This window comes from Zalophus californianus, chromosome 13, assembly GCF_009762305.2.
Source record: "Zalophus californianus isolate mZalCal1 chromosome 13, mZalCal1.pri.v2, whole genome shotgun sequence".
Taxonomy (NCBI): Eukaryota; Metazoa; Chordata; class Mammalia; order Carnivora; family Otariidae; genus Zalophus; species Zalophus californianus.
Genome location: NC_045607.1, coordinates 12,233,416 through 12,305,504, shown reverse-complemented (window position 1 = coordinate 12,305,504; position 72,089 = coordinate 12,233,416). Strand labels below are relative to the sequence as shown.

The 72,089-nt window shown below is 39.4% G+C and overlaps 5 protein-coding genes across 5 annotated transcripts; 3 read left to right on the top strand and 2 right to left on the bottom strand.

The window, feature by feature from the left end:
- The first annotated feature begins 9,526 nt into the window (after window positions 1-9,526).
- Window positions 9,527-19,414, top strand: LOC113934174 (olfactory receptor 1J4-like). Its single transcript, XM_035723466.1, has 3 exons — window positions 9,527-9,732; window positions 9,780-10,073; window positions 18,472-19,414. The coding sequence occupies exons 1-3, from the start codon at window positions 9,527-9,529 to the stop codon at window positions 19,412-19,414; spliced, it is 1,443 nt and encodes a 480-aa protein (XP_035579359.1).
- An 8,203-nt stretch (window positions 19,415-27,617) lies between these two features.
- LOC113934176 (olfactory receptor 1361-like) lies at window positions 27,618-28,580 on the top strand. The gene has a single exon (XM_027614691.1). The coding sequence runs from the start codon at window positions 27,618-27,620 to the stop codon at window positions 28,578-28,580; it is 963 nt and encodes a 320-aa protein (XP_027470492.1).
- A 14,111-nt stretch (window positions 28,581-42,691) lies between these two features.
- Window positions 42,692-49,844, top strand: LOC113934177 (olfactory receptor 1Q1-like). The gene is made up of 3 exons (XM_027614692.1): window positions 42,692-43,603; window positions 48,106-48,135; window positions 49,833-49,844. Exons 1-3 carry the CDS (start codon window positions 42,692-42,694, stop codon window positions 49,842-49,844), a joined length of 954 nt encoding a protein of 317 aa, XP_027470493.1.
- Window positions 49,845-52,689: 2,845 nt separating this feature from the next.
- On the bottom strand, window positions 52,690-53,637 carry LOC113934335 (olfactory receptor 1361-like). The gene is given in 3 exon segments (XM_027615134.1): window positions 52,690-53,278; window positions 53,280-53,397; window positions 53,400-53,637. Coding segments are annotated over 3 exon segments (945 nt in total).
- Window positions 53,638-63,006: 9,369 nt separating this feature from the next.
- LOC113934334 (olfactory receptor 1B1) lies at window positions 63,007-63,960 on the bottom strand. The gene has a single exon (XM_027615133.1). It carries the CDS (start codon window positions 63,958-63,960, stop codon window positions 63,007-63,009), a length of 954 nt encoding a protein of 317 aa, XP_027470934.1.
- Between the last annotated feature and the right edge of the window lie 8,129 nt (window positions 63,961-72,089).

The window sequence follows — 72,089 nt, the reverse complement described above, 5'->3', positions numbered from 1 at the left end:
AGCCTTACAAAATTCACAGCGCTCACCATAGCACATACCCTCCCCAATGTCTATCACCCAGCCACCCCATCCCTCTCACCCCCCACCACTCCAGCAACACTCAGTTTGTTTCCTGAGATTAAGAATTCCTCATATCAGTGAGGTCATATGATACATGTCTTTCTCTGATTGACTTATTTCGCTCAGCATAATACCCTCCAGTTCCATCCACGTCATTGCAAATGGCAAGATTTCATTCCTTTTGATGGCTGCATAATATTCCATTGTAGATATATACCACTTCTTCTTTATCCATTCATCTGTTGATGGACATCTTGGCTCTTTCCATAGTTTGGCTATTGTGGACATTGCTGCTATAAACATTGGGGTGTACGTACCCCTTCGGATCCCTACATTTGTATCTTTGTGGTAAATACCCAGTAGTGCAATTGCTGGGTCATAGGGTAGCTCTATTTTCAACTTTTTGAGGAACCTCCATACTGTTTTCCAGAGGGGTTGCACCAGCTTGCATTCCCACCAACAGTGTAGGAAGGTTTCCCTTTCTCCGCATCCCTGCCAACATCTGTCATTTCCTGACTTGTTAATTTTAGCCATTCTGACTGGTGTGAGGTGGTATCCCATTGAGGTTTTGATTTGGATTTCCCTGATGCCGAGCGATGTTGAGCACTTTTTCATGTGTCTGTTGGCCATTTGGATGTCTTCTTTGGAAAAATGTCTGTTCATGTCTTCTGCCCATTTCTTGATTGGATCATTTGTTCTTTGGGTGTTGAGTTGGATAAGTGCTTTATAGATTTTGGATACTAGCCCTTTATCTGATATGTCATTTGCAAATATCTTCTCCCATTCTGTCTGTTGTCTTTTGGCTTTGTTGACTGTTTCCTTTGCTGTGCAAAGCTTTTTATCTTGATGAAGTCCCAATAGTTCATTTTTGCCCTGGCTTCCCTTGCCTTTGGTGATGTTTCTAGGAAGAAGTTGCTGTGGCTGAGGTCGAAGAGGTTGCTGCCTGTGTTCTCCTCAGATTTTGATGGACTCCTGTCTCACATTTAGGTCTTTCAACCATTTTGAGTCTATTTTTGTGTGTGGTGTAAGGAAATGGTCCAGTTTCATTCTTCTGCATGTGGCTGTCCAATTTTCCTAACACCATTTGTTGAATAGACTGAATGACATACCTTTCTTTTTTTATTATGTTATGTTAATCACCATACATTACATCATTAGTTTTTGATGTAGTGTTCCATGAGTCATTGTTTGTGTATAACACCCAGTGCTCCATTCAGTACATGCCCTCTTTAATACCCATCACCAGGCTAACCGATCCCCCCATAACATACCTTTCTTAAAGAATTCTCACCCTTCTAGCTAAAGATGTTCTATTAAGGTCATGTATCTAATTTTACTCTCTCCTAAAACCCTACTAAAAGTAAAGTGATTTTTTAAAAAGTCATAAACCCCACAAGGACAGAGAAGAGTAGAAAGCACAAAATAGTAACACAATTTAGAAAGCTGGAAACCATATGGATGAGGAAGTGGTGATCAAGATGATATTAACACTGCCCTCAACTTGACTAAGCTGCAGACAGTTTCTCCTGGCTATGTGCTAGTATAATTTTTTTTTGACAGTGGGACTGAGTTAACAGACCTGGAAAAGTGGAATCCTAAACTGGTAGTAGATAAAATAAAAGAGTCAATCTTGTCAGCACCAAAGAATACTCAAAAAAGGCCCAGAAACTGGAATCCCTTGGTACCTTGGGACCCAGGAGTAAAAGGGACATCTAAGAGGTGACAGTTATTTCAGAAGAAGCTAGGTCCCTAGATTACCCTTCACATCCCACACTATGGGAATGCTGTCCCTCTCCTATCCCAGCGGAAACTGGGAGATTTACTTCTGGAGAAGCTTGGGACTGGGGGTTGCCACCTACAGCTCAAAATCTTATTATTAGTGAAGCATGTGAAAAACAAGGAAATTATATGATTATGCATGCACACCAGATGTGGAATGCTGAGACCCACAGCCCTTTATCCAGATGTTGCTGCCAGACCTCTATCGTGGATGTAGAATATTAGAAGAATCTTCTTTGGAGGCTGAACAGGAAAGAACTAAAGATACTGGCATTGGAGTTTCCCTCCTCAAAATAGGTTTCCCAGCTAGATTGCACTTCAGTGAAACTCAGTCAACAGCTCTGTCTATGAGCACCAAGCTGCCAGCCAGTTTCCCAAAAATGTACTGGATTATGGCATAAGTCAGCACAGGACACAAATTTGAATCGCACAGCCCAATGAGGTTTCCATATGTACATGCCAGTGTAACCACCCCACAAATCAAAATATATAACATTTCCTTCCGGTTAGAAGGCTCCCTCTTTTCCCTTCTGAGGCACTATCCTCTCAGAGGTGACTACTCTCATGATACATATTACCAGAAGGTTAGTTTTGTCACTTCTTAAAGTTCATGTAGAAAGAATCATATGGTAGAATGCCTACATCTGGCTTCTTTAGTTCAACATGACATCTGTCAGATTCAATCATGTATGACCTATAACAGGAGTTTGTTCTCTGTATTGCTGTAACATTTCATTATACAAATATTAGTTGATTCATTTTTCTGCTGAAGAATATTCCAATTTTTGGCTATTATGAGTAAAGGTGATAGGAAGCATGCCTTTTGTGGGCCATATGTATATATTTCTCCCAGGCATACACCCAGAAGTGATATGTCTGGGCATTAGAGTAAGCAATATTTAGCTTTAGTATATGTAGGCAAACTATTTTCCAAAATGCTTCTACAAATTTACGCTCTCACCCAAAATAATTGAGAGTTCTAGTTGCTAAATATTCCCAATAAATGTAGTAGTGTTCATCTTTTTATCTCTGGGGTATTGTTGAGGAATACTAGGGTGATGGAAATGTCCTATATTTTTGTCTGCAGAACGGCTACATGGATATATACATATGTAAACATTCATTAATTTTACAGGTATTATTTGTGTTTTTTGTTCCCCACATTTTTCTTTTAATGTAAGGACAACACAAGGCTAATATGAGCAACTTTAAGCTAAGGAATGTTAATTTGAGTAAATAGAGAGATGCTTCAGAGATTAAAAATACACTAAAGCTGACAAAAGAAAAGAAAATCTGTCTTTCTCTGCTTGACTTATTTCACTTAGCATAATCCCCTCCAGTTCCATCCATGTCAATGCAAATGGTGGGTATTCAGCTTTTCTGATGGCTGAGTAATATTCCATTGTATATATGTACCACATCTTCTTTGTCCATTCATGTGTTGAAGGGCATCTCAGCTCCTTCCACAGTTTGGCTATTGTGGACATTGCTGCTTATCATATGGTTTCACTCATATGTGGAACATAAGGAATAGTGTGGAGGACCCCAGGGGAAGGGGGGGGGAAACTGAATGGGAAGAAATCAGAGAGGGAGATGAACCATGAGAGACTTTGGACTCCGGGAAACAAATTGAGGGTTTCAGAGGGGAGGTGGGTGGGGGATGGGGTAGCCAGGTGATGGGTATTAAGGAGGGCACAGTGTTGTGATGAGCACTGGGTGTTATATGCAACTAATGAATTGTTAAACACTATGTCAAAAACTAATGATGAAACAAACAGGGTTTTAGAGGGGAGGGGGTGGGGGGATGGGTTAGCCTAGTGATGGGTATTAAGGAGGGTACGTATTGAATGGAGCACTGGCTGTTATACGCAAACAATGAATCATGGAACACTACATCAGTGCTCGCTTTGGCAACACATATACTAAAATTGGAACACTACATCAAAAATTAATGATGTAGTGAATGGTGACTAACATAATAAAACAATATTAAAAAAAACTAATGATGTACTATATGTTGGCTAACTGAACATAATAGAAAATAATAAATAGAAAATCTGAGTATCATGCTCTCTACTACAGAAATGGAATCCATTATCAAACGTTCCCATAATGAAAATATCAAGTCCCAGATGATTTCACTGATGGATCCTTCCAAACATTTAAGGAAGAAGTAACCAGTCTTACAACGCTTCACCAGAATAGTAAAAGAGGAAAAAGCTTGTAACTCTTTTTGTGAGGCAAGCATGGTCCTAACACTAAAATTTGAGAGGTAGAGGAAAGGAAAGGAAAATCAGAGAATGATCTCTAAAGTTTCAAAATTCTAAACAAAATATCAGAAAATTAAATCCAGAGATATACAAAAAGCATACTACACTGAGCCAAAAGGTTTATTCTGTGATGATACATTAGTTTAACATCTGAAAACCAATCAAAGAAATTTATTCCATTAACATAAAAAGGAGAATAATCATTTCAAAATTTCAAATGGGTAAACTTCAACACCCATTTGCATTAAAAACCTATAGGAAACTAGGAATATTTCCCTTCTTCTTCTGGCTTTTGGCTTCATTTGTTTTTCTTTCTCTAGCTACTTTAGGTGTAAGTTTAGGCTATGTATTTGAGATTTCTTTGCTTCTTGAGGTAGGCCTGTATTGCGATATACTTCCCTCTTAGGATTGCCTTTGCTGCATCCCAAAGGTTTTGGACTGTCGTGTTTTTATTTTCATTTGTTTCCATGTATTTTTAAATTTCTTCTTTAATTTCCTGGTTGACCCATTCATTCTTTAGTAGGACATTCTTTAGCTTCCACGTATTTGTGGTCTTTCCAAATTTTTTCTCGTGGTTGACTTCAAGTTTCAGAGCATTGTGAGAAAGAAAGAGAAAGAAGAAAGAAAGAAAGAAAGAAAGAAAGAAAGAAAGAAAGAAAGAAAGAAAGAAAGAAAGAAAGAAAGAAAGAAAGAAAGAAAGAAAGAAAGAAAAAAGAAAGAAAAAGAAAGAAAGAAGGAAGGAGGGAAGGAAGGAAGGAAGGAAGGAAGGAAGGAAGGTAGGAAAAGAAAAAAAAGGAAAGAAAGAAAATACACAAGGTATGACCTCAATCTTTTTGTACTTCAGGGCTGATTTGTGACCTAATATGTGATCTATTCTGGAGAATGTTCCGTTTGCACTTGAAAAGAATGTGTATTCTGCTGCTTTTGGATGAAATGTTTTGAATATGTCTGTTAAGTCCATCTGGTCCAGTGTGTCATTCAAAGCCATTGTTCTCTTGTTGATTTCCTGCTTACGTGATCTGTCCATTGCTGTAAGTGCAGTATTAAAGCCCCTACTATTATTATATTGTTATCAGTGAGTTTCTTCATGTTTGTAATTAACTGATTTACATATTTGGGTGCTCCCAAGTTGGGGGCATAAATATTTACAATTGTTAGATCTTCTTGTTGGAAGACCCCTTTATTATGATATAGTGCCCTTCTTCATCTCTTGTTATAGTCTTTGGTTTAAAATCTAGTTTGTCTGATATAAGGATGGCTACTCCTGCTTTCTTTTGATGTCCATTAGGATGATAAATGGTTCTCCAGCCCCTCACTTTCAATCTGGAGGTGTCTTTGGGTCTAAAATGAGTCTCTTGTGGGCACCTGGGTGGCTCAGTTGTTTAAGTGACTGCCTTCTGCTCAGGTCATGATCCCGGGGTCCTGGGATCGAGTCCCACATCCAGCTCCCCCTGCTCTGTGGGGAGCCTGCTTCTGCCTCTCCCTCTGCCTGCCACTCCCCCTGCTTGTGCTCTCTCTCTCTAATAAATAAATTAAATCTTTAAAAAAAAAACCAAAAAATAAAATGAGTCTCTTGTAAGCAGCATATCGATGGGTCTTGGGTTTTTTTTAACTGAATATAGTTTTATTTATTTTTACAGTATATATATATATATATATATATATATATATGTTTTTTACTATGTTCAGTTAGCCAACATATAGTACATCATTAGTTTTTTACATAGTGTTCAATGATTCATTAGTTGCATATTCACATCACATGCCCTCCTTAATACCCAGCATGTGGTTATCCCGTCCCCCACCCCCCTCCCTTCTGTAACCCTCAGTTTGGTTCCCAGAGTCCAGAGTCTCTCATGGTTCATCTCCCTCTCTGATTTCTTCCCATTCAGTTTTCCCTCCTTTCCCCTCTGGTCCTCCATGCTATTCTTTATGTTCCACATATAAGTGAAACCATATGATAATTGTCTTTCTCTGTTTGACTTATTTCACTTAGCATAACCCCCTCCAGTTCCATCCATGTCAATGCAAAAGGTAGGTATTCATCCTTTCTGATGGCTGAGTAATATTCCATTGTATATATGGACCACATCTTCTTTGTCCATTCATCTGTTGAAAGGCATCTTGGCTCCTTCCACAGTTTGGATATTGTGGACATTGCTGCTATGAACATTGGGGTGCATATGGCCCTTCTTTTCACTACATCTGTATCTTTGGGTAAATACCTAGTGGCGCAATTGCTGGGTCATAGGGTAGCTCTATTCTTAACGTCTTGAGGAACCTCCATACTATTGTCCAGAGTGGCTGTACCAACTTGCATTCCCAACAGTGTAAGAGGGTTCCCCTTTCTCCACATCCTTGCCAACATTTGTTGTTTCCTGTTTTGTTAATTTTAGCCATTCTAACTGGTGTGAGGTGGTATCTCATTGTGGTTTTGATTTGTATTTCCCTGATGGCTAGTGAGCATTTTTTCATGTGTCTGTTAGCCATATCTTCCTTTGAGAAGTGTCTGTTCATATCTTCTGCCCATTTCTTGACTTGATTATTTGTTTTCTGAGTGTTGAATTTGAGAAGTTCTTTTTTTTTACTTTGCCCATTTTTATTTTATTTTTTTATTATGTTATGTTAATCACCATACATTACATCATTATTTTTTGATGTAGTGTTCCATGATTCATTGTTTGCATATAACACCCAGTGCTCCATTCAGTACATGCCCTCTTTAATACCCATCACCAGGCTAACCTATCCCCCCACCCGCCTCCCCTCTAGAAGTTCTTTATAGATCTTGGACACCAGTCCTTTATCTGATATGTCATTTGCAAATATCTTCTCCCATTCTGTGGGTTGCTCTTAGTTTTGTTGACTGTTTCCTTTGCTGTGCAGAAGCTTTTTATCTTGGTATCTGTCGATTTTGACTACAAAAATAATTGTTTAAAAGTTGTATACATGTCAGAATGGTAAGCACAGAAAAAAACCACTTTTCATTTGTTTTGTCTTTAACATCCATTTAAAAAAGCACAAGCATCCCAGTAGAGAAAAGGACAGATATAATAGCAGGATAATTTGAGGAATAATTCCCATGGTTAAGAATCAGATGAAACAAATATTCAATCTCACTAGTAACCAAAGACATGCAAGTTAGAACAATATTATTTTATACATACATATGAAATTGTTAATGATTAAACCCAGCAATGATACTAGGACAAAGTGTGGTGGTTAAGAGCATGGACTCTAGGGTCATGCAGAACTAGGGTGGAATTCTATCCCCTCCATTTAGTAGTTGTATGACCTTGGTCAAGTCATTATCTTCCCTGGACCTCAGTTTTCTCACCTGTAAAATGGGGATAAGAATAGTTTCTGTATCCTAAGCTTGCTGTGAGTATTGTCTGAGATAGTGTAATGAAAGTGTTCAATATTAAAAATGGGATTAATTCAATAGTATTCATAAAAATACAGCAGATGTAACATTTTTAGCAGTTGTTATGTATCAGACATTATGGCTGGTGTGCTCTATATAGGCTGCCTCATTTCACTGAGACTTTAGGACTTAAGGGGGCTGCTTCATATTAGGATTACTCTGTTTAGGAAAATCACCAGCAGAAATAGTCACATTATAATTTATACTCCTGACATCTCCCTCAATCCAGTTTTACCTAGGGTATGGAACAGGCATTCAACTGTCTAGTGCATAGGCATGAGTTCCTAGGAGGCCTGCCAGTCAGGCTGAAGTGCACTGTATCCCAACAAGAGGCCTCAGAATCACTCTCCTGAGCTCCACATTGAGCTTAACCCCTGGGAAAAGATGCCCTCAGTTCCCCCAAGACCTAGCCAGAGTTGGCTGGAGGACAGGCTGCACAGTGACACTGAGGTTGGCTCTAATGAGCACTTTGGGAAATGGTGTTCCAGGAGCCTTTAAAACCCTAAGAAAGACTCTTGTCTTTTCAGGCCTAGGGAAGCTGAAAATGAATCATACACTCCATGTTCCTAGTGAACCCTCAGTTCAATAGACCCCAACTTTACTGACAGAGTCTGAAAGGTCCCAGGCACTTCCTCATTGTGGATTATCCATACAGGAGAGAGAAATGGGGAATTTGAAGATGCCTGACACTGACTCATGCTTTCACAGGTGAGAATCTGGAAAGGACAGTGCGTGCGCGCGCGCGCGCGCGCGCACACACACACACACACACACACACACACACACACACACACACACACCCCTCTCTTTTCCCAGCCTAACAGCTAAGCAAAAGTTCCCCGGGTAGATATAAGCCTCTCTATGAACCAAAAAACAAACAGAGGATTAAATATTCACAGAAGCTTCTAAGGTCAAAGTTTCTACAAGGCCAATATGAAATGCCCTCTCACACCAGCTCCCTCCAAATCCTAGGGGAGCAGAAGAAAAGAATGGCTCCTTTCAAGCCCAGGAAACCAGAGCCTAGTTCCTTTCACCTTCCTTCCCCTGAGGAAATATTGAGGCGATGTGGTACAACTGTAGGGGTGAAGGCACAGGCTTTGGATTAAGGCGTACCTGCATTTGAATCTCATTTACTAGTTATCTGAGTACACCAAGTATCTCTGAAGCTCAGTTTCACCATTTGCAAAGTGGTCGAGGATACCTACTTCATAGCCTTGTGAAGAATAAAACAGTGCCATGAAGGTGTCTGATATTTAACCAGTCTCTACAAACAGGGGCTGATCATGACAAGAGGCCAGGAGAACTGAAATATCAGCTCCTAGAGCAAATACAGGTGCAGAGGAGCGGAAAGGGGAAGACGACAAAGGAGAGAGAGTGATGTAGGGGTAGAGGTGGCCCTCTCCCTGTTTATGGAGGGGAGGTCCTAGCAAAGGATGGAGAGGATGGTATATCACAGACACTCACAGCCCCCAGCCTATATATCCTGTGCCACCAATTAAGGAAAGGCACAGAGGATGACCACAGGGAATGGTGTGATCAATTTCTAGGGATTGGGGAGGCAAGTAGAGAGGAGGCTATTTTGTTTAATTGTGTGTGTGTGTTGGGGGAGAGGCAGCAACGAAGATCATCCATTTCCTTTTCAATTGGTAAACGTAAACGACTTTTCCAATCTTGCCTTCAAGGATATGCTCAATTCTTACCTCCTCCAATAGCTTACAATGACTAGTCAAAGTGATCTCTTCTCTGGACCCTATTATAACACAAAAAGCACAATTTGCATTTGTATGGATATTATCTTGCCTTTCTATGCTCCATGGGTGTTTTCTTTCATCCCCCGTGAGATTCAAGATTTTCATTGGCAAGGTGCATTTATTCCCCCTTTTTTCCCCCAATATAGTTCTGGCTACCCAGATACATATCTGTGATTGATCTAGTAATTAAATACTAACACATGGAAGGGTTTTATCTGAACAGATAACAAGAACTAGGGGGGATGGGAAAACCAAGCAGAGTGAACCAAACTGCTGTTTCAGACTTCCTCCTTCTTGGACTCTCTGAGAAGCCAGAGGAGCAACCCCTCCTATTTGGCGTCTTCCTGGGCATGTACCTGGTCACCATGACAGGGAAGCTGCTCATCATCCTGGCCATCAGCTCTGACCCACACCTTCATACTCCCATGTACTTCTTCCTGGCCAACCTATCATTAACTGGTTGCATTATGATAGGTTGCAACCTATCATTAACCAGGCATTAACTGATGCCTGTTGCACCTCTGCTTCAATCCCTAAAATGCTGGCCAACATTCATACCCAGAGTCGGACCATCTCCTATTCTGGGTGCCTTGCACAGCTGTATTTCCTCCTTATGTTTGGTGGCCTTGACAACTGCCTGCTGGCTGTGGTGGCATACGACCGCTATGTGGCCATCTGCCAGCCACTCCATTACAGCACGGCTATGAGTCCCCAATTCTGTGTACTAACGCTGGTCATGCGCTGGATGCTAACCAACTGCCCTGCACTGATGCACACACTGCAGCTTCTGTGCCCACAAGGCCATCCCTCACTTTTACTGTGATCCCAGTGCTCTACTGAAGCTGGCCTGCTCCAATACCCACATTAATGAGCTGATGATCATCACTGTGGGCCTAATGTTCCTCACTGTTCCCCTCATGCTGATCGTCCTCTCCTATGTCCGCATTTCCTGGGCTGTGTTTGGCATCTCATCTCCTGGAGGGCAGTGGAAAGCCTTCTCTACCTGTGGTTCCCACCTCACAGTGGTCCTGCTCTTCTATGGGTCTCTCATGGGTGTTTATTTACTTCCTCCATCAACTCTCTCTGCAGAGAGTGAAAGTAGAGCTGCCATTCTCTACATGGTGATTATCCCCATGCTAAACCCATTCATCTATAGCTTGAGGAACAGAGACAGGAAGGAGGCCTTGGGTAAACTATTCAGTAATGGAAAAATGTTTTTCTTACCATGACAGTGATGCCTGATCCTGGTATCCTGATCAACCCCTGCCCTTCATCATTTCAGTGATTCCACCACTCTGACTGATTTTTAAGGGAAGATTATCATGTAACTCTGGGTTAGGGGTGTAACAAAAAGGATATTTCCACTCCTTTACTTGGCTCTAGAATGAGCTGTTCTGTCTCAGTCTCTCTCTGGATTCCAGTGAAGCATCCATTACTAAGGGCAGGACACCATTTCCCCTTCCTCATCTCTAAGACCAAATTATTAGCCAGAGTGGACTAAAGGATATGATTCATGCTCTGGAGCCAAGTAACCCTGCCCTTGGGTGCTATGGCACAAGGTAAAGGGATGAGAATACAAACATGTATTGAATATCTACAAGGTTCCTCATTGTTCTTCACATCAGTTCTTTGAGGTAGGATTGTGAAAAGTGTGAGTCAGAATGTAAATAACTTCCCCAAAACAGGTAAATTTGATTCCAATACCCATCCTCTTTCTAGCACACCACATTGTGGAGATCCTGACAAATAATGAGTGATCATGATAGGAGATAAAGAATTAAATTAATATATATTTTACAGTATTTCCTTAATATTTCATTTCTTTAACTTAAGAACACTCCTTTCTGTTATTCTAGGTGAAAGAGAGTCAATATTATGTGTGCCTACTGTGTGCCAATTTTGTACTAAGTACATGATTCATCCTCTGGGTTCTTTCATAAAATATTCAAAATACAAACACAAAACCCTAAATCAAGTGTACTGGAAATTTTAGAGCAATAATTTGAGGAAAGGTAATCTGGTAGAAATGGGTGTTCTGAGAAGTCACAAGCTTAACAGAGGTTATCTTTTTGCAGTGGGATTACAGTTTACTATTTTTTTTATATCTAAATGTTTTGAAACATCTAGATAAAAATGTTCCAAATATAGATATTTTTAGAACCAAGGAATGAAATTTGAGGGTTGGCACAAAAATATTCCAATGATTAGCAAGTCACTCCAGAGAGATAAAGAAGGACCTAAAAACAGAGCTCGCCAAAGTTTCAAGGTCAAGTTCATCCTGTTTTTTATTTTTATTTTTTCAAAGATTTATTAATTTATTTTAGAGCGAGAGTGAGTGGGGGAGGGACAGAGAAGGAGGGAGAGAGAGAATCGCAAGCAGACTGCCCGCTGAGCGTGGGGCCTAATGCCCCCTGGATCAAGTGTTTTAAAAAGGAGGATATGTGGGATGCCTGGGTGGCCCAGTCTGTTGAGCATCCGATTCTTGGTTTTGGCTGGGGTGATGATCTCAGAGTCATGAGATTGAGCCCCACATCAGGCTCCATGTTCAGTGTGGAGTCTGCTTAATACTCCCTCTCCCTCTCCCTCTGCCCCTTCACCCTACTCTCTCTCTCTAAAATAAATAAATAAATCTTAAAAAAAAAAGGAGGGTGTGACTTTTTGATGTCTTGTACAATAGCTCTTGCTTTGAAAGGAAGATTGCACCTGTGCGTGTTTCCCTTTGGCCATCATCCCTTCTCCCCTCTGTGCTTTCTTGGATAGAAGAGGTGGGAATAATGTGACAGCCAGCCAAACCAGACCATTAGACCATCCTGGCCTTGAAGTAGGTTACTTGGCCCTGATCACAGCAATCTACTACTGCAATTTCCAGTAAGAAAGCAAAGTTTAAAAGAGCAAGTTTTGTGTTTGTCAGTAATATCCCTCTTTTCTGAACCAATTTACTACATGTAATATCCCCACCTCTGCCCTCCAGTCATCCAGGTAGACCATGTTGTTTACCATCTATTCAGTCTGCTCTCTGCCCTGTATTAATAGACTACCCTAGATCAAACTCCCATTCCTGAAGCATTGAGCCAAATATGATTATATCCCTTAATAGACATGCACTCAATTTGTAAGGTTCATTCTTCCATAGGACCATTCACACTTTTGAAGGTGATCTTTTTAAACCAAATGGATCTCAAATGGATGGGATATTTCTGAAGATATTTGAGTCCAGAAATTTTAGGTGCAGGAATATAGCTAAATATAGGGCGGGCATACCTTATCAGTTTCTCCTTTTCCCATGTTCTCAACTACAGCTGCCCCTTATAAGACTCAGAAAATACAGTGGGATACTGTTTACGCAGAGCAAATGAATTGGAAAAGAAGCCTGCATATATACTGTAAATAAGGACTCCATAAATTAAATATTCATCGGTGCTTTACTTTTTTCCCAGAAGTTATATATGCTTCATCTGTCATTTTAATCAAACTTTAATATGTGTTAATTAGGAAAAGTATTTCTTTTGCATACACAAATTTAGAGACTAATATCTAAGAATTCTACTATATCCTGTGGGATATAGATAGCTAATTACAACTAATAAAATTCTAAGAATGGAAATAGTCCTTTGTATAGTACAGAATAATAATGGAAAGACTTTTGGAAATAACACCATCTTAAATTTATATTTTCAAATGCTGTTAAAATACTATTATAATTGGGTTTTTAAATGACAATAACTGATATTGGCATAGATTTCCAGGAAATAAGTTCATAATATATATTATAAGCACAAAAATATTTGTACCTTATGACCTACTCTTTCACTTCCAGGAGTTTGATCAAGGAAAGAGTAAAACAATATTGTTAAAAATTTACATATAATGATGTTACTCATAAGAGAAACAGAAACCACCCAAATTTCAACAATTGCAGCTTGGTTAATTAAATTATGCTATGTCAGTATGATGGAGTAGTATGTGGGCTTTCCAATTATTTGATAACACATTTTTAACACAGAATAATGTAAACAGAAAATTCATTATTACTGAATTCATTATGAATTTATTCTTCATTATTCATAATACTTGGTTAAAAAAACTTGAGTACACCAAAATATTAAAAGTGGCTATCCCAAGATGATGGAATTATGTATGATTGCCATTCACTTTCTTTAACATCCACTTTCAACTTGTATTTTCCACAATAAAATGTTACTTTGATAATCATAAATTGAAATATTTTTAAAAATTTATATCAATTTATTTTAGCTAACACCTATACTTTGGTTACCTGGAGTATGCTGTGGAGATAAAATTAACCTTTCTTAAAACAAACAAACAAATAAATAATCTTTCTCTTGTTTAAGAGAGAATTGCTAGAAAATTCCATGCTTTTGATGACTAGATGCTAGACAAGGTTATTATATACAGATCTTCCTTAACTTACAATGGGATTATGTGCTGATAAGCCCATTGTAAGCTGAAATGATCCTAAGCTGAAAATTCATTTAATACACCTAACTTACTGAACATCGTAGCTTAGCCCAGCCTACCTTTAAACATGCCCAGAATACTTACATTAGTCTACAGTTGGACAAAATCATCTAACACAAAGTCTATTTTATGACAAAGTGTTAAATATCTCATGTAATTTATTGAATAGTCTACTGAAAATGAAAAAGAAAATGGTGGTGTGGGACAGAATGGTTCCAAGTGTATCGGTTGTTTACCCTACTGATCACATGGCTGACTGGGAGTTGCTGCTGCTGGCATCACGACAGCATCATGATATGTGCCACACATATTGCTAGCCTAGGAAAAGATCAAAATTCAAAATTCAAAGTACTGTTTGTACTGAATGCATATCACTTTTGCACCATGTACAGTCAAAAAATCATTAAGTTGAACCATCAACCATCTGTATTCTGCTACAAGGGAAAGGAAGCAGAGGGCTTTTTAAAGAAAATGAAGTATTTTTTAAAAAGCCAAAATAATGAGGTATTTAAAAAAATAAAAGTAATTATTCCATCTGTGTTAGAAATCAGTTGTGTTGTTTTCATTTGGCACTGAAAGAATTTTTGTCTATCCATACAAGCATAAGGAGCCTGACATCATAATTATTCCAGGGTTAAGTCTACATTTCATTATCTATTTTATTAATCAACATACTGGGTAGCATGAACAGACATTTATCCAAAGAAGACATACAAATGGTTTATAGACACATGAAAAAATGTTCAACATCATTAGCCATCAGGGAAATTCAAGTCAAAACCACACTGAGATACCACCTTACACCAGTTAGAATGGCAAAAATTAACAAGGCAGGAAACAACAATGTTGTAGAGGTTGTGGAGAAGGAGGAACCCTCTTACACTGTTGGTGGGAATGCAAGTTGGTACAGCCCCTTTGTAAAACAGTATGGAGGTTCCTCAAAAAGTTAAAAATAGAGCTACCCTATGACCCAACAGTTACACTACTGGGTATTTACCCCAAAGACACAGATGTAGTGAAAAGAAGGGCCACATGCACCCCAGTGTTCATAGCAGCAATGTCCACAATATTCAAACTGTGGAAGGAGCTGAGATTCCCTTCAACAGATGACTGGATAAAGAAGATGTAGTCCATATATACAATGGAATATTACTCAGCCATCAGAAAGGATGAATACCCAACTTTTGCATCAACATGGATGGAACTGGAGGAGATTGTGCAAAGTGAAATAAGTCAAACAGAGAAAGTCAATTATCATATGGTTTCACTTATATGTGCAACATAAGGAATAGCAGGGAGGACATTAGGAGAAGGAAGGGGAAAATGAAGCGGGGGAAACAGAGGAGGAGAAGAACCATGAGAGTCTATGGACTCCGAGAAACAAACTGAGGGTTTTAGGGGCGCCTGGATGGCTCAGTTTGTTAAGTGGCTGCCTTCAGCTTGGGTCATGATCTCAGGGTCCTGGGATCGGGCCCCGCATCAGGCTCCCTGCTCGGCGGGAAGCCTGCTTCTCCCTCTGACCCTCCCCCTGCTTGTGTTCCCTCTCTCGCTGTCTCTCTCTCTCTGTCAATTAAATAAATAAATAAAATCTTTAAAAACAAAACAGGGTTTTAGAGGGGAAGGGGGTGGGGGAATGGGTTAGCCCAGTGATGGGTATTAAGGAGGGCACATACTGCATGGAGCACTGGGTGTTATACGAAAACAATGAATCATGGATCAATACATCAAAAACTAATGATGTAATGTATGGTGATTAACATAACATAATAATAATAAAAATAAATAAATAGATAAGTAAAATAAAAAACTAATGAAGTACTGTATGGTGACTAACAATATAATAATTTTTTTTCAGTGCTCCACACAGAACGTGCCCTCTTTAATACCCATCACCAGGCTTACCCATCCCCCATCCCCCCCCCAGAACCCTCAGTTTGTTTTTCAGAGTCCATCGTCTCTCATGGTTCGTCTACCTCTCTGATTTTCCCCCCTTCATTCTTGTTAAGAAAAAAAAAAAAAGAATTTTTTTAAATTTTTTGTTATGTTAATCACCATATATTACATCATTAGTTTTTGATGCAGTGTTCCATGATTCATTGTTTGTTCATAACACCCAGTGCTCCATGCAGAACGTGCCCTCCTCAATACCCACCACCAGGCTAACCCATCCCCCTACCCCCTCCCCTCTAGAACCCTCAGTTTCTTTTTCAGAGTCCATCATCTCTCATGGTTCGTCTCCCCCTCTGACTTACTCCCCTTCATCCTTCCTCTCCTGTTATCTTCTTTTTTTTCTTTTTTCTTAAAATATGTTGCGTTATTTGTTTCAGAAGTACAGATCTGTGATTCAACAGTCTTGCACAATTCACAGCGCTCACCGTAGCACATACCCTCCCCAAAGTCTATCACCCAGCCACCCCATCCCTCCCACCCCCAACCATTCCAGTAATATTCAGTTTGTTTCCTGAGATTAAGAATTCCTCATATCAGTGAGGTCACATGATACATGTCTTTCTCTGATTGACTTATTTCACTCAGCATAACACCCTCCAGTTCCATCCACGTCGTTGCAAATGGCAAGATCTCATTCCTTTTGATGGCTGCATAATATTCCATTGTGTATATATACCACTTCTTCTTTATCCATTCATTTGTCGATGGACATCTTGGCTCTTTCCACAGTTTGGCTATTGTGGACATTGCTGCTATAAACATTGGGGTGCACGTACCCCTTCGGGTCCCTACATTTGTATCTTTGTGGTAAATACCCAGTAGTGCAATTGCTGGATCGAATGGTAGCTCTAATTTCAACTGTTTGAGGAACCTCCATACTGTTTTCCAGAGGGGTTGCACCAGCTTGCATTCCCACCAACAGTGTAGGAGGGTTCCCCTTTCTCCACATCCCCGCCAACATCTGTTGTTCCCTGACTTGTTAATTTTAGCCATTCTGACTGGTGTGAGGTGGTATCTCATTGAGGTTTTGATTTGGATTTCCCTGATGCCAAGCGATGTTGAGCACTTTTTCATGTGCCTGTTGGCCATTTGGATGTCTTCTTTGGAAAAATGCAAGAGACTGTTTTCTAAAAAAGATCTGTTATCATTTCATATACCTAAGTGTGACTGAGTGGCTCAGAATTTTGTAACCTTGCACATTCACTTAACATACCAAGAAATGTTAGTTGTCATGCCCAGTGAAGTTAGAGCACAGAAGCCCCACCAAATGGTGGCAGGACCTTGGGAAAATCACTCAATTCTTTGGCCTCAGTTTACATATCTATAAAATGGAAGCTTACAGGCCCTCAATAAGTATTTATGGCTTGAACAGAAGTTAATGTATGTGAGAGCCTTTTGTCAATTGGAAAATATATAAATATGAACGAAAGGAAATATCTAGACAGGGCACTAAGAAAACTTTGGACAACTTCAGTTTCCTTGCAAACCTAAAATAACATAGTGTGTCTGGCATTTATAACCAACGAAATGGGAGAGTTCCATGTTAAAAGCCTGGGCACTGATCACACAGTATTAAGTTGAACTACATGAAGTGACCAATAATTGATCATTTTAGGCTACAGAAAATGGCAATTATATATATAGGACTATAGTTCAATATATATATATATATATATGCATATATATATATATGCATACATACATTACAGTTGACCCTTGAACAACATGGGTTTGAACTGCACAAGTCCACTTATACATGGGTTTCTTCCGATAAATATAGAATACAGTAAGTGTGCTTTCTCTTCCTACGGTCTTTTGATAACATTTTTTTCTAGATTACTTTATTGTAAGAATACAGTATATAATACATATACAAAGTATGTGTTAATCAACTGTTTATGTTATTGGTAAGGTTTCTGGTCAGCAGTAGGCTCTTAGTAGTTAAGTTCTGGAGGAGTCAAAAGTAATATGTAGATTTTCAAATGTGTGCAGAGTTGGTGCCCCAACCCCCATGTTATTTAAGGGTTACCTGTATATTGCATATATGTGTGTGTATGTATATGTATATTCCATGTGTATGTTTATATATATTCCATCTAAGTATATGTATATGCATAGATGGAATATAGAGAGAGATGGAATATACATATGTATACAAATATTGCTATCTCTGTGCATATGTATGTGTGTATATGTATCCCCTTTTATATGTATGGATATATATATTCACAGGAGGAATGTGACAATATTCCAACAATGCCACCTCAGCACTGGCATTGCATGTCGCTTTATAGCAGAAACAACTGATACCAATTTGCCAAGGGTCATCTACTATTTCTGCTACAGTGAACTGTTATGGTTTGGCTCTATCTCAGTGTCATGAATTATCCCAGTTAAGTGCATAAAAAATAGACCCATAGAAGGAAGGGACCCTGCTCTTCTTGTTTGCTGCTGCATTCTCAGTCCTTAGTAGAGGGCCAGGTTCAGTCTCAATGTTCAATAAATAATGATCAAATGAAAGAGTGAACACCTTCTTGCTTCTGTGCAATGAGATCTTGTTGGCTGCTTTTGGTTGTAATGTTTTCCCAGAACCAGACTGGGATAGAATGAAGATGCATGCATCCACAGGTGTGAGAAATTAATAGGAATGTAGTTTAAAATGCATTGTCTTTTCAGAAATTTACAGTATGGACTGTATCCCTATCATTCTTCCCTTTTATTCCCAACACTTCTTTATCCCCAGCATGTAAAAGCACAGCACAAATCTGGAGAACCGGAGCAGCGTGTCTGAGTTCCTCCTCCTGGGGCTCCCAATCCAGCAAGAGCAGCAGGGAGTGTTCTTCGCCCTGTTCTTGGGCATGTACCTGACCACGGTGCTGGGGAACCTGCTCATCACCCTGCTCATCAGGCTGGATTCCCGCCTCCACACCCCCATGTACTTCTTCCTCAGCCACTTGACCTTCTCGGACGTTTCCCTTTCATCTGTCACAGTTCCAAAGACACTGATGAACATGCAGACTCAGCAACAATCCATCCCCTACGTGGGGTGCATTTCACAGGTGTATTTCTTTATGTTTTTTGGTTGCCTTGACAATCTTCTTCTCACAGTGATGGCCTATGACAGGTATTTGGCTGTCTGTCGCCCTCTCCATTACACCACCATCATGAAGGAGGGGCTTTGTATTATCCTAGTGGCTGGATCCTGGTTTTTCTCTTGTGTCCAAACTCTGTTGCACACCCTCCTCGTGGGCCAGGTGTCCTTCTGTGCAGGGACTATCATCCCCCACTTCTTTTGTGATCTTGCTGTTGCGCTCAAGTCCTCCTGCTCAGACACCTCGCTCAATGAGCTGCTTATTCTCACTGAAGGAGGATTGATCTTCATCCTGCCATTGAGTGGTATCTTGGGCTCATATATCCGCATGGCAGGCATCATTCTGAAGGTCCCCTCCTTCAAAAGAATCTCCAAAGTCTTGTCTACATGTGGCTCCCACCTCTTTGTGGTGTTTTTATACTATGGGACAATTGCCGGTGCTTACTTTTTCCCTTCATCAGGCAACTCCAAAAATAAGAATATAATTGCTTCTGTGATGTACATGGTGGTCACCCCTAGGCTGAATCGCTTCATCTACAGCCTGAGGAATAAGGATATGAAACATGCTCTTCAGAAAATTTTTAGAACCAAGGACTCCCCCTTGGTGTGATTAATTTAACCCTGCTGTCATGGCCACTCATTGGGCTATAAACATGTCTCCTTTAAAAGTTGTGACTTGGCAGGGCAAGAGGATGGGTTAAATGGGTGATGGGTATTAAGGAGTACACGTGTTGTGATGAGCACCAGGTGTTGTGTGTGAGTGATGAATGACTAAATTCTATACCTAAAAATAACATTAGACTGTGTTAACTAACTGGAATTTAAATAAAAACTTAGGGGGTTTTGATTTGGATTTCCCCGATGCCGAGCGATGTTGAGCACTTTCTCATGTGTCTGTTGGCCATTTGGATGTCTTCTTTGGAAAAAAGTCTGTTCATGTCTTCTGCCCATTTCTTGATTTAGATTATTTGTTCTTTGGGTATTGAGTTTGATAAGTTCTTTATAGATTTTGGGTACTAGCCCTTTATCTGATATGTCATTTGCAAATATCTTCAGGAGAGAGAATCTAAAGGAGGCTCCATGCTCAGTGCTCCATGCTCAGTGCAGAGCCTGATGTGGGGCTCAATCCCACAACCCAAGATCATGACCTGATCTGAAATCAAAAGCTGGACGCTTAAGTGACTGAGCCACCCAGGTGACCCTCATTCATTTTAGTTTTGATTGACATTTGGGTTGTTTCCAGTTTGGGACTTGTGTATATACTGGAGAATGGGTCACATATTTTCAGCATTAATAGATGATATCGGAAAGTTAGATAAAGTGCTAGTACCATTACACTCATCCCTGTAATATATGAAAAAGTGTGGTCCACTTCCTCAACAACACATATACTGTCTATCTTCTCCAATGTACACATTCTAATGGGTTTGTAGAAACATGTGTTGTGGTTTCTATTTGTCTTCTCTGATAACTCATGTAGTTTATCTCTTTTGCCTATGCTTATTGATCATTTAGGTATTTTCTCTTGTAAAGGACTTGTTCCCAATCCTTTGCTGCTGTTCTATTGGGTAGTCTGCTTTTTAACATTAATTTGTAAAAATTCTTTATATATTCTAGGTATGAGTCCTTTGTTAAATATATGTATTAAGGACTTTTTCATTATGTGGCTTGCTTTTTCAATATATTAACAGTCTATTTTGAGTTAATTTTGTGTAATTAACACACAACAAAAGGTTCAACTTCATTCTTTTGCATATAGATATTCAGTGTTCCCAGAGCCATTTATTTAAAAGATATTTCTTTCCCCTACTGATCTGTCTTGGCATCTTATAAAAATTCAGCCGGATATAAATTTGAGGGATTACTTCTGGATTTTCAGCTCTTTTCCATTGGTCTATATCTATCTTCATGCCTATATCATAATATCTTGATTACTGTAGTTTTGTAGTAAGATTTGAAATCAGGACATATGGAACCTGACACTTTGTTCTATTTCTTTGACATTGTTTTTTTTAGTTGGGATCCCTTGAATTTGTAGTAGTTTAATGTGTAGTTTAAAATCAGCTTGTCAATTTCTGCAAAGAAGACAGCTGGGCAATGACAAGCTGATTTTAAACTACATATACTGTATTCTTACAACAAACTAAGCTAGAGAGAAGAAAATGTTATTAAGAAAATCATAAGGAAGAGAAAATACATTTACATACTGTCCTATATTTATAAAAAAAAAATCCACATATAAGTGCACCCGTGCAGCTCAAACTTCAGTTGTTCAAGGATCAACTATATATACAAAATCATCAGAAAATAAAGACAGTTTTGCTCCTTCCTTTCCAATCTAGATGCCTTTTATTTTGGTTTTCTTTTTTGCTTGACTCCCCTAGCTAGAACCTCCAGTAAACATTGAATAGAAGTGATATTGTTCTTGAACTTAAAGGGGAAGCCTAGATAGAGGTGATGGTCGCACACCACAGTGAATATATTTAATGCTACTGAGTTGTACACACTAAAATGGTTAAAATGGTAACTTTTATGCAAATTTTATGTGTATTTTAGCATAATAAAAAATAAACAATGCAATTTATCCCCTAAGCAAAATAAAAGAAGGACTAATGAAAAAAACTATATGAATCTCAGAAGAACAAAAAATAAAATTGGAGAAGAAATATTTAGAAAAATAACGGAGACAAATTATTCAGAGTTAAATATTAATGACTTCAGAGTTCAAGGGTCTAGAGAGTGATAAAGAGGAAAGAAAATGAAAAGCTCGCACATTCATAGGTTTAACAAATTTTAAGAATTTCAAAGTCAAAGAAAAATTCTGAGAGAAAGGGAAGTTTGCCTGCAGGAATCATACTCATATCAGACTTCTTAATAGCTACACTGGATGTAAAAAAAAGCAATGAAATATTTTTATTTTTTTATTATGTTATGTTAGTCACCACACAGTACATCATTAGTTTTTGATGTAGTGTTCCATGATTCATTGTTTGCATATAACACCCAGTGCTCCATGCAATACGTGCCCTCCTTAATACCCATCACCGAGCTACCTATCTCCCACCCTCCTTCCCTCTAAAACCCTCAGTTTGTTTCCTGGAGTCCATAGTCTCTCATGGTTATCTCCCCCTCTAATTTCCCCCCCTTCATTTGAAATATTTTTAATGCATAAAAGGAATACAGCTTTAAAATCAATAATTTATATCTAGCAAATGTAGAAACATATTACAAATATTCTTATATATCTAAATAAAGGTAATTTATATATCTATATAAAGCTTCAGAAGGTTTGCCTCACTGAAATTTGTGAAGGAAACACTACATCAAAAACTAATGATGTTTTAAGAAAAAAGAAAAAGAAGAAGATAGCAGGAGAGGAAGAATGAAGGGGAGTAAGTCAGAGGGGGAGACGAACCAGGAGACATGATGGACTCTGAAAAACAAACTGAGGTTTCTGGAGGGGAGGAGGGTGGGGGGATGGGTTAGCCCGGTGATGGGTATTGAGGAGGGCACATTCTGCATGGAGCACTGGGTGTTATGAACAAACAATGAATCATGGAACACTACACCAAAACAAATTATGTAATATATGGTGATTAACATAATAAAAAAATTTAAAAAATAATAAATAAATAAATAAATAAATAAACTGATGATGTACTATACAGTGGCTAACTGAACATAATTTAAAAAAAGAAACACTTAAAAGATAAACATTTTTTAAGGAATCGTTGAACACTACATCAAAAACTAATGATGGCTAACTGAACATAATAATAAAAAAGAGTAAAATGTTAAAAAATATTTTATTTATTTATTTATTTATTTTAGAGAGAGAGCATGTGTGAGTGTGTGGGTGGAGGAGAGAATCCTCAAGCAGACTCCTTGCTGAGTGGGGAGCCTGATGCAGGGCTGGATCCCAGGACCATGGGATCATGACCTGAACCGAAATCCAGAGTCAGCCGCTTAACCAACTGAGGCACCTTAAAGGATAAACATTTTTAGGAAATGCTGCAAGATGTATGGAAATTAAGGATGGTTAAACATCTTGATAAAATTTGGGGTTTTTTAAGTCTTAAACTAAAGGAAAAATGAGAAAGTATATCTATTATATATCAGAATTAAAATTCCTACAAATCATTATCAAAAGACAATTAACCCAATAAAAATGGGCAGACTCTTCATAAAAAGAAGATACAAGAATGGCCAATAAGCACAAGAAAATGTGCTGAGCATCATTAAGGATTGGGGAAATATGAAATAAAAGCACAATGAGCTACCACTTCATACACTTAGGATGGCAAAAATGGGAACTCTAAGATTTTTTTTCTAAACACACACACACACACACACACACATATAATCTCACGTGATTAACTAAGATTAGAACTTTCTGTTCCTAAAATAGCTAGAAACATAGAGAAGCATTTAATGTTCAGCTAGCCAACTGAGAATTTCCCAGATTGAAACCTCAACACTAAATCACTCCATCTATAACTTTTCTGCTTTCCCTATAAAAATCAAAGCAAAACCACTCAAGGGAGACATTTTAATTTTCAGATATTGGTTGTTTTCCCTATAGAAATTAGCCTGAATGAAATTGACCTTTTTATTTGTTCAGCTCTTATTTTTCTGTTATTATTTAAATTTCAGTTAGTTAGCATACAGTGTAGTATTACTTTCAGGTGTACAATATAGTGATTCAACACTTCCATACAACACCCGGTGCTTATCACAACAAGTGGACTACTTAGTCCCCATCAACTATTTGACCCATCCCCCTACCCACCTCCTCTCTGGAAAAGATCAGTATATTCCCCACAGTTAAGAGTCTGTTACTTCATTTGCCTCTTTTGTTCCCTTTGCTTGTTTGTTTTGCTTCTTAAATTCCACATATGAGTGAAATCAGGTGATGTTAGTCTTTCTCTGACTTATTTCACTTAGCGTAATACTCTCTAGCTTCATCCTTGTTTTTGCAAATGGCAAGATTTCATTCTTGTTTATGGCTGAGTAATATGCCACTGTGTGTGTGTATGTACAACATCTTCTTTATCCATTCATCAGTGGATAGATACTTGGGCTGCATCCATAATTTGGATTTTGTAGATAATGCTGCTATAAACATTAGGGTGTATATACCCTTTGGCTTAGTGTTTTTGTACCCTTTGGGTAAATATGTAGTAGTACAATTGCTATGGAGGTTCTCTAAAAAGTTAAAAATAGAACTCTAAGATTTCTATTGTGAGAGAACATTGTTTTCTGACTTACTTACCTGAGAAAATCAAAGTCCAGAGAGGATAAGTGAACTTCCCAAAGTCACAGAGCAGTTCATTTAGAGTTTGAGGACTGGGCAACAGACGAAGGTGTTTCCCACAGTGAATACTTCATCTGGGAATACTGGTGTTCCCAGATGTCTCTGCAACTTCCAGCAGGGAGCTCTGGGTATTGCTCCAGAAACTGCAGGTAGATAGCTTCCTTTTTTCTGGGTTTCTAGTCAGTTTGGCTGACTCAGGATCTAGGATGACCTGCTCTCATTTCTCCATCCTTGGAGTAGATGAGGGTTCCATGTCCCAGGAGCCCCTTATGCCTTAAATATAGAGGAAGATGCTGTCTTTTCATCTGGTCATCAAATATGGTTTCTCCACTCTCGACAAGTGAGAACCCAGAGCAGATGAGTCAAATCTCTACCTTAACGTGAAAAAATGAGGCGCTCTTTGGGGCCCAACTCAGGACTGAGCGTAAGTCACTGGCCATGCTTTCCCCCTTCCCTGTCAGTCAAGAGAAGCAGAATGGTCCTTTGGAAATTGTTTCAGGAATCCTGTTTTTGTTATCAGTTGTGGTGCTGAACTTGGACAGATTACAGCAGCTCTTTGAGATTCTGTTTACTCAGTCATAAAATTGAGTTGTATAAGATGGCTTAATATCCATTAGTCCTTAAAGGGTGGAGTGGCAGGATAGCTTTGATCCAGAGGACTATTTCACTGGGTTATGAATTTAACCCTCTAGTACCTGAAACTACATTCCTGAAACCTCTCTATATTCCTGAAAGTGACTTGACATGTGGATGGAGCATGTCAGGTCAGATTGACTGTTTTCAAATATGGAAAAGCAAGATATTTGGGGGAACATTTCTCAACACTCAGAAGGGGCACCTAAGGAGCGGATTCAGACCTATGAGAAGATATGTTCCTATTAAATCTGAATTCCAGGCATCAATTTTCTTTGCATTTTTAAATCAAAACCCAACAATATTTAATTCAAATGTAAAATGTAAACCACACATTCAGTGCTTGTGAAGATGCGCAACCAATTAGACTTACTAATTCAACATTCACAATACTTTTTAAGTTTTTCACAATTTTGAATACCTTCAATGTATTAGAATGCATGCTAAAAAAAAAAAAGAATGCATGCTAGGCAACCTAAGATCTTCACACACCTGTTCCATTAACTGTAATTTACTTATAGTGTAAAAGGCAATGCTGGTAGCTAAATGATAGCATCGTACAATTTCATCATAGCTTAAGAAGCCATTTTACTGCCCATCCGTCCACTATCTTATTCAACAGTACATACGAAGTACATACACAAGATGAAACAAAATGAAGAAAAATGAGTCCCTGGCCCTGAGGGACACACCATCTAATGGGGATGAGCAACTAATTATACATCAAGTGTTCCAGCAAGAATACAGGGTTGTGGGAGCACAGAGGGTAAAGCAATGAGTTCCAAAAGGAGAATGTAAAGTATTGTCCAATGTTGGCACCTAAGCTCTTGCCAGGTGGAGAGGAGGAGGAAATATCTAGGAAGATGAAAGGGCTAACTACCAAAGTCACGCAGGCGGAATGCGTGAGCCGTCTGATGACCGTGAGCAGTTTCATAGGTGAGACGGGGGAGTGGGGCACAGCATGACAGGGAAGTGTCACTGGACAGAAAGATGGAGACAGACTCAAGAAGGGCTAATTATGTCATGATAAGAAAGAGCCTGGATGTTTTTCTGATGGTTAGAAGGAGACCGACATAGTTATCCTTCTTCGCAGAGGGGAAAACTAAAGTTTGAGAGGTTAAATGAATTATTTGAAGCCGTATTACAATGTTTGATAGAGAAGGTGAGTCAAAATTTTCTGAGTACAAACTAAATTTTGCCCTTTACGCTATGTAACCTAAATACTCTCCTTGGAGACAAATAAATGAGTCTCATGTAGCAGTTTTAAGTATATAGATATAGTGGGGATTCAATTTTGAGAAGTACAGGAAATGCCCCAGGTGGCTCTGACACCCTCCCACAGCTTGGACCACTAGCCATAGGGTTAGACAATCTGTCATAATAAAGTGGAGACCAAGGGACCTATCTTTTTCCCAAAAGTCAATTGTTTTAGGTTGTATTAGTTTATTTGCCCAGAATATCAGAAGAATTCTGAGAATATTAATTTGTTTTTGTAAATTTTTCCTTTGGAATCAATAGAACTGTTGATGATGGGCTGTATGCTTCTAGTAAATAATTCGATTCCTGAAGGTTAATTACCTTTGAGCAAGAAAAGCAAAAAGTGGAATAAATGTTCCTTTATTTCTAATTCTGACTGTAAAGGTGACATGATTAAATGAAAACAATGAATTACATCACTGTACTTCCTGCTATTTGCTAAGCTCCTGAGTCTGGACTTGGTTGCAGTTGGTGGTGAAAGAGACAGAGATACCAGAAAGAAAAGAGTCCGAGCCTCTCAGAGTAATAATCATGGTCTGAGGCTATTAGCTTTGCCAAGTATAGAAAATGGATCTTATCCAAGCATTGGGTTAAACTGAAATGGACTGACTCACATCAATCACACTTACAAGAGACAGATGCATAAGCCAAGAACATCAATATCTTCACTTGCCATGAGAACTGTAACTGCCAAATTGGGTATTTACATTCTCTAAGGCAAAAGATGTGTGAATTAATTTGACTGTGATCATCATTTTACAATGTACATGTATATTAAAACATCACACTGTATACCTTGCATATATACAGTTTTATCTGTTAATTTTATCTTGATAAAGTTGGAATGAGTGAAAAATGAATTTATTTATTTTTAAAGATTTTTTAAACTTATTCATTTGAGAGAGGGAGCATGAGTGGGGTGGAGGGGCGGAGAGAGAGGGAGAGAGAGAATCTTGAGCAGGCTCCACACCCAGTGGGAGCTGGACATGGGGCTGGATCCCATGACCCTGAGATCATGACCTGAGCGGAAGTCAAGTTGGAGGCTTAACTGACTGAGCCACCCAGGTGCCCCAAAGAGCTGGGAACTTTAAAAAAGGGACTGAATGGAGTAATTTAATTTTAACAAAAATGGAATTATAAATACGTATGTTGTTCTGAATTTTTACCTTAAAAAATCTTAAATTGATTACATAATTATTTATAATTATTAGATATAGTGTTAATTATTTTCATTTCATTTTAATTAATTTTTAAATATAAGTAAAACATTATTTACTTAATTATATTATTCTTCAATGAAAAAAACTGACGGGATCTGTGCGATCAGAGCACACTTGTTTTATCATAAGGTACTGCCATGTGTCATGGGGAAGCTGCAATAGTTTGAAGGAGCCTTGGATAGCTGCTCAGGTGCTGACACCAATCTATAACTTTACAAAGAGTTTGATCCAAATGGGTCTTTTATAACACGCACAATTATAAATTTGAGCTTTGCCAAAACAAAATTGTCTAAACCACATGAGGTTTCTAATAGGAATATGATATACACAGCATTATTTTACTTTTTTGCTACTTGTAATAAAAATTTGTTTCATACAGAATTCCAGACATGGACAGAAGAAACCAGACCAGCATCTATGAATTTGTTCTCACCAGCTTCTCTGAGCGGCCAGAGAAGCAACCTCTCCTGTTTGGGCTTTTTCTGGGCATGTACCTGGTCACCATTGTGGGGAACCTGCTCATCATCCTAGCCATTGCCTCTGACCCACACCTCCACACCCCCATGTACCTCTTCCTAGCCAACCTGTCCTTTTCTGACATTGGTTTTATCTCCACAATAATTCCCAAGATGCTAGATAATATTGGCTCAGGAAGTAAATTGATTTCTTATGGTGGGTGTCTGACACAATTTTATTTCTTTGGCCTGTTTGCAGATCTGGACAACTTTCTCCTGACTGTGATGGCACTTGACCGCTATGTGGCCATCAGCCACCCCCTCCATTATGCCATGACCATGAACTCCCAACGGTGTATCCTGTTGGTGACTGGGTCTTGGGTGGTCACTACCTTCCATGCCCTAGTGCATACCCTCCTGGTGATGAGGCTTTCTTTCTGTGGCCCCAATATCATCCCCCATTTCTTCTGTGATCTGGTCCCACTCCTGAATCTGGCCTGCTCCAGTACTTATGTCAATGAGCTGGTGCTCATCCTTGTGGCAGGAACATTGCTAATTGGACCCTTCATCTGCATCCTTACATCTTACTTTTATATTGCTTTGGCTATTCTAAGAATCAGTTCCACAAAGGGTAAGACAAGGGCCTTTTCCAACTGCATCTCCCACCTCTCTGTGGTCTCTCTGTTTTATAGCACAGCTATTGGGGTCTATTTATGTCCTCCATCAACCCACTCAGGTGGAAAAGACAGAGTCTTCTCAATAATGTACACAGTGGTGACCCCTATGCTGAACCCATTCATCTACAGCCTAAGAAACAGGGATATGAAGGGGGCTCTGGGAAAACTATTCAAAAGAAAAACACTCTTAACATTCTTTCCCAGGACCTTACAGTCCTGACTCCAGGACTCAGAGCTGGGAGTTGAAATTGGCCTCCTGAGAGCCTAACCACTGTAGCTTCCCTGAACTTGAGACTTCTTTTTTCTTAGGTTTATATTTCAAAGTACAGATTGACATCTAAGGACAGGGAGGGACCAGTGATAACAGTAACCTCAGATCATCTCTGTGAAATGCCCACGCTCTGAGTAGTTTACTACCTACTCTCAAAATGGCTCTTGTTATTTTTACTGGTCTTTAAGCAAAGCCTGTGGGGGGCAGGGGGCTTGTATACATATAAAATGCAAATGAAATTCCAAATTTTTGTTTAGATCAAGTTATAACAGAACTATGGAGGATGTCCTTGGCCCAAGAATATAGGATTCATTATGTTTGGTAGCAATAAATACAAAAGAAGTAACCTGACACTTTATACTTAAACAGGCAGTGTTCTATTGAAACATCAGAATGGGGCGTTAGTTTAAGCCCCGGGTTCCAGGGTGCACTTTGCCAGAAATGAACTGTGTGACAGTGGATAATCACTTGATTGTCTCTGAGCCTCGGTTTCCTGAAACATTTATAAAATAAAGTGACTGAATTATGTTAGTCTAACACCCTACATGCATATACCCCAATAATATTTAGTGTTATAGTGACAAGAACTAAAGACTTGAAGTCAGAAGTTACAAATCAGGACCAAAAGCCCTCTACTCTCACACTATGTAATTTGGGGAACATTCTTCCATTTTGAGGTCTGGTTTCTTTATCTGTAAGACTGGAAAAACAACTACATAATAAGAGTAATGAATAATAAGTAATATATAAGCTTACTTGGGTCACAGTTAGTGCTCCACAGATGTTTATGGAATCTGAATCTTCGGTTCTGTTATTTATCTTAATCTTAAGACTTCCCTCTGTCTGTTGGGACAACCCTCAATCACTCCCTCTCTGGAAGCCCTGTTTCCAGTCTTCTTATCATTTATGAAGGCTCTTCTAGGTGATTGCTCTCTCTGGTAAATATTTTGGAGGTTTCTATTTTTTTTTTTAAGATTTTATTTATTTATTTGAGAGAGAGAGAATGAGAGATAGAGAGCACGAGAGGGAAGAGGGTCAGAGGGAGAAGCAGACTCCCTGCTGAGCAGGGAGCCCAATGCGGGACTCGATCCCGGGACTCCAGGATCATGACCTGAGCCGAAGGCAGTCGCTTAACCAACTGAGCCACCCAGGCGCCCTGGAGGTTTCTGAACATGGAGGTCGAAACCATGTTAAGGAGAATTCTTCAAGTGATTACTTAATTCCTCCATATTTGCTTCACGTGGGTCACCAAAGGTTGATTCAATATAGGTGGAAGAGTGTGCTAGTGTTGGGAAGAATATTTCTTCACCCAGCTTGACTTGTACCTCAAAGTGGAGGAGATTCAATTCGTGTAATAACTGCCCTAGTCTGTTCCCTTACTCACTCTGCCCCAGAAAAGAAATTGGGGCACACTCAGCCCAGACCATCCCTGTTTCTTACTGGGAACCAGCCTGTTCACACGGAGCATGTGCTCTGCTATTTACCTCCAAGGGCAAATCGGCCACTCATATACACCTGGGAACCCTTCCTAACCCAGCAATAGTTGCTTCTGGGGTCAGTCAGAAAAACATTTAGGTTCTCACCTCAAGTCATGTCTCCAACCTAGACATCATCAGGAGTAAAGTAGCAATTTGGCCCCCATCTTTTGTTTGCCCTTGTCTTAGTAAGTTGATTTAGAACCCAACTGGGAAAGTGGGTATTGTTTATTGAGATCCCTCAAACACCCCCAACAATCTGAAAATCATAGCCCCAGCACATATCTAGAGTCTGGGAGTCTCTAGAGTAAGTTATTTAACATCTCTGAGTCTCCTTGTATGTAATAATGAGGGAAAAATATGTTTTTATAATTTTGAAAAAACAGTAAATAACTGAACAACTATAACTGAAGTGCTTATCATTATCCCTGACATGTAGAAGGGACCCAAACAATAACTGTTCGTCTTGTTGTACAGCTGCTGTTGTTTTCACAGTGGCTCTTCTCGTTGTTGTCGGTCTTATGAGCCTGACCCCTCCCTGCTGAGTAATCAGGCAGCCGACTGAATCATACGCTTTTTAAAGGTTGTAGTTCTTCACATTTACTAAAAAGAAGACACATAGAATTTGGCAGGCATATTTTAGGCCATTTCCTTGCCAAATAGCATCCACCATGAAATGAGAGATTTGACATGTCCTGGCCCAGTGCTTTCTAAGAGAGGTGGACCTCTACAAGGTGTTTTTAAGCCATAATATTGGAAGCTATTTGGGTTCACTTAGAAACAGGTCCTGAGACAAGAGTTTGAATACAAGCAGCTCCTTTGGGAGGCGATCCCAGGGAACACCAGGAGGGAGTGGGGAACCAGGACAGAAAAGGGAAGGTAGGCAATAAAGGAACACTACCACGTGGCTTCCTCCTGTGCGTAACTAGCCCTTACTATTGCTGGGGAACTCTGGAACCAGTGCAGAACAGATACTCTAAGTTATCCTACCCGAGGGAACTAAGTTATCCCACCCAACTCCCACCAGCTGAGACTGAAGGCCGCTCCTAGGGAGCGTTAATTCCTCAGCACTTCTTCTCTGCTACGCATGTCTATCTGGAACTCCTGGGACTCCCCGGGACACCTCCGGCTGCCAGAAATAGCTCTCAGACGTAGACAGACATGCTGCTATCTGAAAGTAGGCGGGGGAAAGTCGCATACTTCCTGTCAGTATCATGACAATGATAAGACTTGAGGGTACATGGATGAGGCAACAACAGTGTCTACTACTGTTTACCCCTTGCGCCGCTCAGACCCTCTCGCACCCTACATTAAGTTCACTACACCCTGTCACTGCTCCTTTAAAATGGTGGCTGAGTGCCATTTTTCTTTTCAAAAAAGGTAACAGGAGGGTTCGTAGGACAAGCTGTAGTCCCCACTGCTACAGTTTGCCTCAAGATTGTAGTTAAAATGTCGTCCCCTCCACCAGATCTCCCTTCTACTTGTTCCGTGCTTCTACTGATCTAGGTTGGTTGTCAAATGGTGTCTTTCAGGTCTGACTTTAGGTTCTCTGACTCTGCTTTCCATGGCCTTGTTAGCTGTGCTTGGTGCAGTTCTCTGTGGTTGCAGAACATTATTACAATGTTAAAGGTCTTTGTACGATTACTTGACAAAGGAAATCTGTGAATTGGAGTGGATCTAAATTCCAGTAATGCTGGGGGCCCCCCAATTAAAAGAGTTGTTTCTCTTACCTTCCCCGTATAAATTACATCCTCCCTAAGCATTTCAAGCAGAGGTTGTGTGGAAAAGACACCCCTGGAAGCCTTAGCTGAGTGTCACAAGCACATGAGCTTTATTACCAATTATGTCATATTGTTTACAGAATTTATCTAACAACGATTCACTCTTAGCGATGCCCTGATTTCTTCTTCTATAATATTGACTTTATCACTCTGAAACACTGTACCTGTGCTATATCATAACTTTGGGTCCTCAGTGAACAATCAGAATCAGGGTTCTCTGCCCACACTACCCATTATAGGTCTAACTCATTACAACCATTCATAAAGCACCTGCTGGTGTCCCAGTGAATCCCACGAGTTCCAGACATATACTTCCCTGCCCTCATTAATTAGCAGCAATCTTATTTCCTTGTAATAATTTGGATCAACACTGCTATAGTTTGAATGTCTGTGCCTCCCCCAAAATTCCTTCTGCCTAAAATGCTTTTTTTTCTTTTTAAATTTATTTTATTTTTTTTAATTATGTTATGTTAGTCATCATACAGTACATCATTAGTTTTTGATGTAGTGTTCCATGATTCATTGTTTGCGTATAACACTAAAACGCTTTCTTCTCCTCCACTTCTCAGATCTCAGCTGAAGCACCATTTCCTCAGGAAGGTTAGGTTAGATCTTTGTGATTTACATTTTCCAAACTCCCTGTGTTTCTCTTTCAATGCACTTATCTCAATGATATTTTAACAAGTAATTGCCTAAGAAACTACTTTACTTATTCTTCCATTCATTCTACAAATATGTACTAAGTTCCTATTAGGTGCCTGACGCTCGATCCTGGGGCTACCATGAAGAACAAAATACACCTTGCCCCTGACTTCATGGAGCTTGTAGTCTAGTGTATAACATATCTTATGCTTTATTGTAAGTTCTATGAAAGGAGGAGCTCTGTCTTATCCACTACCATATCCCATAGGATCTAGCTAAATAAAAGAATAAAGAAATCAATATAGAAATTAACGAATAAGTGAGTGAGTTCTATTTGGAATGTTTAAATTTTTTTGAAATTTTTAAAAATGTATTTTGATTTCTAATTTTTGTTTTTATGGTTTGATGATTTCTCCCAAGGCAAACCCTATGCATCTACCACCTGTTTAGGAAATACATCATTGCCAGCTTCCCAGAACCTGCCTTTGTGCCTCTGTCAAATTGCAACTCCCCTCTCCCCCACTATTCTGTGTTTTATGTTAATCACTTCTTTGATTTCCCTTCTAATTTTACCACATATACATCCGTGCCCAAACAGTATAATTTAATTTTTCCCATTTAAAATTTTTTTACTGTTTGTTTTTTCCAGCTTTCCTGAGATACAATGGATCTGTAACACTGTGTAAGTTTAAGGTGTAGAACTTGATGGCTCGATATACATATATACTGTGGAATGATTACCATGGTAAAGTTAGTTTACACATCCATTATCTCATAGTTACTGTGTGTGTGTGTGTGTGTGTGTGTGTGTGTGTGAGAGAGAGAGAGAACATTTAAGATCTATGCTCTTAGCAACTTTAAAATATACAACAGTATTGTTAGCTACACTCACCATGCTGTACATTATATCCCTAGAACTTACTCATCTTAATAACAGTTGAAGGATATACTTTTGACCAAGCTCTCCCCATTCACCCACTTCCCACCCCAGCCCGGAAACCACCATCTACTCTTCGTTTCTATGAGTTTGGCTTTTTTAGATTCCACATATAAACGAGATCAGATAGTATTTGTGTTCTCTATCTGACTTTATTCACTCAGCATAATAGCCTCAAGCTTCATCCATGTTGTCACAAATGGAAGGATTTTCTTTTTTGTATGGCTGAGTAATATTCCATTGGGTGTATATCACATTTTTTTTTACCCATTCATCTGTCGGCAGCACTTAGGTTGTTTGCATGTCTTGGCTATGGTGACTAATGCTGCAATGAACGTGGGGGTAGCTCATATAGTCACTGGGAGGATTAAATGACACAAAAGCATCTGAGCACTTTAAACAGAGGGCCTGACTCATAGTAAACACTCAACTTATGTAACCTATTATGATTGCCAACTATGTGCATTCCATGACATCTGTGTCCATGTAAGTTTCAGATGTTTGGGAGCAGACTAACATGAGAGCTGATAAGAATGTTCCATTTTTCTTTCTAGGGAGATGAATGATTTGTGTTCCCAGAATGAAGAGAGCATAAGTAAAAGGGAAAACATCTATTCAAACTGCATACTGAGAACAGAGAGTTATCAGTCAGATCAAGAAAGAAAACATAACAGAATATCTCTTAAGCACATTATAACCCTTGCAAAGTAATAATAAAAACAAAGCAACCACAGAGAAAAAATGGGGAAGGATTCAGCTGGAAAATTCAAAGAAGGGAAACACTAAAATGGTCAAAAATACAAAAAAATTCCCCCAGCAACTAGGAAAAAAAAGTAAAACTGTAATAAAGTATTGTTTCTTTTTCCATCATCAGACTGAGAGATAGAAAAGAGTTTGCAAAAAAAGAAAAAAGAGTTTGCAAACAGTGCTGTTAGGCCGTGTGGAAAAGGACACTCTTATATGCTCTTGGACGCTGTATAAATTGACTCCAATTGTTTGGAGGATAATCTGGTGGTGCCAATTGAAATTAAAAGTGCACATACACTTAATGATGTATGGTGACTAACATAATAAAATTAAAATTAAAAAAAAGAAAAAAGTGCACATATACTTTCTTTTTTTTTTAAATTTTATTATGTTATGTTAGTCACCATACAATACATCATTCGTTTTTGATGTGGTGATCCACGATTCATTGTTTGCGTATAACACCCAGTGCTCCATGCAGTACGTGCCCTCCTTAATACCCATCACCGCGCTAACCCATCCCCCCTCCCCCCTCCCCTCTAGAACCCTGTTTGTTTCTCAGAGCCCATAGTCTCTCATGGTTCATCTCTCCCTCCAACTCCCCGCCCCCTCACTTTCCCCTTCCTTCTCCTACTGTCCTCCCTGCTATTCCTTACGTTCCACAAATAAGTGAAACCATATGATAATTGACTTTCTCTGCTTGACTTCTTTCACTTAGCATAATCTCCTCCAGTCCCATCCATGCTGATGTAAAAGTTGGGTATTCATCCTTTCTGATGGTCGAGTAATATTCCATTGTATATATGGGCCACATCTTCTTCATCCAGTCATCTGTCGAAGGGCATCTCGGCTCTTTCCACAGTTTGGCTATTGTGGACATTGCTGCTATGAACAGTGGGGTGCATGTGGCCCTTCTTTTCACTACATCTGTATCTTTGGGGTTAATACCCAGTAGTGCAACTGCTGGGTCATAGGGTAGCTCTATTTTTAAATTTTTGAGGAACCTCCACACTGTTTTCCAAAGTGGCTCTACCAACTTGCATTCCCACCAACAGTGTAAGAGGGTTCCCCTTTCTCCACAACCTCTCCAACATTTGTTGTTTCTTGCCCTGTCCATTTTTGCCATTCTAACTGGTGTAAGGTGGTATCTCAATGTGGTTTTGATTTAAATTTCCCTGATGGCTAATAATGATGAATATTTTTTCATGTGTCCGTTAGCCATTTGTATGTCTTCTTCAGAGAAGTGTCTTTTCATATCTTCTGCCCACTTTTTGATTTGATTATTTGTTTTTTGGGTGTTGAGTTTGAGAAGTTCTTTATAGATCTTGGATACCAGCCCTTTATCTGTAGTGTCATTTGCAAATATCTTCTCCCATTCTGTGGGTTGCCTCTTTGTTTTGTTGACTGTTGCCTTTGCTCTGCAGAAGCTTTTTATCTTGAGGAAGTCCCAAAAGTTCATTTTTGCTTTTGTTTCACTAGCTTTTGGAGATGTATCTTGAAAGAAGTTGCTGTGGGCGATGTCAAAGAGGTTACTGCTTATGTTCTCCTCTAGGATTTTGATGGATTCCTGTCTCACATTGAGGTCTTTCATCCACTTTGAGTTTATCTTTGTGAATGGTGTTAGAGAATGGTCGAGTTTCATTCTTCTGCATGTGGCTGTCCAATTTTCCCAGCACCATTTATTGAAGAGACTGTCTTTTTTCCATTGCATGTTTTTCCTGCTTTGTCAAAAATTATTTGACCATAGAGTTGAGGGTCCATATCTGGGTTCTCTATTCTGTTCCACTGGTCTATATGTTTGTTTTAAAAGTGCACATATACTTTCATATAGCATTTCCATTTCTAGGAAAATATATATACACAAAGACATTTGTAAAAAGAATATCCATGTAGCATTGCTTTTGTGATAGCCCCCCAAAAAAGGAGATACACGGCCTGAGGAAGGAATCTCTATAACTTGTGGAACATCCGATAATCATTACTTTTAAAATAACGAGGTAGGTCTGATGGTGACGTAGGAGATCTGTGATATATTGATGAGAGAAACAAAGAAAGCTCCAGAACAAATGACCCCATTTTTTGTAAAAACAAAATTATACATATACATATATGCATAGAAAAGTGTCTGGGTAAGTACATGTCAAAATATTAACAGCGATTACTCCTGGAGAGGAATGGGGAAGGTGGGAAACAGATTCTCACTTTTCACTTGATACATGTTTCAGTGCTAAGTATTTTTAAATAAGGGTGTATAACTTAAGTGAAATGTAAAAATAAGAGGCGAATCTTCAAGGACCTCTCAGAGTCAAATTTTGGAGCCCACATCAGAGAACTCCATGTCCAGGCTGATCTCCCAGGTCCTGACCACTCCCGGGATCACCTGCCAAGCCACAGGTAGTCACTAACGCTAATATTGGAAGCGCTGCCTCTTGGGCCCCACTCCAGGGACAGCCTCGGATTTGGACAATGACACGCTTGGGGCTCTGTGCTAGTGAGAACCATGGAATCATGCAGAAGCATGTGATAAAATCTCCCATGCCTTTCCCAGGCATGCCTTCCTGCCCCTGACCAGCAGAAGCCCCACCCCTCCTCCCCCCATGAGGCTGGCTGCCCTTTCCCTTTAACTCCTTCCTGATGCCTTCCTTTCTGCGATGCTGGGCAACTTCCTCTGTCCTCCCAGAGTGGTTGGCTCTATGCTACTGTTAAAAGAAGACATGATGACACATGCTGCCTGAGGGAGGAAGTACCCAGCCCAGCCCGTTCCAGTCCAGCTGGAGGCCCACAATAAGGTGAGTCTCTGCACTCAGGGCTTCACAAGCACACTGCAGTTGCTGAGCCAGTCAGGTAATTCCCCCGCAAGAATTGCTCTCTGCAGTTTCCGGAGGGATAACCATCTTTCTCAAATTGGATCCTTTGCACAGTATTGTGCATTTTGTGAAGTTTGTCTTTGACTCCCTAAGTTTTCTTTTTTTTTTTTTCCTTTTCTTTCCCTTCATAGTGCCTCTTCCTTATGCCACCCTCAGACATGCTATGTCTTCATGGACTCTCCCCTCCCTTTATTAAAACCTAGCCACACACACACACACACAAAACCAAAAACCAAAAACAAACTGAATGATTTAAACAGTCAAGAGTGTTTCCTTTCAGGGAAATTTTCCTGAGTCAAAGAGAAAATATCTGATGGAATTCCAGAAAGCTTCAATCACTTGGGGAGGTATCATAGGTAATCAGGATTGGATGATTCTAAAATGAATCCCTGGACATAGCTGTCAACTTCATCTTTCTTAAAAACTGACCCAGACTTTTCTTTCCACTTCTAGGAATTAGTGATCGAACTGACAAACCCAGAAAATAGACTAAGTCGTGTTATCCAAGTGCCTCTTATATTTATCAAGGTCATTTTGGAAAGAGAGGCAACTCTGTTATCAGGGAAGTCTGTGGCTCTGACTGCCAGGAGTTGTGGGGACCTATTCTGTGATAGGGAAGCCAAGTTCCTATAGGAATTTAAAACAAACAACCCTGCACTGTTTCACAGACTTGTTACAGGGCCTTTAAGTCCCCACTCTCTTTTTGGGTTTTTTGGTTTTTGTTTTTGTTTTTTACAAAGCCTCTTGTATTGAAAGCAGGGGTTCTTCTTCCCATCTCCCAAAAGAAGAAACTGAGGCTCCCAAGAATGAAGAGATTTTCATAAGGTCCCCAAGAAAAGTTTCATGGCAACCTGAGACCAAAGCCCAAATCTTACCATTCTTGGATTAAAACTATTCTCACACAACACACTACTTTTTCTCTGTCCACATTCCTATATAAAGACTCTTCTCTAGTAGTTCCCCATTCCTGGCTTCCCAGCCCTTGCCCCATACCACATTATTCTCCTTTATCCACAAGGAGCTGATATGCCGCACTATGCGTCAGGTAGGGTAATCTCCAGCAGCTATGAGGGAGATGAAGGGGACTCCAAGGTCCCAGGCAGCCCGCCCTCCAACCACTTCTGGGGCTTTCTCCAGTCTTATGAGCAGCTTTGTCACAGAAACTTGATACCAAACTATCTGGTAGAGGTCATTCACTTCTTTTTTTTTTTTTTTTAACATATAATGTATTATTTGTTCCAGGGGTACAGGTCTGTGATTCGTCAGTCTTAAACAATTCACAGTGCTCACCATGGCACACTCCCTTCTTAGAACTTTTTACAACTTCCCTAAGAACTGAGGGGAGACATCTCATGTTTCCTAAATAAACTCAGGACCCCCTGCTCTGATTTGGAGGCTCCAATTACAGTGACAGACTAGTAAGGGGAAGGAAGCACAGGACAAGAACAAAACATTAGGTGCTAAGTGGGTGAGCTGGGGCAGAGGAGCATCACTTCTGAGTTAGCTCTACGACCCGACCCTATGCTCTGCGGCCCTGAGGAAGTTAATCTATCCCTCTGATTCTCAATTTAATAATCTGAAAATGGGAATGATAATATCTACTCTCTAATTCTATAATGAGAATTAAAGTAGGAAAAAACGTGATAGACACATATCACTGGCCAAAGGCACAAGACCGCACAGTGGAAAACAAGAAACATAGAGTAAGGTAGGAACTGGAATAGTTAGGGAACGCTTAAGGCATGGCACAGTCCACTGGTTAAGAACATAAACATTGAGGAGCATCTGGGTGGCTCAGTCGGTTGACATATGACTCTTGGTTGGTTTGTTTGTTTTTTTATGTTCGGTTAGCCAACATAGAGTACATCATTGGTTTCTGACGTAGTGTTCAATGATTCATTAGTTGCGTATAACACCCAGTGCTCATCACAACACGTGCCTTCCTTAGTACTCATCATCTGGCTACCCCATCCCTCCAACCCCCTCCTTCTGTAACCCTGTTTGTTTCCCGGAGTCCAGAGTCTCTCATGGTTTGTGTCCCTCTCTGATTTCTTCCCATTCAGTTTTCCCTCCCTTTCCCTGTGACTCTTGGTTTTGGCTCAGGGTCATGATCTCATGGGTCATGAGATTGAGCCCCATGTCAGGCTCTACGCTCAATGGGGCGTCTGCTTAAAGATTCTCTCCCTCTGCCCCTCCCTCCACTCTCTCTCACTCTTGCACATTCTCTCTCTCTCTCTCAAATAAATAAATAAATCTTTAAAAAAAAGAGCACAGACTCTGGGCTTAAATGAAACTGAATGTAAATTCTAGTTCTACTACTTACTAACTCTGTGACTTTGAGCATGTCACAGAACCCCTCTGAGCTTCAATTTCTTCACCTATAAAACAGAGATAATAATACCTACGTCACATAATTTCTGTGGTCACCAAATAAAAATCATATAGGTAAAGCTCTTAGAACTATTCCTGGTTTACAGAAAGTGCTCATTAAAAGAGTGGCTACAACTTTTAGATCTCATTCATTATCATACCATATTGAAATCAATAGTTCAATAGCATACTATGAATTTCCAGATCTTGGTAACTGAAAAGTCTCATGTTCACTCTCTTGAGTTGTATCATGGTGACATCCTTTAGTTTGAAATATAAAAGCAGACAGTCCAGCAGTGATGGATAAATCCATTTCCATGGGGAAAGAGCTAAGTAAACTAAATGAGCAGTGTGATGTAGCCCATGTAGAGAACTCAAGGTATCCAGTTGTAAGGTGAAGCCCAGCCAGACCACTTACCATTGAGTTATGCTGAGCGAATCACTTCATGTCCCAAAGCTTTGGTTCCTCATCTGGGAGATGAGAATAGTGAGTGACTGTTGCTGTTGGAAGTGTCTTCAGGATTGCTGATGATTATATGTGATAATGCATGTGCAAGTGCCTTACAGAGAGGCTGTTCTTAATTGTTCATACTTTTTCCCCCAATGATCTAATTGTAAAGAAATCTTGGGTTAGGGGCACCTGGATGGCTCAGTCATTAAGCATCTGCCTTCAGCTCAGGTCATGATCCCAGGGTCCGGGGATTGAGCCCCTCATTGGGCTCCTTGCTCGGTGAGCCTGCTTCTCCCTCCCCCTCTGTCTGCTGCTCCCCCTGCTTGTGCTCTCTCTCTTTTTCAAATAAACAAATAAAATCTTTTAAAAAAAGAAATCTTGGGTTAGCCATGGACACAGCCAACTCTCATCTCCCCCAAAAGGCTATGATTTATGACCAGCCCAGATCATTATGAACCTGTGACAAAAGACCAGACTCACAGAACTTTGCTTAGTTCTTGGGAACCACATTTTTTTTAACTTTTCTTTTTATTATATTATGTTAATCATCATTAGTTTTTGATGTAGTGTTCCATGATTCATTGTTTGCGTATAACACCCAGTGCTCCATTCAATACATGCCCTCTTTAATACCCATCACCAGGTTAACCCATCCCCCCACCCACCCCAGAACCCTCAGTTTGTTTCTCAGAGTCCATAGTCTCTCATGGTTCATCTCCCCCTCCGATTTCTCCCCCTTCATTTTTTCCCTTCCTACTATCTTCTTCTTCTTCTTTTTTTTAACATATAATGTATTATTTGTTTCAAATTAAGACAGTGACAGTGTGGAGCAGGTTCACTGTAGAGAGACCTGGACAGCAGAAACACTTACTCTCCGAAAAACCTGGAGAAGAGTAGAACAGGACTGAAAAATTGATAGGCATAATTTCCAGCATTTACTGAGCACTTGCCATGGACCAGCCACTCTTATTTCATTCTCATACCAACTTCATGAGTGATGTACTATTAATATTCCCCCATTTTAGAGATAAGGAAACCAAGGCTTTTTTGAGAACAAAAGATTGGAAACCCCTTACCTAAAAAAGGACTTATTATTTGTTATTAAAGTAATCCATTTCGTTCATATTCTGATTGTCCATTCATTAGACTCCTTTGAGGTTTTTCTATCCTGGATTTCGGACGGATGAAAGTATGTCTTTCATTTGCTAAGCAGGAGACAGAATAATGCATAACGTTCAAGATATCTTGAAGACAAAATGATTTCATAAAAGAGAAATATAGAAGCTGAGAATCTGGAAACTGTTTCTCCTAAGATGTGTCTGTATACTCTTTGAGAAGTCTGGGTACCACCAGGAGTATGCACTCCCCAAAATAGAAATTGTTGGACCAGATAACCTCTGAAATCCCTTTTAGTAGGCAGATTACCTGGTTATATAGCCCATCAAGAGGTCTTATTACCAGGAATAAGGTGCGTTGGTTTTATTTGCAGAGTCACGCTATATAGTATCACTAGCATAGACTTTGGAACCTGATAAGCATGACTTTAAGATCAGATTTTGCCCTTCATGGGCAAAAAAAGGTTAAACTTTCCATGCCTTAGTTTTCTAATTTATAATACCGGTGCATCTGTACAATTTGTAATAGTGATGATGCTGTTGATAATGAAAAATCCATACCTCACTATTTTGGAAAATAAGCACTTGATCCCATTACCAACACTGTGTGCAGTTTGTATCAGAGCACAAAAGTGATAGAAACCAAACAGACTGCTCAGATGTCCAAGCCTATAAAAATAATCTTTTTTTGGAAAAGAGTATGGAGTTACCTCAAAAAAAAAAATTAAAACTGCAACTACCATATGATCCAGCAATTCCACTTCTGGGTATTTATTCACAGAAAGCAAAAACACTAATTCAAAAAGATATATGTTCACTTATGTTCACTGCAGCACTATTTGCAATAGCCATGACATGGAAACAACCTAACTGTTCAACTATGGATGAATGGATAAAGAAGATGTAGTATACATATACAATGGAATACCATCCAGCCATTTTTTAAAAATGGAATCTTGCCATCTACAACAACATGAATGGACCTTGAGGGCATTATGCTAAGTGAAATAAATCGGAGAAAAATAAATAACATATGATTTCACTTATATGAGGAATTTAAAGGGGGAAAAAGGCTCTGGGGCGCCTGGGTGGCTCAGTCATTTAAGCATCCAACTCTCGATTTCAGCTCAGGTCATGATCTCAGGGTCGTGGGATCAAGCCCCACATTGGGCTCTGTGCTGGGTGTGAAGCCTGCTTAAGATTCTTTCTCTCTCCCTCTCCCTTTGCCACTACCCCGCTGCTCATGCCTGCTCTCTCTCTCTCTCTTAAAAAACAAAAACAAAAAGAAACAAACTCATAGATGCAGAGAACAGACTGATGGTTGCCAGAGGCAGAGGGCAGGGAGTGGTGAAATGGGTGAAGGGAGTTCAAAGGTACAAACTTCCAGTTATAAAATAAACCATGAGAATGTAATGTATAGCATGGTGAATATACTTAATAATACTGCATCGCATATTTAAAAAGTTGCTAAGAGAGTATATCCTAAAAGTCTTCATCACAAGAAAAGAATTTGTAATTATGTATGGGGATGGATGTTAACTAGAGTTAATGTGGTGATCATTTTGCAATATATACGGATATCGAATCATTATTGTGTACACCTGAAATATAATGTTATATGGCAATTATATACCTCAATAAAAAGTGATAATCCTGTTTATTCTTATGGCAACAGATGGTCAATACCAACTGGACCGGTGTATCCCATTTTGTTCTCTTGGGCATTTCTACCCACCCAGAAGAGCAGATTCCACTCTTCCTTCTTTTTCTACTGATGTATGCAATCAACATTTCTGGGAACTTTGCCATCATCACACTGATCATCTATACTCCACACCTCCACACCCCCATGTACATCTTCCTCAGTAACTTGGCTTTGGCAGACATCTGCTTCACTTCTACCACAGTCCCCAAGATGCTGCAGAACATTTTCTCTCCTACAAAGGCTATTTCCTACATGGGATGCTTAACCCAGACTTATTTCTTCATTTGTTTTGCAGCCATGGAAAACTTCCTTCTGGCTGTGATGGCCTATGACAGATACATCGCCATCTGCTACCCTTTCCGCTACCCTATGATCCTGACCAGAACGCTGTGTTCACAGATGGTGGCTCTGTGCCATATCCTCTCCCATCTTCATGCCCTGCTGCACACCTTTCTCATGGGCCGATTGATCTTCTGTGCAGATAACAAGATCCCCCATTTCTTCTGTGACCTCTACCCTCTGATGAAGATTTCCTGCTCCAGCCCCTACCTCAACACCCTGATGATTCACACAGAGGGTGTTATTGTCATCAATGGTGCTCTGGCCTTCATCATTGCCTCCTATGCCCACATCATCTCAGTGGTCCTCCAGAGCCCCTCAGCCAAGAGCAAGTGGAGAGCCTTTTCTACCTGTGGCTCCCACCTCACTGTGGTGGCTATCTTCTATGGCACACTCACATGGGTCTACTTCAGGCCCCTTACCAGCTATTCAGTGACTGAGGGTCGCATCCTGACAGTCATGTACACGGTGGTAACCCCCATGCTGAACCCCTTCATTTACAGCCTGAGGAATGGGGATGTCAAGGGAGCCTTCAGAAAATGGGTGAGCAGAATATGGACTTCATTCTTTAGATAAAACCCCAAACACAGTTCCTAGTTTTCCCAGTGATTCTGGGAAAACAGTTTTGTCCCTTACATATGTTTCCTTTAGAACTTCCCAGAAATATCTAAATTAGGTACATATTATGGATTTTCCCATTGAATATTGTCCTGACCTATCCCTTAAACCAAAGTACATGAGACTATGTATTTAGCGTAAGCCACTAGCATGACTTTAATTAAAATTTAGTGTTCTCTGGGCCCGCCATTAAACAACAGGGTTGTAACATACTTAGATATAGGCAACAGAAAACAATTCTGGTTGATTTGTAGAGGAAATAAGTTTATTGAAAGTGTATGTGGGGGTGCCTGGGGGGCTCAGTTGTTAAGCGTCTGCCTTCGGCTCAGGTCATGGTCCCAGGGTCCTGGGATCGAGCCCCACATCAGGCTCCCTGCTTCGGCGGGAAGCCTGCTTCTCCCTCTTCTACTCCCCCCGCTTGTGTTCCCTCTCTCGCTGTGTCTCTCTCTGTCAAATAAATAAAATATTTAAAAAAAAAAAAAGAAAAGAAAGTGTATGTGGAACTCCTGAATTTCCACAAAGGCTAAGCAACCAGGCTCAATAAAATGGACAAGACTAAGAAAGGTCATATAGTCAGAACCACAGTCAAAATCATATCCCAGAATTGTGTGATGAGGTCACTGCTGTAGACACTAAACTCTTTTCACTCATACCGCCACCAGTACTATCAGCAATAGTCACTGGGCATAACCCCCAGAGGCCTGAAAACTAGATGTGACCACCTCCAGGAAAAAAAATGCCCACTTCTTGTTCTTTATACCAATACATCTAGATTCAAAATAAGGTGATCCATGCGGCTGGCCAAGACTTGGTCAGAAGTCCATGCTCTAGTTCCCAGGGAAACTGGGCAAGCAATACTGCTGCTTTTATTTTCTGTAAGTGGGAGAGAGGTTCTGCCACCCACCAAGACAAATGAAATGGCAGAACTACTCCAATATGGGAAGAGGGACATGATGACAAGTGTTTACTGTATAGGGTCAGAAGTTACAGATGTTGCAGAATTAAGCACTGTCATTCTTGTGCATCTATTGTACTTGTATGAGTTAATTTAGTAGTCAGTATCAGTGAAATAATGTAAAGGGCTCTCCAACTTGCATTTTCTTAACCTTCATTAGCTGCACCATTCAAGAATAACCTAACTCCTTTTATCTCAGCATGCTCCTAATCTTCTCTGTAGCTGATATGTGGAACCTGACTATTTTACTGGGTAGTTACCTGTTGATCAATCAGTTCTGGAAACGAGAAATAGGTCCAAGAGCCAAAATGTCTACTAAAATGTCAATTCTTTAGTTTCATGGGTGTTTCCAGTTTCCTTTTCAAAAGGAAAAGGTGAGAAGGACCTCCCTGGACATGGGGCAGAAGTTGCAAGTGCAGGCCGATTTACAGGCCATTTGACAGTAGAAAGTTTCTTTTGTAGGATATAAGCAGTTACGGCACTGAACTGAGAAGAAGCTAAAACTGTGGCAAATTTGTGTAATGAGCTAGAAGAAGGGTTTCTTGGGACCTATTTGGAAGCCTTGGTCACCATCAAAACTGGTTTGAGGTGCTACACTCCTTAAGTTTTTGGCTGCATCAGGATAATAAACTCTTCCAAGATAAAGGGGGCCTGACATTTATAATATGATAATAACAAGGCAATGAAACCAACTTTTGGTTACTTAACTCTGGTTCTTCACATCTTCCAGAAAGTATCTTACATACCCAATATTTTTCTTCTGGATTCCACTGTTCCCCCTTATTTTCTTTCCTGCCTCCTTGGCCCACCGTCCTCCTTTCTGTGTCTTTAGGAGTCAGTTCCATGGCTGAACCTACTTTACCAAATGATTTTCCTCAGCTGTTAGCATTGTAGCTTCTTCTAATTAGCCCCAAATGCCCCCACTGAAAGAACTTTCTTAAGGTAAAGAAGTTGACAGGAGAGTAAATTAATATATTAATAATTGAAGAGCAATTGGGAAATGCTATCAAACAATTTTGTATTTAGATGATACACTTCTACTTCTCGGAGTTTATCTCATAGAATTAATATATATAAGGAATGAATATATTATATATACGTAAATACACTCATATATTTTATGTTCAATACACTTTTGTCTAGGATAGTGAAAAGTTAGAAATCATCTTCATGCATGCTAATGGAATTGTGGTTCATTTTGTTTTGTAGTTAGATAGATGTTGTTATCTGTTCACAGTTCTTCCTTACTTTCCTGTCTTTGCCATGGCTTTGCTGGGGCAGAATACACATCTCCATCCCATTGACTTTGGGCTGGCTTTAGCTAGCAATTTATGAACAGGCATAACAAAAGCTGTTTCCAATAAAGAGATTTGAATGGGTTCAGATCATCTGGTTTACCCTCTTGGGCTCTGGCCTTCATCATGAGAAGAAAAGCTCATCTCATGTAGCTGAGGCCCCTTAGCTTGAATCTCAGAATGAGAAACACATAGACCAGACCTGAACTTGACCCAGGGTCTGAAACACAGTTCCCTCTTTCAACCTGCAGACTTTTTTTTTTTAAAGATAAGGCTGATGAAGTCCCAAAAGTTCATTTTTGCTTTTGTTTCACTAGCTTTTGGAGATGTATCTTGAAAGAAGTTGGTGTGGGTGATGTCAAAGTGGTTACTGTCCATGTTCTCCTCTAGGATTTTGATGGATTCCTGTCTCACATTGAGGTCTTTCATCCACTTTGAGTTTATCTTTCTGAATGGTGTTAGAGAATGGTCGAGTTTCATTCTTCTGCATGTGGCTGTCCAATTTTCCCAGCACCATTTATTGAAAAGACTGTCTTTTTCCATTGCATGTTTTTCCTGCTTTGTCAAAAATTATTTGACCATAGAGTTGAGGGTCCATATCTGGGTTCTCTATTCTGTTCCATTGGTCTATGTGTCTGTTTTTGTGCCAGTACCATGCTGTCTTGGTGATCACTGCTTTGTAACATAGCTTGAAATCAGGCAACGTGATGCCCCCAGCTTTGTTTTCTTTTTCAACATTTCCTTGGCGATTCAGGGTCTTTTCTGATTCCATACAAATTTTAGGATTGTTTGTTCCAGCACTTTGAAAAATGTCATTGGAATTTTGATCGGGATGGCACTGAAGGTATAGATTGCTCTGGGTAGCATAGACATTTTAACAATGTTTATTCTTCCTATCCATGAGCATGGAATATTTTTCCATCTTTTTGTGTCTTCTTCAATTTCTTTCATGAGTGTTCTGTAGTTCCTAGAGTATAGATCCTTTACCTCTTTGGTTAGGTTTATTCCGAGGTATCTTATGGTTTTTGGTGCTACTGTAAATGGAATCGTTTCTCTAATTTCTCTTTCTACAGTTGCATTGTTAATGTATAAGAAAGCAACTGATTTCTGTGCATTGATTTTGTATCCTGCCACATTACTGAATTGCTGTATGAGTTCTAGTAATTTGGGGGTGGAGTCTTTTGGGGTTTCCACATAAAGTATCATGTCGTCTGCGAAAAGAGAGAGTTTGACTTCTTCTTTGCCAATTTGAATATGTTTTATTTCTTTTTGTTGTCTGATTGCTGTTGCTAGGACTTCTAGTACTATGTTGAACAATATTGGCAAGAGTGGGCATCCTTGACGTGTTCCTGATCTTAAGGGAAAGGCTCTCAGCTTTTCCCCACTGAGGATGATATTCGCTGTGGGTTTTTCATACATGGATTTTATGAACTTGAGGAATATTCCCTCTATCCCTATACTCTGAAGAGTTTTAATCAAGAAAGGATGTTGTATTTTGCCAAATGCTTTTTCTGCATTAATTGAGAGGACCATATGGTTCTTCTCTCTCCTCTTATTAATGTGTTCTATCACACTGATTGATTTGCGAATGTTGAACCACGCTTGCATCCCGGGGATAAATCCCACTTGGTCGTGGTGGATGATCCTTTTAATGTATTGTTGGATCCTGTTAGCTAGGATTTTGTTGAGGATTTTGGAATCCATATTCATCAGGGATATTGCTCTGAAATTCTCCTTTTTGATGGGGTCTTTGCCTGGTTTGGGGATTAAGGTAATGCTGGCCTCAAAGAATGAGTTTGGAAGATTTCCTTCAGTTTCTATTTTTTGAAACAGCTTCAGGAGAATAGGTATTATTTCTTCTTTGAATGGTTGGTAGAATTCCTCAGAGAATCCATCAGGCCCTGGACTCTTTGTTTTTTGGGAGGGTTTTGATCACTGCTTCAATCTCATTACTGGTTATTGGCCTATTCAGGTTGTCAATTTCTTCCTGTTTCGGTCTTGACAGCTTATAGGTTTCCAGGAAGGCCTCCATTTCATCCAGAGTGCTCAGTTTATTACCATATAGATGTTGATAATAATTTCTAATAATTATTTCTATTTCCTTGGTGTTAGTCGTGATCTTTCCCCTTTCATTCATACTTATATTAATTTGGGTCCTTTCTCTTTTCTTCATCAAGATAAAAAGCTTCTGCACAGCAAAGGCAACAGTCAACAAAACAAAGAGGCAACCTACAGAATGGGAGAAGATATTTGCAAATGACACTACAGATAAAGGGCTGGTATCCAAGATCTATAAAGAACTTCTCAAACTCAACACCCAAAAAACAAATAATCAAATCAAAAAGTGGGCAGAAGATATGAAAAGACACTTCTCTGAAGAAGACATACAAATGGCTAACAGACACATGAAAAAATGTTCATCATCATTAGCCAACAGGGAAATTCAAATCAAAACCACATTGAGATACCACCTTACACCAGTTAGAATGGCAAAAATGGACAGGGCAAGAAACAACAAATGTTGGAGAGGTTGTGGAGAAAGGGGAACCCTCTTATACTGTTGGTGGGAATGCAAGTTGGTACAGCCACTTTGGAAAACAGTGTGGAGGTGCCTCAAAAATTTAAAAATAGAGCTACCCTATGACCCAGCAATTGCACTACTGGGTATTTACCCCAAAGACACAAATGTAGTGAAAAGAAGGGCCATATGCACCCCAATGTTCATAGCAGCAATGTCTGCAATAGCCAAACTGTGGAAAGAGCTGAGATGCCCTTCGATAGATGACTGGATGAAGAAGATGTGGTCCATATATACAATGGAATATTACTCAGCCATCAGAAAGGATGAACACCCAACTTTTACATCAACATGCATGGGACTAGAGGAGGTTATGCTAAGTGAAAGAAGTCAAGCAGAGAAAGTCAATTATCATATGGTTTCACTTATTTGTGGAACATAAGGAATAGCAGGGAGGACATTAGGAGAAGGAAGGGAAAAATGAAGGGGGGGAATTCGGAGGGAGAGACGAACCATGAGAGACTATGGACTCTGAGAAACAAACAGGGTTTTAGAGGGGAGGGGGGAGGGGGAATTGTTTGGCCCAGTGATGGGTATTAAGGAGGGCACGTACTGCATGGAGCACTGGGTGTTATACGAAAACAATGGATCATGGATCACCACATCAAAAACTAATGATGTATTGTATGGTGACTAACATAACATAATGAAATAAAAAAATAAAAAAAGATAAGGCTGAGTTGTCATCCAGAAATGTTGAATGGTATGCTTTATTTTATTTTATTTTTAATAAGATTTTATTTATTTGATAGAGAGAGAGCGAGAGCAGGAACACAAGCAGGGGGAGTGGGAGAGGGAGAAGCAGGCTTCCTACTGAGCAGGGAGCCCGACGTGGGGCCCGATCCCAGGACCCTGGGATCATGACCTGAGCTGAAGGCAGACACTTAACGACTGAGCCACCCAGGCGCCCCTCAACCTGCAGACTTTTGACTGAGAAATAAACGTCTGTTGTTATAAGCCACTGAGATTTGGGGTTGTCTCTTATTCAGTACTTTGAAGGAAATCTGAACCAAAACAATACACACATATTATGAACTGCTGTTCAGTCAATAAAAAAAATGAGGCAGATTAATTACTGGCCTTACTCTCATTTCATCAATAGCCTTTAGGTACATACAGATATCCAAACCTTTAGCCACCAACTCTTTGTTCTTTTCTCTCATTATTTCTTCATCTGTAGGGTATCGATAGTAATAATAATAATAATAGCATACACATATAGTACTCATGAGCTGGTCTATTATTATGAGTGCTTTACATAGGTTTTATTCATAAAATCCTTTTGACAATCCTAAATTATAGATACTGTTTCTCTCTTCTTTACAGATGGATAACTGAGGCAGAGTAGTTGGATCATTGTCAAAGATCACTATAGTGTAAGCCCTACAGTTGGTTTTACTTTTTGTAGACCAAGTACTTGACTTAGCTTTGATTTGGGAGGTTGCTTTTGGGTTCCGCATCAAAAGGCTATCTCACTAAATACATTGCCAGCCACACTGACTAGTAAAGAGCCAGAACCTTCCAACCTCCTATGCCACTGTCCCCCTGCTCATTTGTTTCAGAAATCTTGGTTGATCTATATTAACGGACTATTTGCTTTTTCTCTTCCCACGCTTTAAATTCCTGCTCTTATGTTTTAAGTCCACCCATAGAATCAAACTGTGAAACCCAAGGCCCCTTCCCTCAACCTCAATAAAAGCAGAACACCAAGCCCATGCCCTCCCATGCTTTCTCTCTACCTGTGACCTCACTGTGTGGCCCCAGGTGTGCAATATGCTTTCCAGGACCTGAGAGTAATAAAACTTGTTTTTTTCAAAGTTTCCTGATTATCACTGAGGGCATCTTGAAATCATAATAACTATAAGGGCAGGTCCAGGTACAACTCTGATTACCAACAGCCTGAGAAAAAAACCACATGGCAAGTAATGACAATAGTGGGCTTCTAATTTGTGTTATCTGGCTCCAGAGTCCATCCCCTTGAACATGACCCTACACCACCTTCAACAAAGCCCCTTGGCATTTTCCCTTGGGTTTCTGAACTCTATTTCATTCTGACCTCTTCAAGGAGAATAATTTCTGGAAAATCATGTTTGTACCAAAGAGCTACTTACTTCTATTGTTTCAGTGTAATTATAAATACTGCCCCCTTTATCTCTCAAAGCTATGTGTTTCTTTACACCAACAATACAGAGACCATCGCATATAAATAAATGTTTCCACCCATTTCCATAGTCCATCCTTGATTCTTCTTTTCCCCTTACATATTACATCAAGTCTATCAGTGTGTTTAAACAGCTCTACTTGCCATATGTCCCAAATGGTACCACCTACTTCTGGTGTTAGAGCCACTGTGAAGACTCTCTCTCCCAGTCTCTATCATCAGTGACCTGTCTGTGTCTTTTGTGGAGTGACATGAAAGTGCAGATGGAACAATTCAGTCACTGTAAGTACTGAACTGCTTATTATTATGGTGAGTTGAAAATAATGGGAGACTGTAAAATTATTACAACTTTAAAAGAGTTTTAGGCTATTCTATGGTCTACTCCAAAATCACTCTCCTGCGTGAAACACCTATATGCTGAAAACTATAAAATGTTGATGAAAGAAACTGGAGATCACACAAATAAATGCGAAGATATTCCATGCTCATAGATTGGGAGAACAAATGTTGTTAAAATGTTCATACTACCAAAAGCAAACTACGGGATTTAATGCAATCCTTCTCAAAATACCAACAGCATTTTTCACCAAGCTAGAACAAATAATCCTAAAATTTGTATGAAACCACTAAAGACCCCGAATAACCAAAGCAATCTTGAAAAAGAAGAACAAAAGTGGAGGTGTCACAATCCCAGATTTCAAGATATACTACAAGGCTGTAATAATCACAACAGTATATATGGTACTGGTACAAAAATAGACACATAGATCAATGGAACAGAATAAAGAGCCCAGAAATAAACCCACAATTATATGGTCAATTAATCTTTGACAAAAGAGGCAAGAATATGAAATGGGAAAAGGTCTCTTCAACAAATGGTGTTGGGAACAGCTGGACAGCTACATGCAAAACAATGAAACTGGACCACTTTCTTGTACCATACACAAAAATAAACTCAGAAAGGATTAAAGACATAAGTGTAAGACAGGAAACCATAAAAATCCTAGAAGAGAGCACAGGCAGTAATTTCTCTGACATTGGCCATAGCAACATTTTTCTAGATATGTCCCCTGAGACAAAGGAAAGAAAAGCAAAAATAAACTATTGAAACTACATCAAAATAAAAAGCTTCTGCACAGCAAAGGAAACACGCAATGAAACAAAAGAGACAACCTACTAAATGGGAGAAGATATTTCCCAGTGATATATCTGGTAAGGGGTTAGTATCACAAATATATAAATAACTTATGCAACTCAACATCAAAAACCCACAAATAATCCAATTAAAAATGGGCAGAAGACATGAACAGACATTTCTCAAAAGACCTACAGATGGCCAACAGACACATGAAAAGATACTCATCATCACTTATCATCAGAGAAATGCAAATCAAAACTACAATGAGATATCATCTTACACCTGTCAGAATGCCACAATATCACTAAGATGATCAAAGTTCTGCAGGCCTTACTGATGTATAATAATTTGGCTTAGTAATCCCCTATGCCCCATATTAGTTTTGAAAGATGAGAGGTTCAGGTTTGGTGGTCTAAAAACATCTGTCCAGGGGGTGCGTAGGTGGGTCAGTTGGTTAAATATCTGACTCTTGATTTCGGCTCAGGTCATAATCTCAGGGTCATGAGATGGAGCCCCACGTCAGACTCTGTGCTCAACATGGAGTCTGCTCAAGATTCTCTCTCTTCCACTCCTTGTGCCCCTCCCCCATTCTCTCTCTCTCTCTCTCTCTCAAATAAATAAAATCTTTTTAAAAAATAAATCAATAAAAACATCTGTTCAGTTCCAATATGATGAGATTCTAGGTCAGTCAATGGGGACCAGAACTATTTATTCATGAACTCACTTCTTCCCGAATCCAAAAAAGAGGGAGCCAATAAGGAAAATTATTCCACAGAAATATGAACCATACCAGTTATTAGGAATGTAACCCATCTATATGAGACATTTTCAAGTTGGATCTTAACTCCTTGGGCTCAGGAGATGTGCTGCCATCCCCTGTTTACCTAGGAACCATGTTGGAAGTTTCCTGAGATGCAGACTTTCCTGAAAAGCCTTCGCAGAGCTCCCTTAACTTCCTGGTTCCTCAGGCTATAGATCAGTGGGTTTAGTATAGGGGTAACTACTATGTAAAAGATGGCAACTTGGCGATCCTGGTCCAAGTCATAGCTGGAAGATGGCCGGAGGTACAGGCGGATCACAGAGCCATACAGGAGCAGCACAACCAGAATGTGGGAGCTACATATGGACAGGGCTTTGCACAGGGCAGCAACTGAGTGCATGTGGGCTGTGGCAATGCCAATGCGGGCATAGGAGCCAAAAATCAAGAAGAAGGGGCTGACCACCACAGCTACACCCTCAGTACATATTAGCATTTCACTGACCACTGGTTGGGTGCAGGAGAGCTTCAGCAAGGGTGTGATGTCACAGAAGAAGTGGGTGACCTGGTTGTCGCAAAAGGGTAAGTGGGTGACCAACACACTATAAGGGAGGTTGTTGAGGCTGACAACCACCCATGAGGTCAAGGTTATGCATAGACAGAGATGATGGCTGATGATGGCAGAGTATCTTAAGGGGTCACAGATGGCAACAGCAGTCACAGGCCATGACAGCCAGCAAGTGGCCTTCCATGCTGCCCACAGCCATAAAAAAGAACAGCTGGATCATGCAGCAATCAAAAGAGATGGTTCTATTCACAGACAGTGTGTGCTGTGTTGGGGAACAGTGATGGTTGTCAGAAACATATCAATAAAGGAAAGCTGACTGAGCAGGAAATACGTTGGTGTCTGAAGCTTGGGGTCTGTGAGGGCAACAATTACTAATAGGGCATTGCCCAGAAGCGCCACCAGGTACATGGCAAGGACGATCCTGAAAATAACTGGCTGCGTCTCTGGCCAGCTGGACAGGCCCAATAAGACAAATTCAGTTACTTCTGTCCTGTTTCTAGTGGCCATAACACATGATCAATATCACCCACAAACAGCAAGTGTTAGGATCAAATAATGCTAAAGTTTATTCTAGGATAGCTTTAGGAAACATCTTTTCTCGCACGGATGCCCCTAGTTTCCAAAAGAGCTTTTCCTTTCATCTCTTTCCTTTGTCATTATCTTTCTCTCCATCCACTCAAGTACCCACCCACACTCTTCAGTTTATTCCAGGCTCATTTATTGACCACTTACAATCTCTTGATGTGATATATATTAAGGGCAGTAGGATAAATCACACATGGTCCCTGTATAACAAAGAAGGCATCATTAAATACAGAATTTCTTTGTTGTTTGCTATGCGCTGAAGAGCACACCAAATATCATACATTTAATTGTCACAACAATACCATATGGTACAAACTACTTTTATATTACAGATGAGAGAGCTAAAGCAAAGAGACTACTTTGTTGAAGGTCTTATAGGCTCTGAGAGACAAAACCTGGACTCAACCCTGTATAGTTTTATTAGACATAAGCACCACATTTTCCTGATTGTCAGAGTTGTAAAGAAAAGGGAACTATGTCAAGGCTCCAGGCAGATGTCCGAGTCTCTATATCTTTGATGGAGCACTGGAGTGAAGATCTGGTCCTAACTTTGTATGTCCAGAAACTACTGTTCTTTTGGTAGGGGAATTCTTGTTCCATTAAGTCAACTGAACTTACCTGGGATGAGGGTAGAAATGATTAACATCATCATTGATTTTATTAATGATTAATTGTCTTTTTTTCTTTTTTTATTATGTTATGTTAGTCACCATACAGTACTTCATTAGTTTTTGATGTAGTGTTCCATGATTCATTGTTTGTGTATAATTCCCAGTGTTCATTGCAATGATTAATTTTCAATAAATAATGTAATCTGCCAGCGGATGGGAGTCTTGTTTCCTTTCAGCTCAGGTTTTCCCTGTAGACAGATGTACATGGTACACCAAAGAGGTAACATTTTGAGGCCATTATATGGATAAGGATATTTCAGTGAAATACTATATTTTTTCATGAATGAGGGAAAAATTGTTAAAATAGTAAAGTAAAAGTAAAAAAAAAGTAAAAAGAATATACAATAAAAAGCAGAGTCTCTAACCCTAACTTTGCTTCATGTTTAGTTTTATCTCTTCCAGTGGTTCACACCTCTATGCCTCTAAATCATAAACCACTTGTTTACGCATCTATGTACCAGTTTTATCAATTTATCTTCTGGCTCTCTACTATGAAAGATGAAGTTTTATCTTGTTTACATTGTCCCCATTCTTCTCTCATCCTTTCCCCAATTTTTGATGATTATTTTAGTTCTTAAATTAGTTGCTTTTCTGCTTTTAAATGGTATACTTAAATCTATATTTCTTATTCCATCAACTTCAGACTCCACTTCTCTTCCCCATCCCTATACCCTTCCAACCTTGGGAAAGCTGTATCTTGACTTGTACTGAAGACATATAAATTGAGTTGTAACCACAGTTAACTTTCCAGGTAAAAGCTAAAAATTAGTAGACCACATTTACATTAGTTTAACTACATAAATATTCTTCACGCAGAGCCAAATGACGTGCTACAGTTGCATTTATTCTTTGATGAATCCAGTGTTCTACCCCACTAAAGGAGAGTATTCCTAATATTCAGATAAAGAATCAAAACTATTTTAAGGACATCTCTCTTGGCGATTTTCTTTACTCTAAAAATCATGAAACAGGAGCTTAAAAGATAACAAAAACTTCTATTTTCCAGTGTCTTTTAGTATTTATTTCTTCCTGTATCCTTCTCTATGTCTGTGGATATAGATCAAGCTATACCCTCTTGCAATCCTATTACTCATTCAAGGCAGCAGCCATACAAAGACTTCCACAGGGAGATATGAATGAAGGTGAACAGAAAGGGTGGGAAGGAAGAGAGATGGGATAAGTCCCTTCACGGGGAAAGGGTGAAAGAAAAAGATCTCCAAGAAGGAAAAAGTAGCAAAGGGTATAGATTTATCCATTATGGAAAGAATGCAATAACATAGAGTCCATTTTCTTCCAAAAAAAGCAAAACTGCATTTGTAAACTAATTATGCAAAAAGAGTAATAAGCAGTGGTAGTGCTCTTGTTGGCTGATTTCTTCAAGACTCATTTCAATAATATAAATAAATAAATAAATAAATAAATAAATAAATAAATAAAATCTTCAGAAAAAAAGGGGGAAAAAAGACTCATTTCTGTATACTTTCTATTTCCCAATAGCTCAACATTAGTCTCATCAGAGTCCAAGTTCGGGAGGTCCTGTTTAGACAACTTTGAGGGATCAAGGATGCTGATGCTAGGGGGAGATAGAGAAAGGAGTAGTCCATTTAGGAAAGGTATGAAGATACACACATATACAGATTTGAACACCTTAAGACAGTAAACTAAATTGAAATTGGAGAGAGAGAAAAAAAAGTAAGAATCCCTGGAATGAAACAGAAAAGGATCTCAGGTTTCCCCATTCCCACCTGGTTCTTTGGGGACATCTAAAATCATGGAGAAGGAACAGAGCTAGGGTGTCAAGCCTTAATCCTGCTTATTCTCATTTTTCTTCTTTGATGGAAGAACCAAAAGACATGAGATCATTCACTGCTTTATCAATATCTAAATATTAGGAATATGCTCTATTAAATGCTTCTTGGTCTAAATTCTACTTCTAGTCTGTTCTCCTGTGTTGATGAATCATAAAGCTTGAATCTGAGATGTATAAATCAGAACCTCCTTTTCTCTGTCTCAAAAATGTATCTTCCAAATTATCACAAAATAAATTCGGTCCTCTGTCACACATTTCTTGCACCTGAGAACTGTGAAATGTCTTTCCATCCCCTCTCTGATTTCATGACTATATTCTCCATCTAAGCCTTCATATTTTCACTCAAGATCCTATTTTTTTCTGTATTATAACTGACAATGCTTCTATCCCACTGCTTCCCTTGACTATAATATTTGTACCTCAAACTATTCTTTGATCTTCTTGGCATCAATATCACACCACTTTCTAAAAGAGGATTATGATTATTTTCTGTGCCCTTTCTGTTTACTATGAGGGCAGAGTATAACCTTATTCTCACCTTTTCTCTGTATCTAACACCATACACTCAAGACAGAAAGTATGAATAGACCTGCGCTCCTTCTTCACCACGTTCTCACAAAATTAAGGATTCCCTTTTCATCATTTTCCATAAAAGCCTTCCTATATGGTAGCTCATCCCAAAGAAGCAGCATCACTTACACAGACTCATTCTACCAACCTCAGGAGCCTCCAACTGTGTTCAGATAAAATATTAATTACAAGGGACTGAGCCCATCTACCTTCCTTCATCAGCAGGGACTGTAGCTCCAGCATCTGCTCCCTCTCCTTCCTTATACCTAGATCTCACCATGGAGCTTCTGAAAACAATTGTGTCTATAGGGAAGAACTACCCTTTGACGTACACCATGGCCTTCCTTGCATAATGTCAACAGTTGAGCAAGAAAAAACCCCAAGAGGAAATTGATTCCTATTTCATCATTTCAAGAAGCCAGTTTTCCCAACCTGTCCTTCCTGTTATTGAGTGTTTATTACTAATCCAAACAGCTTAACCCAGCTGAATTAGCTGCAAGGCATGAGGCTTTATGAGATACCAGTGGGACAACTCTGACCAATGCTACGTTTCTATTCTCCTCTCCCACGACTTCCGCCTTTCCTGTCCTCACCCAGTTGCATCCTTTGCTGAATTTCATCTACCCATTTTGCTTATCTATTTTAGAACTATCATCCACAGAATACCTGATTTGAACAAGCCTTTGAGTATAAAAGCAGCAGCAGGAAGTGGAGCACCACCCTGAAAAATCTGACATTATATGCCAATTGGATATTCTTTGTCCTACTATAAAGTAATAATGACATGTGGCTTACTGATATAGATTAGATATTGTGGAAATGACTATAAATTGGATACATACCAGTACGGTCCACCATTAACCTGCAAAGAAGGTTAGTCACAAACTAGAAAACCAAATTATTAACTGACGAATATGATCAGAATTCAGTGGAAACAAAGAGATTTTAATCCATCAAAATAATATTAATTTCTGGGCACCTGGGTGGCTCAGTTAGTTAGGCGACTGCCTTCGGCTCAGGTCATGATCCTGGAGTCCCGGGATCGAGTCCCACATCGGCCTCCCTTCTCAGCGGGGAGTCTGCTTCTCCCTCTGACCCTCTTCCCTCTCAAGCTCTCTATCTCTCATTCTCTCTCTCTCAAATAAATAAATAAAATCTTTAAAAAAATAATATTAATTTCCTCAAAAAATGTAATACATTTATTTTTGTTTGCAGAGGATCTATTGGACTTTCTAAAAGCCCTCCTTACTTTGGGAAAGTGACTTATTTCCCCAGTGGACACAGGTTGATGGCATTGTCAAATGGATGTGATTCATTTCTATCAGTCTCATTCTGAGCAGACAGTCTGGATTTTAGACTGTTCTTTCCTCCTTCCACCTGATTTCTTACCCCTTCCATACACATATACCTCTGCTTTAATTACTGCTCTAATGAGTAGATCTAGACATTGAATAGCAACAGCTGCTAATTTCACCAAAAGGTGACCTAACCAGACATTACATCTCCCACACCACCTATGGAGTAATCTCTCTTTTCCAAAAGTCAAACATGAATCTGATAAAGCTTCTACATCCAACTTCCAACTTATGGAAAATACAGAACACAGAGGAACACATTAAACTACAATATAATGATGAACTCACACAAATTCAGACTATAGGGAATTCCACAGGAAAATTATATGATATCATCTACAAGTAAATTGCTAGAGATAAAGGACAGCAGGGGAAAGAGGAAGAAAAAAGGGAAGGGAGGAAAGAAAGAGAGAAGAAAGATACTGAAAAGACCAAATAACCAGTCACAATATGTAAACCTTATTTGGGTCCTAATTCTTAAAAACTATAAAGACATTTTATTATATTTATGAAACAACTGGAAATTTCAACACTGGCCATTTGATAGTATTAAAATAATTTGTTTCTTTTTAAAGATTTTATTTATTCACTTGACAGAGCAAGAGAGCACAAGCAGAGGGAGCAGTAGAGGGAGAGGGAGAGAAGCAGGCTCCCTGCTCAGCAGGGAACCCGATGCAGGGCTTGATCCCAGGACCCTGGGATCATGACCTGAGCCAAAGGCAGATGTTTAACCATCTGAGCCACCGAGGTGTCCTAAAATAATTTGTTTTAGTATGAAACTTAAATTTATTTATTTTTTCTTTTTCATGAATATTAAGGAGGGCACTTGTGGTAAGCACTAGGTGCTGTAAAAGATGACTCTCTAAGTTCAACACCTGAAATTAAAAGAATCATTTACATGAGAGACTCTGGACTCCAGGAAACAAACTGGGGGTTACAGAAAGAAGGGGTGTGGGAGGGTGGGGTAACCACGTGATGGGTATTAAGGAGGGCACGTGTGGTGATGAGCACTGGGTGTTATAGGGAACTAATGAATCAAATGATTCTACTAATGAATCAAACACTACATCAAAAACTAATTATGTACTATATGCTGGCTAATTGAACAAAATAATAAAAAAATAAAAAATAAAAAATAATAAATTTTTAAAAAAGAAAAGTTTAAAAAAATCTACAGGAGTCAAAATAATGTGGTACTTGCACAAGGAGAGATATATAGATCAATGCAATATAACTGAGAGTCCAGAAATAAACCCATTTAACTTTGTCAATTGACTTTTGACAAGGAAATGAAGAATGCTCAATGGGGAAAGAAGAATCTCCTCAAGAAATGGTGTTGGTGAAACTGGACAGCCACATAGAGAAAAACGAAACTGAACCCCTATCTTATACCACACATAAAAATTAGTTCAAAATGGATTAAAGACAGAAACATAAGGCCTGATAATGTAAAACTTCTGGAAGAAAATGGGGAAGAAGTTCTTTCACATTGGCCTGGGCAATGATTTTCTGGCTATGACACCAAAAACACAAACAACAAAAGCATAATCAGGTGAGACTATATCAAACTAAAAAGCTTCTGCACAGCAAAAGAGACAATGAAAAAGCAACCTAGGGAATAGGAGAAAATATTTGCAAACCAAATATCTGATAAGGGGTTAATATCCAAAATATATAAGGAACTCATACAACTCAACAGCAAAATTAAAACTCACAAATAACCCAATTAAGAAACTGGCAAGGGAGGGTGCCTGGGTGGCTTGGTCCATTAAGCGTCTGCCTTCGGCTCAGGTCGTGATCCCGGGATCCTGGGATTGAGTCTCATATCAGTATCCCTGTTCCGCAGGGAGCCTGCTTCTCCCTCTGCCTCTGCCTCTGCCTCTCTCTCTGTCTCTCATGAATAAATAAATAAAATCTTAAAAAAAAAAAAGAAGAAATTGGCAAGGGATTTGAATAGACATTTCTTCAAAAAAGACAGTCAAACAGCCAACAGGTATATGAAAAAGTACTCCACTTCACTAAATCAGCAGTGAAATGCAAATCAACACTATAATTAAATATCACCTCACATCTGTTAGAATAGCTATTATCAAAAAGACAAGATGTGGAGAAAAGGGAACCCTTGGGCACTAATGGTGAAAATGTAAATTGGTGCAGCCACTCTGGAAAACAGTATGGAAGTTCCTCAAAAAATAAAAAATACAGGGTGTCTTGGTGGCTCAGGTGGTTAAGCATCTGACTCTCAGGTCATGATGTCAGGGTTGTGAGACTGAGCCCTTGTCAGGCTCCACACTGAGCGTGGAGCCTGCTTAAGATTTTCTCTCTCCCTCTCCCTCTGCCCACCCCCCCTTGAGAGCAACGCTCTTTCTAAAAAAAAAAAAAAAAAAAAAATTAAAAATACAACTATTGGGCGCCTGGGTGGCTCAGTTGGTTAAGTGACTGCCTTCGGCTCAGGTCATGATCCTGGAATCCCAGGATCGAGTCCCGCATCGGGCTCCCTGCTCAGCGGGGAGTCTGCTTCTCCCTCTGACCCTCTCCCCTCTCATGCTCTCTCTCTATCTCATTCTCGCTCTCAAATAAATAAATAAAATCTTTAAAAAAATACTATTATATGAACCAGCAATATCATTTCTGGATATATGTCCAAAGGAAATGAAAGCAAGATGTCATAAAGATATCTCACTCCCATTTTTATTATAGCATTATTCACAATAGCCAAGATATGGAAACAACCTAAGTGTCCGTCAACAGAAAAAATGGATTAAAAAGATGTGAGATTTATATATATATAATTGAATATTATTCAGCCATGAGAAAAAAGGAAATCCTGCCATGTGTGACTACATGGATGGATCTTGAGGTTGTTATGCTCAGTGAGATAAGTCAGACAGAGACAATGACAATCTCACTTATATGTGGAGCTTAAAACAGATGAACCCATAAAAACAGAGTTTAATGGTAGTCCAGAGACTGAGAAATAGGGGAGTTGGGGAGATGTTATTTAAGGGTATAAACCTGCAACTAGTAGATAAATAAGTCCTGGAGATCTAATGCACAGTGTAGTGATAATAGGCAACAATACTGTATTATAAACTTCGAAATTGCTAAGAGACTAGATCTTCATTTTTCCCACCACAAAAAAGATGAAAATTACATGACTTGGTAGAAGTGTTAGCTCACACTTTGGTGGTACAGCAGTCCCCTCTTATCTGTGGTTTCCTTTTCTGCAGTTTCAGCTACCTGCGGTCAACTGCATTCCAGAAGCAGATGATCCTCCTCCTGATGTATTATCAGAAGGTCAATAGCAGCCTAATCCCGGTATCACGATGCCTACGTCATTGACCTCACTTCATCTCACCACAGAAGCATTTCATCACTTCACATCATCACAAGAAGAAGGGTGAGTACCGTACAAAAGATATTTTCAGAGAGACAGACTCCATTCACATAACTTTTATTACAGCATATTGTTATAATTGTTCTCTGTTTTGTATTGTTTATTACTGTTAATCTCTTACTCTGCCTAATTTATAAATTAAACTTTATCATAGTTACGTATGTATAGGAAAAAACATAGTATGTGTAAGGTTTAGTACTATCTGCTGTTTCATGCAGCCACTGGGGGTTTTGGAACATAATCCCCAAGGGTAAGGGGAACTACTGTAATATTGCAACACATAAATGTATCAAATCAACATATTGTACACCTTAAACCTGCAATGTTATATTTCAATTCTATCTTAGTAAAAAAAAAAAAGTCAATGGTACTGTGACAGTGTTGTATGGTGACAGATGGTAGCTACACTTGTGTGAGCACAGCATAACATATAGTTACCAAACCACTATGTTGTACACGTAAAACTAATGTAACATTGTGTGTCAATTATACTTCAATAAAAAAGGAGCTCAAGAAGTATTTTTAATTATCACTGTAAATCTCCGGCGCCTGGGTGGCTCAGATGGTTAAGCATCTGCCTTCGGCTCAGGTCATGATCCCGGAGACCTGGGATCGAGTCCCGCGTCAGGCTCCCTGCTCCTTGGGAGCCTGCTTCTCCCTCTGCCTCTCTCTCTCTCTCTCATGAATAAATAAATAAAAATCTTTAAAAAAAATTATCACTGTAAATCTCATAAGAGCTAGCAAAATAGAAGTCAATGTCCAGCTCCCAAGAAGCTAAGCACAGCCAATTTGTTTTCTTCATTGTTGAAATAGTTCACTGTTCCTTGTTTTATAGTTCCTTATGCAGCAGAGTACTTAGCTTTGCATTTTCTTTGTATATCTTATTGAAAATGTAAATAAAATTAAATATATGAAATAGAATTTACACACATCAGAGTAAGATGCTCACACTATGACAAGCCCATAGAAACTGAGGCTAAGATGTGGAATAGCAGAATCATGGTCCCTTTCACGTTCACTTTTGGGCCAGTATTCACTCACTGAATGGAACAGATGTAAAATTGCCATCCCTATTTACCTAAACTGTTCCCTTCCCCTAACTTTCTGATATACACCAGTACACTTCCCACAAGCAAGCACACCAAGTTAGACGTGACCATAATTAACTTCACTGTCTTTGCTTCAGTTCAGATTTCACAGTAATATTCTCATATTTCTTCAAAACTGTGGCCTAGTGACTCATTATCATCCACTTTGATAACTGAAGATAAATGGTATGGGGAAGGGGTTCTCAAGGCAGGCTGATGAGGAGCCCTGAGCACGTGGGGCATGTGTTCACTGCCCTGTCAGAACACCACATCAAGAGCTGAATCTGGAGTTCCATAAGGTAGCCAGGCCATCCTTCCCTCGTCTCTCCAAAACCAGCCATGCTCAAACTTTCCCACTGCTTTCAACTTAACTAACCAAAATGGCTCTTTGGCAGGCTAATCAGGAGTCCTCCCTCCCCCGTCCAAGCAGCCTGTGAAGCGCATTCTTGACATCCTTGTTGCGGAGGCTGTACACAAAAGGGTTGGCCAAAGGTGTAATGGCGGTGTACATCACAGCAGCCGCCATGTCCTGTTCCTGAGAGTCCTGGGAAGGAGGCTGGAAATAGACCCAAATGATGGTGCCATAGAGGAAGCCAACTATGGTGAGGTGGGATCCACAGGTGGAGACTGCACGGTGGCGACCAGCAGCTGAAGGCAAACGTAGGATGGTGGCCCCAATGCATGCATAGGAGAGTACAATGAGGGCACAGGGGCCTAGCATGAGGAAGCCACCCTCCAAGAATATGGCCAGCTCATTGGAATGTATGTCAGAGCAAGAGGCTCGCAGAAGTGGTCGGTGGTCACAAAAGAAATGGGGAAGTTTAACGTTGCCTTCAGCATCCCCAGCCCAGTAAAGAGGCAAGAGAAGTCCCACATGCAGCATGGTGTGCACTATGGACACCACCCAGCTCAAGGCCAGTAAGAAGGCACAGAGTTGGCGATTCATCACTGAATGGTAGCGTAGGGGATTACAGATGGTCATGTAACGATCCAGGGCCATGATAGAAATAACAAGTGTATCCGTAACTCCAAATGCATAGAAGAAAAAGAACTGGGCCAAGCAGCGGGCAGCAGAAATGGCTGGGTAATTAGAGACCAGATGGATCAACAACTGGGGCAGGGTGACTGTGGACAGCCCCATGTCTATCATGGAGAGACCACGGAGGAGATAATACATAGGTGAGTGGAGCCTGGAGTCCCTGGAGATAAGCAGCACTAGAGTCACGTTCCCTATTATGGTGACCAGGTAAATAGCCAGGAACAGGAAGAAAAGGAGACTTGCGGAGACTCTAGCTTTTGAGAACCCAAGGAGCAAGAAGACTGGAGAATGTGAAGCATTAGGGGTGCAGCCCATGATGAGTGACAAAGAGCCTGCCTGAAAGAGAGTTTGAATCAAAGAGCAAGTCATAGGTAGTAGGCTGGGGATGATAATATTTCTAGTTGATTTATTTATGTTACTCAAGCTCCTTAATGACTTAAATTCAACTGACCACATGGTCCTTCTGCTAGGTCTATGACTTCACTCCTGTAATTTATTAAAGCATTTTTTTCCTACTTCCTTTTCATCCACTCTAGTGGCTCATTTTCCATAATCTATAAACCTTGACAAATTCCCTCAGCCAGTTATAAACCCTTCATTCAATAGTGTCTTTTCATCCTACTGTTGCTTATCTCCTTCCAATGGCAAACTTCAGGAAAAAATTCCTATACTCACTGGCTCTAACTCTTCGTCTTCAATTCACACTTCATCCCACTGTAATCCTCATGATTTCTTCTCTCCGAACCTGTAAGGAACATAATGTATCATTTAATATGTAACATATAAAGAAATGGTTTATTATAAATAGTTCGTGTTTATAGTGAAATTGCTTCAGGTTGTCATAAAGTAACTTGTTTTTACTCTTGATTCCACTTTGTTGGTTAATGGCATCACCATAATCATCCATCTGGTTGTCCAAAGCAAAAGCTAGAGGAATCTCTCCCTCATCTCCACATATTCAATCACTCCTTGACTTCCACATTTATCCTTATGTTCATCCTTTGCCCTTAATCCACTCACAGTGTTTAAGCTTCAGCATTTCTGATCAGTGCTAACTTCATAGCCTCATGACTAGTTTCTCTACTTATCTCCCCTGATAGATCTTCCATACTGATGCCAGAAGAAAACTTTCAACATGTGATTCCCTATTTAACGAGTCAGGGCCTTCAGAATAGAATCCAAATAGCTTCATCTGGTTTTTGAAGAACTTTTGTTGTCAATAACTAACCTATCTTAACAAGTTCATGCTGAGACATCTACTCAGTATGTTTAAAACTAGACACTTCTTTTTTAGTTTTCTGAACATGGTAAGCTGAGCATTTCTGTAGATCTTCACATGTTATTTTGAAAGCTTCAGCTTGCTGAAATATGAGGTACTAAGCACCTTCCCACTTAACATAGGTAGAAATTTTGAGAAAATATAACAATCATCCTTTTAAATTCATAACTGAGTGTTTAAGAATGCAAAGGAAATACAAGGGTTGATAATCAAGGAGGGATATGAAAAACTAATCTCTAAACTGTCCACAAGGAGGGCATGTGTTGTGATGAGCCCTGGGTGTTATACACAACTAATGAATCACTGAACACTACATCAAAAACTAATGATGTACTATATGCTGGCTAACTGAACATAATAAAAAATAAAATACAATAAACTGTCCACAATGGCATACGTGGTGGTGGTAACAGGTAGGTGGGAGGGGTATACCATTAGACTTCATTGTCCAGAAGCTAGACGACAAATAACCCCCATGTGGAACAGGAGGTGAGAGTGTAGGCCTGTGTGAGGCAAAAGGTAGACACCACCACATTAATTCAGGACATTCAAAAGGGTAAGCCTTCAATGAAAGAATATTACACAAACAGGAAAATGTATATATACCAGTATCTACAGGACACCCAAAGAAAACTCATATCTCTCATCCTGTACTTCCTGGAGAGGAAATGTCTCCCATGGGAATGCAGTTATCGGTCTGTACAGCCCATGGAATGGATAAGCTTAATTACAAGATACATATGATCTTAGACCCCTCAAACTGAAAAACTAACATAAAAATCATTCCCAGACTGGTAAAAGCCTTGGGGTACCTTTTAGAAGCAAATATAAAACTTCTCTGCAAGGAATTGCAGACTCCAGACTGTACAGGAATCCCACAAATAAAAACCAACCAAAAAGATGAGCTCACAATTCAAAATTACTAAACAAACACAAAACCTATTTATTATGAAGATAATCAGCAATCAACAAGTGATACAATTACCTCCCCCTAAATGTCATAAAATTAACTAATCTGTTAGGAATTATAATTTATGTTTAAAATACTTTCTATCTAAAAGAAGGAATAAAGACTGTAAGAAATAAGATATTATAAAAGTAAAATACAACAGATTTGGAAAAGACCGAAAATGAATTACTGGAAAATACAAATATTCACATTCAAAATAAAAACTCAACGGATGGCTTGGACAATGACTGAAGAGAGAGGCAAGTTCTCAGAAAAATACCCAGAAGACAGTACATAGTGACCAAGATGTGGGGAGAGGAGTCAAGACTTTTGGGGAAAAAAAAAAATAAGGAGATCCACTCTACACTGAATAAGTCCAAGAAAAAAATTAATGAGAAAATAGAGGAAAGGAAATATTGAAGAAACAGACTGAGAATTTTCCAGACTTAATTAAAGAAATGAGGCCTCATATTGAAGAATCACAATGACTCCCAAACAAGATAATTTTTAAAAATCCTTGCACAGACACTCCATTAGAGAAATTGCTATAGAGCAAATAAAAAGATAAAATTTTTTTACCTTACTGATTATTTTATTTTCTTTTTTCCAAGTTTTATTTAAATTCCAGTTAGTTAACCTACAGTGTAATATCAAAGTGTAGAATTTAGTGACTCATCACTTACATAAAAGATAAAATATTTCATCACTTACAAAAAATAAAATATTAAAACCAAGCAGAGAGAAAGGAAAGATTACCTATAAAGGAAAGATCATTAGACTTTCTAACAGAAGACTTCTCAGCAACAATGGACTCTAGAAAGCCTCATACATCTTTATCCCCATGGGTTCTGTAGAGGCAGCCTTCTCCAATTGTCCTCCATGCACATGCTCCCTTACTCAAATTTTCTTGACGTAATACTTAGAGTTGTGATTTTGTTTCCATACATGTTTTCTTAAACTATCTTTTCATTATCGAGTTCCAATTTAAAAACATCGTGTCCTGACAATGAAATCTGTATGAGATTAGTTCCCAAGTTTTTTGAGACTCACTTTGTGGTTAAGTGAGCCTGTGGCATACAGAAAATGGCAGCCCCAAAGCAAACTCACAATGTCTAGAAACTGCGATATATGATAGAGATGACCTTCTCAGTGTTTGAAGGAGAGGTTATTCAGTCAAATGTAGTACCACAACTGCATACACCTATTGTAACTTGTGGTTTACTCATAGTATACATCAGTAGAAAGCAGAGCCACATGCATCAATAAGACTCCAAAACATAATATTAACTTTAAAAATGCCAGTTCAGAATGACAGGAAAATATGACATATATGAAGATTTAAAACATGTAAAAATATTGTGTAGTATATATACATATATATGTATAGTATATATACAGTATATGTATAATATATACATATAACCCCATACATATGTATAGTATAATGTATAACTATTATACTGTATAGTGTGTGTGTGTATGTGTGTGTATATATATATATATATATATATATACACAAAAACCATGCATAGGATAATGAATGCTTTATTCGAGATAGTGGTTACCTTTGGGGAAGGAGGAAAGGATAGAGGATAGGATAGAGAAGTGTCTGGGTTTTTTTTAAGATTTTATTTGTTTATTTGAGAGAGAGAGAGAGACGAGTGGGGGTAGGGGCAGAGGGAGAAGCAGACTCCCCACTAAGCAGGGAGCTCGATGCAGGCTTGATCCCAAGACCCTGGGATCATGACCTGAGCTGAAGGCAGACATTTAACCAACTGAACCACCCAAGCACCCAGTAGTTTGGGTTTTAGCTGTATCTGTAGTCATCCAGTTTTTTTAAATAAGAATTGAAAAAAAATTGAAACCAAAAAAGGTGAATCTTAAGTATTTTTTAAAGTTGGATGTTGACTATATGTATTGTCTTTGTTTCCACACATTTTTCTATATTGTGAAACTTTTCTTACTAAAATAAACAGTAAAGGTAAGAATAGAAACAAAAACATAAAAGCTTTAATTTTCTTATATTTTCATTATTTATTCCTTCATAAGACTAAGTATACCATTCTAGCTCAAAATAACATCCACCTCAGTTAATTCAATCACTGTACACACACAACACTGGGACACTCATGAAGAATCCAGAATTAGGTATTATCTGTCTTACAACTGGGAGAACCAGAGGTTTATCTCCAAAACAATTTTCCAAAATCTTGTGGAAGAAAGGAAGATGTCAAAATACATGTGAAATGTTAACTATCAGAACTATAATGAGCCAATGAGCCTAGACATTTCTCTAAATTGTCTTTCCCTAACTACAGGCATGTTCCCTGTTTCCAGTTACCATTCCTATTTCTCTGTCTTGCTGTATTAAATTCTACATTAAGTTTCTAATGGAAGTTCTTTAATTTGGGACTGACTCTAGAAATCTACAGCCAGGGACAAAGTTTAGACAGGACTCTGGAATAGAAGGGAGAAATTTTCAGCAAGACTATATTAGACAAAGGGGGAGGGCTCATAACTGCCTACATTTCTCCAGCCTCAGGAGCCCAGGACTAGATTAATCATAATCCCTGACTCATGCTACACCCTATTCATTGGTCCAGGCATCACCAGCTTGCTTGCTCCCTTCGTTTTGAATACTATTATAAACACCCATTAACTTGATTTTAACACAGAAACTAGAACATTGATTATAATTGTTTTCTACGTATACATCAGCTCACCCTGTCCCTTCCTGCCTAAGGTAACCAGCCTCTTGAATCTTGGGTTAATCATTCCCTTTCTTTCATCAGTACATGTTTATCTTTTATATATATATACTATAGATATTCCAAGAAGAATATTGTTAAGTTTGAAATGATTTGAAATTTATAAAAGGGTAACAAAATTTAAGTAATTAGGGGTTATTCAATTTTATGTCTCAATATTATACTACTTAGATTCACTGATATTATGGGTACATCTGCGGCTTATTTATTTTTCATTGCTACATAATAGTCCCTTGTATGAATATACCACAATGTATTTATCCATTCTCTGTGATGTGTATTTGTGTTGCTTAGTTATTCCCGCTACAGGGTATGGGTCAAAGCAGACATAGCTTATATTTTTGTGCTCCAAGTTACTAACTCTCTCATATGGGCAAGTTTCTTGACTTGTCTGTGTCATGAATTTCTAAGATTGATATAGAAGCTATTTTTGCAAAGTTTTTAGAAGAATTAAATAAAATGCCTATTACTGTTTACAAAATTTTAAAAAATGTGATCACCTCAAAAGATGCAGAAAGTGCATTTGAGAGAATTTCAAATCTCTTAGCATACTGGAAATAAAAAGAATAACCCCATAAAGTTCATCTACTATTACCCTACAGTGAAAGTCCTACTTGGTGCAAATGGGCAGAGCAAGATGGTGGAGGAGTAGGAGACCTGGATTTCGTCTGGTCTCAGGAATTCAGCTGAATAGGGATCAAACCATTCTGAACACCTACGAACTCAACAGGAGACCGAAGATAAGAGTAACAACACTCTGAACAGAAAAGCGACCACTTTCTGGAAGGTAGGATGTGCGGAAAAGTGAAACCGAGGCGATATTCGGGAGGATAGACGGCGGGGGAGGGGCCTCCGTCGACCGCTTCCGGCAAGTGCTAGAGCCACGGAGCACAAATTCGGAACTTTTAGAAGCCGGCTCCGCTGAGGGACGTCGCTCCAGTGGCTAAGCGGGGGGTGGAACCCTCGCGGGACAGTGTGGTCTCAGAACCCTCGGGGTCACAGAAAGACCGGGGGTGCCTGAGTGCGGCAGAGCTCCCAGGTATCGGAGCGGGGAAGCCGGCTGCAGAGACGGAGCGGAGGCGCGGGCTCTCAGCTCGGGGTTGCCATAAACTGTGATCCGCGGCCCAGTCGGACCACTGCTCCTCCAGCAGGGACCCAACAAGCGGCAGAGCCAGGGAGACTCCCCTTTCTCCCCCGGGAGGAGCGGCACGGGAACACACCGCAGGGATCTGCTGGGTTTGGAGACTCCACACGGGGTCCGGTGCCAGACATAGAAACGCTCGGTCACAGGCCGGGTGACCACGGAGTGCGGCCGGAGACCGGGGAGACGGGAGTGACTGCTTTTCTCTGGGGGCACACTGAGGAGCGGGGCCCCGAGTTCTCAGCTCCTCCGGGCGGAGATTGGGAGGCCACCAATTTCACCCTGGTCCTCCAAAGCTGTACCGAGAGCTTGCAGGGAACAAAAGCTCCTGAGAGCAAACCCGAGCAGCTTGCTTAGCCCGGACTCACAAGGGCGGGGCAATTCCGCCTCCGGCAAAGACATTTGGGAACCACGCCAACAGGCCCCTCCCCCAGAAGATCAGCACGAACACCAAGCAAGCCAAGACCAAGTTTACGGATCAAGGAGAACGGGAGAACTCCAGCGCTAGGGGAATACTGCACATGAAATTCATGGCTTTTTTACCATAATTCATTAGTTCTTCAAAGTTGATTTTTTTAAATGTTTTTTTTTAATTTTTCTTTTTCCCCTTTTCAAACAACATCTTATCAATCCCTTTTTAAAAAAAAAAACTTTTTATTTTTCATTTTTTGAGTCATATTTTTATCCCTTCATAGTAGTTACCCTTAATTTTGCCATATAGATATAAGTTGTTCTCTCTTTAAAATTTTGAGATACAATTTCTTCTAACAGATCAAAATATACCTTAAATCACTAGTGTATGGCGTTGTTCTATTCTCCTGCCTGATCATATTCTCTCCCTTTTTTTTTCTTTTTCCTTTCTCTTTTTAAATCTTCTTCTTTCTTTTTAAAAAACAACTTCTTATCAACTCCTTTTATAAAATCTTTTATAATTTTCATCTTTACAGTCATCTGCCACCCCTTCATTGTATCAACCCTTATTTTGTACATATATAAGTCTTTCTTCCTTTAAAATTTTAGCAGGCACTTTCTTCTAACAGACCAAAATATGCCCAAAAGCTAGTGTGTGGCACTGATCTATGCACTAGCCTGATCATATTTGATCACATTGTTTTGTTTTGTTTTGTTCTGTTTTTGTTTGTTTTTATCTTTTTCTTTTCCCTTTTTTATTCCTCTTCTTTCTTTCTCTTTCTTGTCCCCTGGTTTCAGTTCTTTTCTGATTTGTATAGAGTATATTTGCTGGAGACATTGTTAACCTGTTAGCATTCTGTTGTCTCATTCATCTATTCTCCTCTGGACAAAATGACAAGACGAAAAAAAGAACCTCAGCAAAAAGAACAAGAGGTAGTACCGTCAGCCAAGGACCTACTCAATACGGACATTAGTATGATGTCGGACCTAGAGTTCAGAATCATGACTTTAAAGATACTAGCTGGGCTTGAAAAAAGTGTGGAAGTTATTAGAGAAACCCTTTCTGGAGAAATAAAAGAACTAAAACCTAACCAAGTCGAAATCAAAAAGGCTATTAATGAGGTGCAATCAAATATGGGGGCACTAACTGCTAGGATAAATGAGGCAGAAGAGAGGATCAGCGATATAGAAGACCAAATGATGGAAAATAAAGACGCTGAGAAAAAGAGAGAGAAACAACTACAGGATCACGAGGGCAGAATTCGAGAGATAAGCGATACGATAAGACGAAACAACATTAGAATAATTGGGATCCCAGAAGAAGAAGAAAGAGAGAGAGGGGCAGAAGGCATATTGGAGCAAATAATAGCAGAGAACTTCCCTAATGTGAGGAAGGAAACAGGCATCAAAATCCAGGAGGCACAGAGAACCCCTCTCAAAATCAATAAAAATAGGTCAACACCCCGACATCTAAGAGTAAAACTTACGAGTCTCAGAGACAAAGAGAAAATCCTGAAAGCAGCTTGGGAGAAGAGATATGCAACCTACAATGGCAGAAACATTAGATTGGCAACAGACCTATCCACACAGACCTGGCAGGCCAGAAAGGACTGGCATAATATCTTCAGAGCACTAAAGGAGAAAAATATGCAGCCAAGAATACTATATCCAGCTAGGCTGTCATTGAAAATAGGAGAGATAAGAAGCTTCCAGGACAAACAAAAACTAAAGGAATTTGCAAACACGAAACCAGCCCTACAAGAAATATTGAAAGAGGTCCTCTAAGCAAAAAGAGAGCCTAAAAGCAGCATAGAGCAGAAAGGAACACAGACAATATACAGTAACAGTCACCTTACAGGCAATACAATGGCACTAAATTCATACCTTTCAACAGTT

What these genes read in the sequence shown, in the direction of transcription:
- LOC113934334 (XM_027615133.1), bottom strand. Translation starts at nt 63,960, where the DNA reads ATGGGCTGCACCCCTAATGCTTCACATTCTCCAGTCTTCTTGCTCCTT.
- LOC113934177 (XM_027614692.1), top strand. Translation starts at nt 42,692, where the DNA reads ATGGTCAATACCAACTGGACCGGTGTATCCCATTTTGTTCTCTTGGGC. An exon ending in AGGGAGCCTTCAGAAAATGG is followed by an intron (nt 43,604 to 48,105) that starts GTGAGCAGAATA and finishes TTCTTCATCAAG; the next exon opens with ATAAAAAGCTTCTGCACAGC.
- LOC113934174 (XM_035723466.1), top strand. Translation starts at nt 9,527, where the DNA reads ATGGGAAAACCAAGCAGAGTGAACCAAACTGCTGTTTCAGACTTCCTC. An exon ending in TACTTCTTCCTGGCCAACCT is followed by an intron (nt 9,733 to 9,779) that starts ATCATTAACTGG and finishes TATCATTAACCA; the next exon opens with GGCATTAACTGATGCCTGTT. An exon ending in ATGCACACACTGCAGCTTCT is followed by an intron (nt 10,074 to 18,471) that starts GTGCCCACAAGG and finishes GTAAAAGCACAG; the next exon opens with CACAAATCTGGAGAACCGGA.
- LOC113934176 (XM_027614691.1), top strand. Translation starts at nt 27,618, where the DNA reads ATGGACAGAAGAAACCAGACCAGCATCTATGAATTTGTTCTCACCAGC.